This window comes from Amborella trichopoda, chromosome 8 (assembly GCF_054954075.1).
Source record: "Amborella trichopoda isolate Santa Cruz 75 chromosome 8, AtrichopodaSantaCruz75HAP2 v2.0, whole genome shotgun sequence".
Taxonomy (NCBI): Eukaryota; Viridiplantae; Streptophyta; class Magnoliopsida; order Amborellales; family Amborellaceae; genus Amborella; species Amborella trichopoda.
Window position 1 is genome coordinate 6250627 of NC_142343.1, and position 72089 is coordinate 6322715.

General features: G+C 36.2%; 5 protein-coding genes and 1 pseudogene across 7 annotated transcripts in view; all 6 read right to left on the reverse strand.

The window, feature by feature from the left end:
* Positions 1-3620: 3620 nt before the first annotated feature.
* On the reverse strand, positions 3621-6542 carry LOC18436236 (L-type lectin-domain containing receptor kinase IV.2). The gene has a single exon (XM_006846258.4). The coding sequence runs from the start codon at positions 5941-5943 to the stop codon at positions 3940-3942; it is 2004 nt and encodes a 667-aa protein (XP_006846321.4). The 5' UTR covers positions 5944-6542; the 3' UTR covers positions 3621-3939.
* A 5070-nt stretch (positions 6543-11612) lies between these two features.
* On the reverse strand, positions 11613-13891 carry LOC18436235 (L-type lectin-domain containing receptor kinase SIT2). 2 transcript variants are annotated; one of them, XM_088845650.1, is made up of 2 exons: positions 13243-13381; positions 11613-12908 (listed from the first exon to the last, which is right to left on the reverse strand). In XM_088845650.1, exon 2 carries the CDS (start codon positions 12799-12801, stop codon positions 11821-11823), a length of 981 nt encoding a protein of 326 aa, XP_088701776.1. In that variant the 5' UTR covers positions 12802-12908; positions 13243-13381; the 3' UTR covers positions 11613-11820. The 2 variants fall into 2 exon arrangements, with proteins under 2 accessions (XP_088701776.1, XP_006846320.2); XM_006846257.4 differs by having other exon boundaries at positions 11613-13891.
* Positions 13892-24158: 10267 nt separating this feature from the next.
* LOC18436234 (putative L-type lectin-domain containing receptor kinase V.2) lies at positions 24159-36382 on the reverse strand. Its single transcript, XM_088873839.1, has 2 exons — positions 34176-36382; positions 24159-26181 (listed from the first exon to the last, which is right to left on the reverse strand). Exons 1-2 carry the CDS (start codon positions 36162-36164, stop codon positions 24325-24327), a joined length of 3846 nt encoding a protein of 1281 aa, XP_088729965.1. The 5' UTR covers positions 36165-36382; the 3' UTR covers positions 24159-24324.
* Positions 36383-47422: 11040 nt separating this feature from the next.
* LOC18436232 (L-type lectin-domain containing receptor kinase SIT2) lies at positions 47423-50204 on the reverse strand. The gene has a single exon (XM_006846254.4). The coding sequence runs from the start codon at positions 49577-49579 to the stop codon at positions 47594-47596; it is 1986 nt and encodes a 661-aa protein (XP_006846317.1). The 5' UTR covers positions 49580-50204; the 3' UTR covers positions 47423-47593.
* Positions 50205-61803: 11599 nt separating this feature from the next.
* On the reverse strand, positions 61804-64121 carry LOC18436231 (L-type lectin-domain containing receptor kinase SIT2 pseudogene; annotated as a pseudogene). Its single transcript, XR_016039742.1, has one exon. The product of XR_016039742.1 is annotated as an L-type lectin-domain containing receptor kinase SIT2 pseudogene (transcript).
* A 4320-nt stretch (positions 64122-68441) lies between these two features.
* LOC18436228 (L-type lectin-domain containing receptor kinase SIT2) overlaps positions 68442-72089 on the reverse strand; it is a 5126-nt gene continuing 1478 nt past the window's right edge. The window contains exon 2 of the mRNA XM_006846250.4: positions 68442-70728. Within this exon, the coding sequence (XP_006846313.1) occupies positions 68644-70644 (2001 nt within the window). The 5' untranslated portion in view covers positions 70645-70728 and the 3' untranslated portion in view covers positions 68442-68643. The remainder of the gene's footprint in view (positions 70729-72089) is intronic.

Sequence of the window (72089 nt, forward strand, 5' to 3'; positions counted from 1 at the left end):
TTTTTCATCTGTCTCGAGTGTCTACTTATTTTCCATTCACCTGTTATTCGAGGTGAACACCAAAGAGATACAACTATAGACACCCATTGAAATTTTGGATAAGCGAAGTCCCTAAATCCTGTAACCCTATACCCTGATCACCTTCTTAAATTTAAAACCCAAATTTTAAACCTACTAATATCCTAAACTAGTCATCCTAGGCACTCATGGGCATAATAAACATAGTAGGCTAACCCGAGCACTAATCCGATACCAAGAAAACTAAAAAGTGATACCCTAAAATCGTAGCCTTTTATAGCCCCTTAAAACTCACTCAAATCGAATCAAGCTCGATTCAAAATGTAAGAGAGGTCGTAATCTTTCCAAAGGTCTAAGAATCACCCAAATTTGATATATGGTTTGAAAATTATGGTCTGGACAAATTTATTCTAAGAAATTCCATTTTGATCCGTATACACAACTTAGTGATGTAGCTAGAACTTTCAAGAAGTTTTTGGGGTATTTTGAGCCGGTTCTTGAATGCGTTTGACTAGTCAAAAACCCAAATATTCAAAAGAATATTTCTTAAAAAATGCCTAGAACTCAAACCTATAAAAAACCTCTAACTCTCCATAGAAAAGTCATAAAAAAAATACTCAAGAAAGCTTAAAATAACATAAAACCCCTAACTCTCCATAAAAAATCATAAAAAAAAAACTTTAAAAAATCCTAAAATAACCTAAAACCCCTAGATTATCATAGACAAAATGCCTAGAAAACCATAGAAAAATACCTAGAAAATTAGAAAAACATATCATAAAAAACTCTTAGAAAAATCCTTTAGAAATTAGGAGCGTAAAAACATTAGAAATTCCTTGAAAATTCCCAAAAAATCCCTTACATTATGAAGAAATAATCCTAAATCCAACTGAGAACCCCTTTCAAGTTAATTCATCAACAAAAAAAAAGAAAAAACACAAATCAACCAGATACGGGTCCTAATTCTAGGTTATTCCATGTAACTTTTTTTTTTCGTTATGTCTTAGTTAATCTGATCCTTTGTTTCCTTTTTATTCATTTCGTGTTTTTTGGTTTATTTTTCTAGGTTTTTACGTGACTTCAACGCAGCGCTACCAGTAGAGGGTTGATCTTTTGTGAATCGACAATATCTTTGAACCGTATTCTGATAAACCCTCTGAAGAGAGAGAGAATTATTGGCGTTTGGACCTTACATGTTGGTGGGATTTGTAGATCGCATCAACCTTAATCAATTAAGGTGCTCTCTAAACCGTGTCGGAATATCGAGTACAAGGAAACCCTAGTCTGTTCTGAAATTTATTTTCCATCTCCAATTGTCATTGAAAACTCCATAAGTGGTTCAGATTAAGCAAATTTATGAACTCGGAAATATTGGCGACAGATAATCTAAATAATGTGTCACAAAAATATGTATTATAGGATTTGGATAATTTTTCTTTCATATCTCGGGATATAGATGATCAATTGGAAGGCTTTAAATGACATTTTTTGTGTAGTTTTTGGGGTATATAAACAGGCTAGACTTATGTGTCTTTCGGCCAAATTCTGGATACACGCTGAGTATTAACATTCTTTTGGAGCGAGAAGAACGACAGTATGGAAAAACAACAAAAGAAAGAAGAAAGAACAAAGAACATAATTTAATTATCTTATTAATTGAATTCTTCACCGATCTATCAGGATCGGAGTTTATATGTATATATAAAAGTAGATGGAGGAATATGTATCATGATCTAGACTACTATAGTATACGGTTGATGCTTTATATAACGGGTGCGGGTTGTATAGAGCCGAGGCTCTAAACAATCAAATTAGAGCCCACCTACAAATACTGTTGAGAAATATGGTTTTAATACAGGAATGTTTTGTGATAGCCTTAAATTAAATTTTCATCATTAATTATAAAATTTAAAGCTTAAAAAATAGTGTAGATCGAGTAGATCTATGAAAGCTTAAAAATCTTGAAAATTGACAGTAAAAAAATGCGTTACATGCAATATTTCCAAAACTTAAAATCTATTTATTTCTTATGTCCATGCATCTTGATGTCGAGATGATCAATTTGAAGATATTTGGGCATCAAAACAACCTCTTCTAGGAGGTAGGCTCAAATTTGATTGTCTAGAGCCTCGGCTCTATATAAACTTTTTCCTTTTATTATGTACAGGGAAAAGTTTATATAGAGCCTAGGCTCTAGACAATCAAATTAGAGCCTATATCAAAATTTTCACTAGAAGAGGTTGTTTTGATGCCCAAATATTATCAAATTGATCATCCCGACCTCAAGATGCATGGACATAGGAAAAAAATGGATTTCAAGTTTTGGAAATAGTGTATTTTGTAATGTATTTTAAGACAGTTAATTTTCAAAATTTTCAAGTTTTCATTGAAATGTTGATCTAACTTATTTTTTAAGCTTTGAACTTTATAAATAAATATAAAATTTTATTTTATGGTTATCACAAAGATTTTCAATAGTAAAACTACACTTCTCGATACTATTTGAAGGTAGGCTCTAATTTGATTGTTTAGAGCCTAGGCTCTATACAAACCGCACCCTTACATAAATTCCTCTACATATTAGGTTTTACTATATTTAGTTCTAGTTAGAAGCTTGCCGCTATTGACTGTGATTGAAATTAGTTGCTTCTGAGGTATATAATTAGAAAATTATTCGATAATATGCTCTGGTTTATAAAAAGAAAATAGTGTCTCGCAACTGTCAATGGATTTTGAACTTTCACATGCTGAGATTTGGTTTTGAAATATTCTTTCAACAACTATAGAATCCATTGTAACTAACAAAAATCATGGCAAAGAAAATGTTTGATGTTATTTTTCAAAGAAACAATGTCACTTTTAAGGTTTTGGTTTGGAAACATGATTTTGTATCAGTAGTGGGAATGGAAACCCAGTAGCTAAGACTCAGGTAGTGTTACCTCCACGATCACCACCCATGCTTTTCTCTGACTGACTGCTCATTCTCTGTTTGCCCATTTAACAAACGAGATTGATTTGATTCAAATTATGTCCTCTCTCTCTCTCTCTCTTTCTCTCTCTCTCTCTCCCGGGTGTGTTTTTTTCTTCTTTTTTTTTCTTTTTTTTTTTTTTTTTGACATTTTGAAAACCATTCTCTTTAACTAGAGGTACTCTTCTAAGCAGCCTGTCTCACTTTTGAGGCTATTACAGGTGCAATAAAAAGTGGATTTTGAGTATTTTAAGGTTGGATTCTCAATTAGAAAGTGTAGAGTGGGGTGTGAAATGCTCTTCTAGGCAAGAAAACATTGGCGGAGGCTCTTCCAAATACAAAGTCCTAATTTATTCCAATAAATGTACACCAACTAATACAAAATGATCCTTAAAAAACACACCCTCTCATAGAAGTTCTAATTTTGTCATTTACAGATGACAACAACTACATGTACCAAAAGTTATTTACCTTATAGGAGACACACACATACACAAGAAAGACAAAAAGACAAGTAAAAAAATGATATAGGTAAACTTTTGGCCATGCAAATTCTAGATGAGCAAGAGGTATATAATTTCAAGACTATGCAAATTATTTGACTGTTAGTGGTTAGTTGTGATACCCTTGCACCCCTCCTTATGAACCTATAAGCTTCAAATTTGCAGGACTTATGAATTTTGATCGTATACACTCATTAAAGAGAAAAGCTAGAAGAATTTTGATTGTATACACTTATTAAAAGAGAAAAGAAAGAAGAATAACAAAGAGAGAGTTTATTTTGAAACAGGTAGCGTATCAACGCCCTCCAGAGAGGAAATATTCAGTGACCATAGAAGAGCTCATAGGGCTCTCCTCATTTGAAGAACTAAGGACTTGAAAGTAGTCATGAGTTTCATTTATGTTCACCACAATATCATTAGGCAATGTATCAGGTAAAGGGACATCACCATTCAAATACTGGCATTTATGTTCACCACAATATCATTAGGCAATGTATCAGGTAAAGGGACATCACCATTCAAATACTGGCACACTTGCCTCATGCTAGGCCTCATGCTAGGCCTTGTAGCTGGCACTGGGTGAGAGCACAGCAATCCTAGCCTCAACACCATTGCCATCTCTTCAGCTACAAAGCCACCCTTAAGCCTATGGTCAACGACGTCCAAGAGCTTTGCTTCCTTGAAGCACTTCCACACCCAATCTACCAAAATGACTTCGACAGACAACCTCTGTGGCTCGACTGTTCTACGCCCACAAGCCGCCTCAAGCAGCACAATGCCATAAGAGAAGACGTCAGAGTAAGTAGTGTACTTGCCAGTACGAGACACCTCGGGTGCAAGGTAGCCCAGGGTTCCCACGACATGTGTTGTATGCATGTCAGATCCATGCTCATATACCCGTGCTAGCCCAAAGTCTCCTAATCGACCGTTCATATCTGCATCTAACAAAATGTTGCTAGCCTTCACGTCTCTGTGTACTACCACTTGTTCCCATTGCTCGTGTAGGTAGAGCAACGCCGAGGCGATACCCTTGAGGATGTTGTGCCTTTGCTCCCATCCTAAAACAGGAGTGCTTTCATTGAACAGGTGCTTGTCGAGGCTATTATAGGACATGTAGTCATAGACAATTAGTAGCTCTGTTTTTTGCTTGCACCATCCTAGTAGTGGCACGAGGTTCCTGTGTCGTAGTTTCCCGATGCTGGAGATCTCTGCCAAGAAGTCTCTTAATCCTAGCTCTGAATTATTTGCCACACGTTTAACTGCAACTTCTATCCGAGAGCCTGGCATTACTCCTCTATAAACCTTGCCAAAGCCCCCGGATCCCACCAGCTCTTCCTCTCTGAAATCTTTGGTGGCCTCACAGAGCTCCTTGTATGAGAACCTATGGGGTCCATATTCCAACTCCCAGTCTTCCACAATCTCCTCATCCCTTTGCCTTTTAGTAAGGTGTATGATCATCGAGATGGCTGCCATGGCTAGGATTACGGAAGATAGAGAGATCCCAATCTTAGCAACCATGGGAAGCCCTCTAGATGATTTGGCTTTAGGGTATGGAGGAAGAAGAGAGAGATCCAAATCTTGAGCTCTACCATTTATCGCGAAGCTCCATCCCAAAACGTAATGGCCACTTGCAAATAGACCTGTGCTTGCGGAGAAACCCACATACATTGACTCTTGTAGGATGGGGGAGAGATCTACCTTGGAAGAAATCAATGGCTGGCTGGGTCTTCCTGCTGCTTTGACAGGAAACAGAGTTACATTGAGCAGCTTCTCTATGCCATGATACTCTATCCATACCTGAATCGGGTCTCCACTTTTGAGATTTAGATGATTTTTGGTGGTTTGGTTATCTTCTGTGATGTAATAAGCTGCAGAAGCCGACATATTAGACCTCAAGCTGTTTAGGTCGATGCCGACGTGGTTATCATCAATGTCTTTTAAATCTACGTTATCGTGGGTGTCGAATTCCACAGCAAAAACTTTGTTTTTCGGGTCGCCATCTCCTGTGATGCCAAAGAGTCCAAGATATTGTGCACTTATGGCTCCTCGGAAGTCAGTAGAAGGAGAGATCACAAATGCAAGACCATTAGCTGCTCTTATAATGGGCAGAGTGATAACAAAGACAAAGGTTGTTGAGAAAGAGAGAGCATTTCCTCTTGAAGAGTTTTTGAAATTCAAGTGGGTAGGATAGAAGGCATGGCCCAATACTGATAGGGAACTATTTGTTACTTGCAGTGCTCCTCTAGGCATGATCTCTGCAACACCATCTAACCTCAATTTTGCTCCATGAAAGTTTGAGTAATTGAAGCTACTGCTATATGAGGTAGAGGGGCTGATAACAAGAAAGAGCAGTAAAATTTGGAGCAGCATTTTTGTTCTCTTGGGCTTAGGGAAGCAAGAATGAGTCAATGAATTACTGGTTTCACTTAAGTAGGAAGAAGGAAAGAAGTTCATGGAGTAATTGGATTTGGAGGGTGCCTAAAGTCGTTTTTGATGGTTTGTGGAAGAAATGAGGGAGGGAATGAATTGGGTCTGATTATTTCATATTGCCGCATATCCATATCTTCTTTTGATGTGGACATGGTAAAGTCAGCTCACCGCAAGACTTTGACATCTCTCTCCTTTGACAAGCCTAATTATTTTGAGAAAAGTATGCTATGTGACTCTCATCAACACCTTCCATTTGCAATAATGGGTGGTGGAGATGATGACTGCAACTTAGTGTGGTGGTCCCGGACGGGAACCAGTGTTTTAAAAATCGCCCAAGTCATTTTGAACTGCCTGAGCCGGCCTGAAAACCTTAGCGTGGCAGTTTTAGTCTGCAATCTCCCGGTTTTCTACTGGTTTTCACTGGTTTATCTGTTTGTCCATTCTCAATTTTTGCCAGAAAAAGCACAAGAAAACCTGTCAACCAACCCAGACGGTTTGGCGACTCGAAATTGGTCCATGACCGTTCAGCTTCAGCACTCCGGTTCGGTTATCAAAAGATTGGCTATGCCCATGGATTGTATTGGCTTTGAATCACAGTATCTTCTCTCCCAATGTGTAAGCAAAATTGCATGTGGTGTTTGAATGAATCAACGATTAGAAAATACCAAAGGACCATTCAAAGATGCCAATGCGTTGCTTAAGTTGAATTCAATGGAAGACTATAGAGTCCTGTGAAATAACATTAAAAATATAAGCACTATGAAGGCCTTTGATTTGAACTTATCACTAGCAGCTCTTAGGTCATGGTTCTTCAGTTACGGCTAACGCATGAACCATCTAATAAGTCCAAACTGTACATCAGACCGTTCTTAAGTGATAAATCCTCCGTGAATTAGGGGTTTTCTTTTTGTTTTCTTTGTTTTGTTTTTTTAGAGTTTGTGATTTATCTCCATATTCATTTCAGTAAGGTAGACCATTGGATATTAACAATAATCCGGTGAATGTTGATGACCGATAATTAATTACGTTGGTCTCAACCAGTGTAGAAAAAATCGGGCGCTTAGAATTCTAACTTCCCTGTTAATCGGAATCAGGCACAGGCCGGAATTGGTTTCGACCGGTTTTGGTGAACCAGCCGGCTATTTAAAAAAAATTCAAAAAAAAATATAAAGTCCCCAAAATAAGGGATTTTGTTTGTAATGTATTTTTTAATGTTTTTCATCATTTTAGAAAACATTGAAAAAAAAATTTGCCCATATTTATTTTTTACATTTTTCTATCTTTTTTTTAGAAAATATTAAAAATACCCCGGGACACAAATTGATTATTTAAAATCCATTATTTCATTAATTTTCAACTTCATTTGGATGTGCTTTGTTTAATCATGCTTTAAATATATCTATTTTTGCATTTTTTTTTTTTATAACACTTGTTTGACCTCCTGAGACTTGCCCAGATAGGCCGGTTGAATTGCTTCTAGCCCATCCCATTAACCATTCCGGTTCGATTTTTCCTACACTAGTCTCAACCAACTATTGGGAACCATTTATTGACAATGTTGGATATAAATAAATAAAAAGTTTATATGAGTTTGGGGACATCCTCAAATGTAAAATTAATGTGCACCTCTAAAATCCTACAATATGTTTTGATATTGCAAAAATATGTAATTGATCATTTTGATGTATATCTTACCAATAGTACATCTTGCAACACCTTATCTGGAATGTCTATTTTATATATTTTTATGCATTATAGGTATGCTTGATTTTGGATTTTAAACTTTTATAATTAGATATAAAAATAAATTCTCACACCATCCTAAGAAATATCGAAACTAAAATTGCATCTTTGAAGGTGCATATGGAACCTTATGCAAACCATACCTCATAAATGATAATAAAATATTTTTGTTGGGCACTCTATTTATTGTTAATTTTTTTTCAGTTCTTTGTTAGGTGCTTTATTTGGTTTTTAATTCTTTGATTTGGAGTCATCCTTGGGATGCTTTTAGGTGTTTGATCGGAGAGGCTTTAGTTCCAATAATATATTTCATCAGACTATACATTTCATCAGACAATATATTTCAGAGGCTTTAGTTCCAGTAATATATTTCATCAGACTCTATATTTCTATGTACCCAATCGGCCCCAATAGATTGTTTACCCCACCGTAATATATGTGTTATTTTTATTTTGAACCTTACAATAAAAGAGAGGGGGTTTTTACTACAAGACCATTTACTTTTTGTATAATGAAATCATAATCATTCCCAACAAATGGAAGTTAAATTTCATATCTAATAGTCAATAATAATTGTGATATCTCTATTCTAAAAACAATTACACATTAACTACCACTCGATTTCACATCTAATAGTCAATAATAACTGTGATATCCCTACTCTTAAAACAAATATTCTCATCCACGACATTTCTTCTCTAGGAAAAGTATTTATGCTTTTATGATTAGGTAAAGGGACAAGTTTATATAGAGCCGAGGCTCTAAACAATCAAATTTAAACCTACCTCAAAATTTTCACCGGAAGAGGTTGCTTTGATGCCCAAATATCTTTAATTTGATCATCTCAACATCAAGATGCATGGATATGAGAAAAAAATAAATTTTATGTTTTGGAAATCGTGTATTTTATAACGTATTTTTGGACAGTCAATTTTAAATATTTCAAGCGTTCATAGATCTGTCAAGCTACACTATTTTTGAAGCTTTAAACTTTACAACTAAATATAATATATATTTTAAGGCTATAACAAAGATTCACAGTATTGAAACCACATTTCTCAACACTATTTAAAGGTAGGCTCTAATTTGATTGTTTAGATCCTAGGCTCTATACAAACTACACCCTTAGGTAAAAGTGTATATAAGGGTGAGGCCCTAAACGGTCATATTAAGGCACACCTCAAAAATTTATAAGAAGAAGACATTCCAATACCCACAAATCCTCAAATTGATCATCTCAAGCTCAAGATGAACAGACACGAAAAAATATGGATTTCATGCCTTGAAAATAGTGCATCTTGTAATGCATTTTTTGACCTTCAATTTTGAATATTTTCAATTATTTATAGATCATCTTGATCTACACTATTTTTTAAACTTCAAAGTTTATATTAGATATGAAAATAAATTTCAGACCATCACAAAGATTTCCATCATTGAGACGACAACTTTCAACACCATTTGAAGGCACTTCTTACTTTGATGGTTTAGGGCATTGGCCTAATACATACCACACGCTTATGATTAATGAACAATGATTTCATGCAACTGTATAGTAATATGATGCAACAATTTTAAAAAATCATTTTATGGGTATTTTTTTATCTAATTTTGAAATATACCCTCTTTTCATTTTAATGAACAATCACAAAAAAAGAAAAAAAAAATTGAAAATACAACATATAAAGTATTTTGTTAGTCCGATTAACTGTTCATTTTGTTGAGATGCTTAGATCTTAGGACTTAAAAGGATTTTTTCATTTCCAATTTTTTTGGATGGTTTTATTATTATTAGATGAACAATATTAAAAAATAAAAAAATAATTATTGAATTCACAAAGATTAAAATTTTGAAATTTATAAAAACGAATGGTCTATATTCATTTTTTAAAAAGATTCATTTTTAAACGCATAAGGTGGAAGCACTCGTTGCATGCGTGCGGGCACAAATGGCGGAAAAAGTGTGCTGTATGACCATCATCCAAAATGTCAAAGATGCGAATTATAATAGGCGGCAATAACAGTGGCACAAAAGGTCTACTACACGCATCTTGAGGAGGATCCAAAGAAGGCTGCCTTAGTCTTTGCATATCTTACCGTAAGTCACGAGTCAGGTCACATTTCCTATTTTTCGCCTTCTTGTGGTTTCAATTAATGCTTCTACCGTTTGGTGAGGAAAGTCTTCGGATTTTTTTTAATTTAGTGTAAATAAATTAGATATTTATATGTAAACTATATATAAATAATGAAAATTTTCAATTTAAAAAAATTAAAAAATATAGTTATATAGCTATATTTTTGGTTGGCTGAAGCAAACCCGAAGCGATCTGAATTTGACCAAAGCAGCCCGAAACCGTCCGAATCTAACCGAAAGGGCAGCACCACACTTTGCTTCTCTTCGGTTTATACCTAAAATCCAAAAGCTTCGACCTCTTTGGCCGAAGCGAAGTAAATTTGATAACATTGGATTCAATCTTTTCAAAACCACTAGTTGGGGCGAGCAGTGTCGTGTACTGTAGCAGAAATTTTTTAAAAAAATTATAAAAAATATCTAGTTAAAGTAAAATATCAAGCAAAAGATATCAAGGTTAAAAAAGTAGTAAAAAATAGATTTAAAAAAATTAACTTGTAATTGAGAATATTTTTAAAATAATCCAAAGAAGAAGAAAAAATATAAAAATAAATATTTATGGTCAAAATATTCTCCAATTTTTGCCAAAATGATAGAAAACATAAAAAAAAACATATCATAAATAAGTTGGCCTGAGTACCCGGGACTTGGACATTCTAGTCAAACACTGATCAATACTTACCGTATGTTTTATTGGGATTGTACACTATGAGCCTTTTTAATTTTTTTTGTATAGGGAGGTCACAACAATCTAGAAAATTTATTTTGTACATTGTTCTTAGACAACTACACACCCACAATTACCTTATTTAAAATCTAACATCAACGATGATTGTAACTTCTTTGTATCAAAAGTAAATGAAGACGAGTCTTTCTAGTAATGGGGCCAAGGGACTGATATGATGATTGGTTTAGGTAGGGCGGTCGGCGGGCCTGCAAGGAAGGATCGCCACGAGCAGAGCAAGAGAACGAAGTGGACTATGGTGACGTCGGAATTTACACGTATCCATATCTATTTAGTGATCAATCTGCTAGTTTCTTGATCCCACCCGATGCTCCTGGAACCAGAGGACCGCCCCTTCTCCTTCGCTCCATGGCGGCCGGCCACCGCTGGCTCGGTTCTACTCATTAGACCCAGATAAAGAGGCGGGATCGAAGCATACATTTTCTTTTTCATTAAGTGCCTTTTAAAACATTTTTGTATAAACATTTTGTGTTTTATTAATTTATTTTGTGGAACATTTTCTTCCATTTGCTCATTATCTTTCAGCATTATCTCTTATTCTTTGTTGACTTTACATTTTTGCATTCTTCTATATGCATTTTAAAGAAATTTTCAATGAAAATTAAGAATTTGGAAACCTCCCTAAAAAATATTTTACGCTTTAAAACTCATGATTTAACGCTCATATGAACTATAATTCTCAAAATTTAATCCCCTGGTTCAAAAGTTTTTGCTACATTTTGGTCATTTCATATTGGAATAAGACATTCATCTTTTTCTCTAAGAAATCCATTGCTTGAAATACTCCCTTGCAAATTGTTGCCATTCATGCATCATATGCCTTGGATAAAGTTTTCCTTTTTTAATATCCCTTTTTCTGCTTCTTTTTTAGTTGGGTATGAAGGTCCATGAGTTTTCATGTGTAGTTCATATGTGATGAGACTCGCTCTGCAGCACCACAATATGTCTCATATCTTTGGTAATGTTCTACTGTCATAGCCATGAATCTTTAGGGTCAGTATGCCTGCAAATTACTTCATGCCTGGCTTTAATTTTTATTATGTAAGCACAATGTTAGCATAATAACAAACAATAGATCAAATGCTAATTCATATAGAACAGAGCAAAACCCTTTTTTTCTCAGAGTTTAGTTGAGCTGGCCTTGCGGTCCAATAGAGGATCCATTCTTATGAACTTCCTCTGAAGTCTCATGAACATTTCTATTGTACACATTGCAATGATAGTAAAAAATGACAGGGAAAAAGAAAAACAAAGAGTGAATTTAGGTAGATAAAAATGCATATCAACGACCTCCAGATAACCGAAATTCAGTGCCTGCAGAACTGCTGATCGGATGGTGGTCGTGGGAAGATGTTTCCGAGGGCAAATAATGGTTGTCTTCCTTCTCGGGTACAACCATTTCGCTCGCCGAAATCTCAGGGAATGGGACATCACCGTCCAAAATTTGGCACACTTGCCTCATACTTGGTCTGGCAGTAGGCACTGGGTGAGAACACCACAAACCTAATCTTAACACCATTGTCATCTCTTCAATTTCAAAGCAACCTTCAAGCCTAGGGTCAGCAACATCCAAGAGCCTTCCTTCCTTAAAGCACTCCCACACCCAATCCACCAGAACAGCTTTCGGCGACCCCTGTCGCTCAATTGGCCGACGCCCACAAGCCACCTCTAGTAACACAGCACCATAAGAGAACACATCAGACTCGGTGGTGGCCTTCCCAGTGCGGGACAACTCAGGTGCCAGGTACCCAAATGTCCCCACAACACGGGTTGTTTGCAAGTTCGATCCACGCTCGTACAACTTTGCGAGCCCGAAGTCCCCTAGCCGAGCATTCATATCTGTATCTAACAGCACATTGCTGGCCTTCACGTCTCTGTGTATAACTACTTGCTCCCATTGCTCATGCAGGTACAACAGTGCAGTAGCCACACCCTTGAGGATTTTACACCGCTGCCTCCAGCTTAAGGGTGGCCCATCATCACCGAACAGGTACTTGTCGAGACTACCACGGGGCATGTACTCATAAACTATTATGAGCTCGGTTTTCCTCTTGCACCATCCGAGGAGTGGCACCAGGTTCCGGTGCCGTAGGTTGCCGATGCTTGAGATCTCTGCAAGGAATTCTCTCACCCTTTGCTCTGATTCATGCGCAACTCGCTTCACTGCAACTTGCAGACCTGAGTCTGGCATTACACCTCTGTAAACCTTGCCAAACCCTCCGAATCCTATTAACTCTTCGTCTTGGAAAGCCTTGGTTGCCATAGTGATTTCCTTGTATGAGAACCTATGGGGGCCATATTCCAATTCCCAGTCTTCCACAATTTCCTTGTCTGTTCGCCTTCGAACAAGGTATACAATCACAGAAATGGCTGCGATCACAAAGATAATAAAAGAAAGTGAGATCCCAATCTTAGATACCATGGAAAGCCCTTTATTAGATGATTTTGATCTCGGGTACGAAGGAAGAACAGAGAGATCCAAATCTTGAGCTCTGCCATTTATCGCAAAGCTCCATCCCAGAAGGTAATGGCAGCTTGCCACTACGCCCGTGCTTGCAGAGAAGCCCACATACATGAACTCCTGCAGGATCGGGGAGAGATCAACCCTGGAAGAAATCAAAGGCCGGCCGGTCCTTCCCGCTATTTCAATTGGAGATAGAGTTATATTGAGTAACTTCTCCATGCCGTCATATTCAATCCATACCTGAATTGGGTCTTCACTCTTGAGACTTAGATTATGTTTGGTGGTCTTATGATCCTCTGTGAGGTAATAAGCTGCAGAAGCCGATACATTGGACCTCACGCTATTGAGGTCGATGCCCACATGGTTGCCGTCAATGTCTCTTAAGTCGATGTTCTCGACAGTGTCGAATTCGACTGCAAAAACTTGGTTTTCAGGGTCGCCACTTCCAGTGAGGTTAAAGAGTCCCAGGTACTGTGTCGAATTGGCTTCTTCGAATCGAGTAGAAGGAGAGATCACAAACGCAAGACCAGCACCTGGGAAGACAATGGGAAGGGTGATGGCAAACACAAAAGCTGCAGAGAAAGAGAAAGCACTTCCTGTTGAGGAATTCTTGAATTGCAGGAGCTTGGGGTAGAAAGCATGGCCTATCACTTGTATAGAATTATTGGTTAGCTGTAAGGCTCCACTTGGTATTACCTCTGCATCACCATTTAAGCTCAAGTTTTCTCCATGGAAGCTTGAGTAGTTGAAGGCAATGTCATATGAGGAAGAGAGGTTGATTGCAAGAAAGAGAAGCACAGCTTTGAGCAACATTTTTGTTCTTTTGGCCACAAAGAAGAAGACGAAAATGCAAAAATGTGGGTTTTGTTGAGATAGAAAGAAGGCCATGGAAGACATGAGTAGAATATTTTAGACCATGGAAAACAACACGTACACTATACTCCTGCAGGAGTACAATGTACATTTACTCCTTTAGTCTAATGACCTACTTCGGAGAGTCTTTTTTGAATTTTAAAATTTTGAGAACCACATGATAATCACTAAATGATTATTCTCAAATGGAAAAAAAAATTGACATTTAAATTTTCTGTCACTTAGATCTGGCCCTTTAATAATTACTTAATTTCTTTTCAATCGTGAGATGTTATTTATTCGAGTGCATAGAGGTGAAATTAAGATTTTTTTTTTTTCAATTGAAGTTAATCTATGGTCGAGGAGGCTACATCCAAAAATTTTGAGGTCCGAAAGATTGATGGGGTTTTACGCAATGGAACAAACAGTAGGCTCTCACAGGAGTATCGTAACTTTTGGCTTTAATCATTGCTCTATTTATTAAGTTCAATTCTTTTTGGGCTCATTAAATTTCAAAAAGGAGATTATAACAATAAAAAAGAAGAAGAATATAACCATTATAGAGAGGGTGAGGTTTGTACATGGTGTCAACCTTATGCTATTGAAATAAGTTGCACCTCATATGAAAATATGAAAATATGTTATTGTTATCAATTAGGAAATTTAAAGTTTAAAAAATGATGATGATCAAGCATGTCTATGAGCACTTAAAATTTTTAAAATAGACGGTCCCGATAATGTATTAGAAAATGAATTATTTGTAAGATAAAAAATCCATTTTTTTATGTCTATAATCCCGAGGTCGGATGATCTTTTGAAGGGTTTTCAATATAGAAACAACATTTTGTACTAGGTTTTTTAATGCACCTTAGTACATTACAAAGTTCACATCTCATGTAAACTTTTTTCTTGTAGAGAAGAAGCAATGAAAAGAACGAATACGCATCATACACAATTCAATGCTGTATGAGTATTTATGAGTGCGGAGAGTGGATATTGACTCTAAGTCTGCGGTCGTCCGAAGTGATGCGCCGCGGCCCACGGAGATTAGATATTGACTCTAAGGCTGCGGTCGTCCAAAGTGATGCGCCGCGGCCCACGATAACGATTAGTAACATGCTAACGTTTTAATCACGGCATTGTAACGCCACGTGTTTAAATGAGAGGACTCTTAAGAAAATATCTTGCCACCAATGAACGTGCCTGACTTGTAATGGCCGCCGCCTAGAAATATAAGAGAGTTTAGATGAGATGGTATATCTTACCCACTGTATATAGGAACTATATATTAGGGTTATGTTAGGATGTTTACACTAAGTTATTAGTAACGGTATATACTATTAGGAGTAGAGTGTGGTTTTCTTGGACCATACTATGCAGACCATACTATTTTCTTGATCTTACATGTACTATTTATATAGTCATGCACAATACTATTCACAATAATATACATTTTCCTAATACTATTCACAATACTATTCATGTACACAATATTATTCACAATTGTAGTCCTCGTGACCACAAACTTATAAGCCCTTAGATACTATTACTTAACAATGTAACAAGCCAAAAAGCTAACAATCCTCCACCTTTTTCAAGATAATAAAACTCTCTCAAATTATCAACAAAGACAAATGCATACGTGAATGTGTCTTTCGTACTTGAACCTCCACGTTGTGTTATGAAGAACGCTTACCATGAGAGTGAGTGGAGGCACATTGAACTGTGTCCTTTAATGATAAGCCTTCCACATGCCGTGCATTTTCTTAAAAAATCCGGTTTTTAAAAGGCTTGCACATTTAAGGCCCTACGTCATTCCTGATTTTCATGCGCACTCTAGAGAATGCCCAATTTTTGTAGGAAGCAATATCTACTTCCACACTAATATAGGTGACTTTATAGAGAATACCCTGCATTGTGACATCCCAGCCTAGGCTTTACATCAACCTCCCCATTCATTGTAATAAAATTGTACCACACAAAGACAAATTTTTTATAAATTTATATAATGAGAAAGTATAGAATGAGACCATTTATCTTTGGTACAAGGTGGTCACATTAATCTTGACCATTGGATGTGAAATTAGGTAACTGCAATTATTCTATTGACCAAGTTCAAACTTCAAAAGAAATTTTCTCGAACTTTGTGACACATCCAAGGTATTAAATTTCACATTGGATGGTTGTATGTAATAGTAACTACCTTGTATCAAAAGTAAATGGTCTCATTGTATACTATCCCTTATATAATGTAATATTTTATGGTACATATCTATCTGACATCACACAAGTGACTTACCCTTTGAACCTTGAACTTAGGATCTTTTTGTCCTAGGGAGCTTTCCCATCATCTTACGGCATAAAACTTTTGGGCTCCATCTCATCCTTCTAGTTATCTTTCATACTTTGTTCCTTTGCCAATTCTAAGTAGTGTACATGAAGTATTGTTGTTACTCTATCTCAAACATAAGTCTCAACATACTGTGACTCGAGTGAGTATGATAGGATTTTTCAGAATAAATCACTAACCTTTCGCTTGGTATACAAAATCTCCACAGTCACATGAGATTGAGTCCGCAAAACCGCCTAATTATCAGATTCCAAACTCCAACTCTTTATGGACCTAGAGATACATAACTACTTAAAGGACTGGAGAAAATTACCCCTTGGAATTTAGAAAATACACTCCCACCAAATAAGTGACCGTTTGTCTAAAGAAAGTATCCTAAAGTCAGATGCCTCTTTTATTTTCCTGTAATTACAAGAAACTGAAAGAGGCATAATGAATGGTATGATACTTGTCTCACTTTGCCAATTTGAACGTACCTACGGAATTTTAATTTCGCGTCCATTTGCCACTTTTATTGGTAGAGATGAGGTAGTCCTCATATAAAATAATGTTATTTCCACACCATTTTGTAGGACCCAAAATATTCTTTAATTTAAAAAACATGTGTGTTGGCATTTGAGTCCATTCATCAAATAAAATTTCCCTTTACAATATTTATATCAGAGATTACAATAAACTATATTCATTGATCACATATGCCAGAGGCCTTTGCTTCTTTCAAAGCCTGTAAAAAACTAAGCACGACCGGATAATTCAGAAAGTCAACAAGTTCATGGCTAGCAGGCAGACTGTATTTGTCTATACATTATTTACCTTCCAAGTTCCCTAAGAAATTGGAACCTCTATTGTCATCTTAAAAGATGTGCATCATCAAAACTGATCTGACCTTACAGAATCTTGGTTTCCCATTTCATCTCCATAATTTAAAAAAACGTAGCACTTCAAATTGTTGGTTTTTATGGGGCTTTCACTATAATAAATTATATATTATAATGGATAAAATCTCCCAAGTTATCGAAACCAAATTAGGGGCTCTGGAGGCACGAGATGCTCTCGCTCTCTTCAAAGTGTTAAACGGCATCGTTTCGGTGAAATTCTGAGGTGCAAATGGGTCCCGACAAGTACACTCTCAAGATTCGGCCATATTGGAATGCAATTATATGAGTTGCACACTCATAAGACCCGTATAGAACCACAATTTATAAAACTAATATGCTTTTCAATTGATATAAAACCGTCAATTATCAATTGAAATTATGTTTTTCTCTCACTACAAAATTATTATTTTCTAAAATAAAATTATATTTTTTTATTAAAAACTATCATCCAATTAGTATACTATAGATACATTGATTTTGAACACTAAACTGATCTCACACCATAATGAAAATACTAATTGTAACAAAAAACCTGTTACTTGAAATTGCGTGGGTCTGTTGGGTGTATTTTCAGTCATCATACATGACTAAATACACTTTGATGTGCAAATGAACTTGAGGGCGCGACCATGAGATAAATATAAAACACGTGTCAAAATGATATCTTGGTATATGATGGATAAAATATGCAAACCCAATGGGAACGATTCTCGAATATATATACAAATATATGCTCCTGATATGGAAAACAAATATGATATATCTAGGACACATCATATGAAGGCCTGCATATGGCTTCAGAGTCCTAGTTGTCAGTTAACCCATGTATGCCCGGGCCAATGACTAAAGATAGTGAGAGATGTCAAACTATTGTAATTCAAAACATATTATGGGATACATATACTCACAATGCCAATATATACCTCTCTACATGTTATTAGAAGAATTGGATGCAGTACAATATACTTTCCAATCCGTCGTCAGTCAAGTATGTGCATCTTGGCTAACGACTGATCATAAGAGATCATCAAGCCATCTCAATTTGAGACAAGCTCTGGGATACATATAATTCGAAAGCCAATATATGCCTCTCCATATGATATCAGAAGAGTTTGATGCAGTACGATATGTCTTTTGAATCTGTCAATGAAGGAGTATTTGACAAACAAAGCATAAGAAAACCTCACCATATGATATGACGATGAGGTGTATCCTTGCAAATATATTTCATGAGGCCTTGTTTGCCTCTAGTCTAATAATCACACAAATTAGACATCATTCGGAGTTAGCTTAACCTATCATCCGTATTTCATTGGCGGATATGCTTTGATTGACAACCCCAAATTTGATATTTTGGGGATTGGTCCGAAACTCTTGGAAAGTCATATATGAAGCATTATATCCCTCATCTTGAAGTTTCACATCATTCGGAGTTGGTGTAACCCATCATCCGTATTCATCAGCAGCCAGGTTCTTATGTGTCGTCTACCAGAAGATAACTAGGATGACTTCCGGGCATTAAAATTGAGATTTCTCTCAATATATGAGGAGTTTTCTTATAGAACTAGGATCATTGGACTCAATGCCCTATTAGCCAAGTTAGGCGGCATCATATCGTTCCTTAAGATAAAGTAGCAAGCTTTGCAATAGTAGTCACAAAAACCGTACAAGAGCTTAACTACCGGTAGATAATATCTCATAATATACAGGGAATCTTGAGCCCAAATTTTTTCAAGATGTGTGTCATAGTCCCCACCAAAAGATTATTATATCCCTAGGGTGTATAAAACCATGTCGTGGAAGTGATTATACCCGCAATCGTTGGGTTTCTTGTTGTAATTTGTAGTAGAATTGAGTTAAGTTTGACGAATCATATCTCTCTCTTCTATTACCCATTTGAGGTTAGACTTGGACAATCGAGTTCATCTTTGAGTCTTCTGTCATCTCTCTAAATTTCATGACAAATGGATTCATCATCAGGAAGCAACAAAGTAAATACAAAGATATGTTAATGATGTGCTACAGATTGACCAGCGAGAAATAAAGAATAACGGAATTCCTTAATTTTCTCATGCAATGACTCGATGAATCGTTATAGTTGTAAATTCACATTTGAACATTGGACAAGACCAAGACCAATCAAGGGCATGGTTATCATTAGAGTCACATACGAGTGCTTTCAAATTTAAACAAAGATACATGCTTATCATTTTTAGCCAAATTGTGAGAGATAGAGACAAATGGTCGACGATCTAGATGAGGCTCATGGATATTCATCCGTATCAGTTCATGAAGTCTATATAAACTCCACTCCACAATGTGAGGGAGGAGAATGATATGCCACCGCTTGTCCATTTTCATGTGTGATAGAGAGAGATAAAGACAAGGAGGTGATTACATTTATCCACCATAAGTCAAGAGATAGGCTATTGATATCGCTATTCTCTGATCCGTGGGGCAAAAATATGATTAAGAGAGAAAAGTTGTTGAACCCGACTTACTTGAAACCTCAATTCGAGAAGGAGTAGACCATGGACAATACTCTTGCGAATAGTTAGGTATATAGGCCCATATACCCATGGTATTGATTTCTTTCTATTTTGTCTATATATTTGTCTTTCTTGGATTGTGATGTATAAGCTTCAAGGCTTGAATCAAGGGTATTCATCTTAGCATTTAGGCTGATGTAAATTGTAATAGAGATTTAAGTTTTTGAAATTCCTTAGTACTCAGTATATATATGTAAAAATCCTTTATTTTCATAATACGGACATTAGGGCGAATTTGGCCCCGTTTGTGTTAGTCATTTGATTATTCCTTTAAATTGGAGTCATGATATCGTGAAATATATTTTCCCTGACACATTTTCGGAGCGACTAGATGCCAGTGTTACAAAACATCTTCATCATATGTTGGTGTTGCCAGAATAACGAGGAAGATTGAGGAGCCACAATAAGAGAGATTTTTTGTCTGCATTTCCTGTATAAAAGGAACCTTGCATAGCCAAAATGTGAGAGCTAAAGCACTCTCAAAATGCTTCTTGTACTTTACAGGAAATTGAGAGAGGCATTTAACTCTATGATATTTTCTTTAGAAAATTGGTTACATGGTTGAAATTGTACTATTTCAATAGTAAAAATGTGTTCATAAGGGTTTCCCATGGGTTCACGGATGTAGGACAAGGTTTTAACATGGGTATCACAGCAATACCACTGTGCATATACTATTCATTACTGTGTAAACACTGTGTTGTTCACTGTGCGTATACTATTCATTATTGTGTAAACACTGTGCTATTCACTGTGCATATATTGAAATTTACGTCATCCTACATGGACACAAGATGCGTGGTAATAGTTGTGAAAAGTAGAATGGGTCCTCTTGGACCATATTATACAGACCATATTATTTACTTGATCTTGCATGTACTATTCGTATGGTCTTCTACGATACTATTCATTTGTACAGTACTATTCATTTGCACAGTATTATTCATATGACTATTCATACGCACATTACTATTCACAGTACTATTTATATAGTCCTCGTGACCACAAACTTATACGGTCCAAACAGTTATTTTGAAATATAACAAGCCAAAAAGCTTACACGCTATTAGGATTTAGATTTAGATGATGTTTGGTCGTCTTGTGATCTTTCGAGACATAATAAGCCACAGAAGCAGACACATTAGGCCTCAAGCTGTTTAGGTCGATGCCGACATGGTTACCAACTTAACATTGATGTCTTCAAAATCTACGTTTTTGTAGGTGTCGAATTCAATGGCAAAAACTTGATTTTTTTTGGATCACCAATGCCTGTGAGGCCAAAGAGTATGAGAAATTGTGTGCATGGCCAATAGCCGTCGCTTGAGGTGTTCTTGAAATTGAAGTGACTAGGGTAGAAGGCATGGCTAATATGTAGTGTTTTCGTGAATCTCTAACTTGCGGAATCAAGAATCCCAAACAATGGGATCCCACCAAAGATCGTATACATGATTGACTAAATACGAAGTAGATGAATACAACTATAAATTGAGTACAATAGATAAAGCAAACATAAAAAGCACACCACAATAACACACGATTTACGTGATTCACCCCATGGGGCTACATCCACGGTCTCGACAGCTAGAAATCTACCATCACAATGAAGATTACAGTTTTGGATTATAAGAGATAATACGTATCTCTAAACATCGATAAAATATCATCATCGATCTTCCTTTCTAAACCCGCTCTCCTGACCGAGTAACACCGTCGATCAACATCTTCTTTCCCACGGCAATATCACTAATGGAAAGATAACTTCGAGAGAAACATAAAGATTTTATCTCTCTAGAAGTAGAAGTTAACCAACTCCAAAACTCATGGGAATACTGCCTCTCTCTTTCAGAGGTTATGTCTCTTTTTTTTAGAGACCCATCTCCACATTAGAGATCTATTCCCATAACCCTCAAAGGAGTGACTCTCAAAGAATGGGTATTATGTCCTCCTTCACTCTCTTATAAAGATATTACTTTTTTGCTTATCAACAAAATCAATTTTTTATTTCTCATAATACCTTATTTTTTAAAATAAAATATAGGTTTGGTGATTTCGCTATCACCAAACCCAACACAATAGCCGTATTTATAATGGAAAGAAGATGGCTTAGGGTGTGTAACGAAGTTTAAGATTTATTATTTTTTTTTTTAAAATTTTGAGTCTAGTCAATGACACGCTACAACCTCCCCGATTTAAAATGTGAAGTAATTGTGATATTCTTGTACTAAAATAAATGATCTCTTTATATACTTTTTTTTGTTTTCTTGGGCTCAAGAAAGGCGTCGATCACTAGTTTTGATTAGGTAGGAAGAAGGAAAGATGACTTTATAGAGTAATCGGATTTGCCTAACGACGTTTTTTTTATGGTTTGTGTAAGAAATGACGGAGGGAATGGATTGGGGCCGTTAGATTATTTCGTATTGCCACGCATCCATCTCTTCCTTTAATGTGGACTTGGAAAAGTCAACTCATTGCTAGACTTGGATTCTCTTTTTGAGGAGGAGCCAAGTTGTTACGTACCTTGGAGAATTCTCATCAATAGAGTCCATTTGCAGTAATTGCAGTTTGCAAGTCATGGCAGCCGAGTATTGCAATAATGGGTGGTGGAGATGGTCACTCTTATCTCAGAAAAAGGTCACTGCAATTTACTGGGGTAGCTGCAGTTTGCTAGTCATGGCTAACTTATTTGAACCATAGTATCTTCCCTCCCAATGTCTAAGCAAAATGGTGAGTGTTTTGAATGAATCAATGAAAATACCAAGGACCGTTTTGAATGAATCAATGAAAAAACCAAGGACGATTCAAAGATGCAAATGGTTGCTTAAGTTGACTTCTGTCAAGGACTATTGAGTCTTGTGAATTAATATTAAAAAAATTAAAAAATATTTAAAGAAAAATATAGAATGATACTATTTACCTTTGATACAAATTGGTCGCATGAATCTTGACCATTGGATGTAAAATTGGGTGGCTGCAATTGTTCCACCAACCAAGTTCAAACTTCAAAAGAAATTCTTTCGAACTTTGTGACTTATCTAAGCTATCAATTTACACATCAAATGATTGTAAGAAATTGTGACTATTTTATATTAAAGGTAAAATGGTCTCATTATATACAATTCCATATTATATAATAAGATTATTTACTCTTGGTATGCCAATGTACTAACCATTATTGACCGTTATGGCAGTTGAAGTTGTATCATTGACTAGGCACAATGTTCAAAATGAAATTTTTTAAATATTGTGATATATTCAATAATTGGATTTCATATCTAATAACTAAAAATGATGGTGACGTCCACGTATAAAAAAATAAATAGTCTCTCAGTATACAATCGCAAAAACTTAACACTATTAAATGCTTTGAATTCATCTAAAGACACTAACATCTCTTAGGTCATGGTTATAGATTTGCGGCTAAGGCTTGAACCATCTAATAATCCTAAACTGTATATCTGACCATGCTTAAGTAAAATTCACGGGTATAAGCATCGGCAGTCACAAAAACGTGTGCTGCACTCATTTTGAGGAGGCATTCAAACAAGGCCTTAATGTTTGAGTAGATATTTTCCTACACATGCTGAGTTGGGATTCCAATTGACAAGTCTCTTGTATGCTTTCCCGAAAGTCACGAGTCATCTCTAATTTTCTCATGAAAATGTGCAAAAGCTGGCTGAAGTTGATCCGGTGTAGAGCATCTTTAACGAATTAGTAATTGATCAGTTGCAGTTTTCTCCTAATCAATCTTCAAATGTCTAATGTCCTAATATGAAATTTTGCGGCCAATCTTGTGACTAAGCTGCTATTAATCTATTAAGTTTCGATTAAGTTAGGATTTAGGAATACAAATTTGATGGAAGGAATCACAACTGTTAATCCTAAATAGTTGAAAAAAGGTTGTGATGATGATAGTGATAATGATAGAGGAAAACATAATATATCGTTGGTAACATTCTACTAAGTGTATCGAGACTCAGCAGTGGTCAATCAAACTTGCCCCGAGTTACTCGGCCTTGCCCTAAGGGCATTGTAAGGTTTACCCGAGTTGGCTGTACAGGATTTTAAATAGTAAATATATATTATTACATCAACTGTATGTCAAAAAGCATGAAAGGCCTTTTGAGTAGTGTTGGCACATGTTTGTCGAAAGGGCTGGGGTTCGAATTTTTTATTTTAGGGTTAAAAAATAGGAACTAGAAAAGGAAAAAAAATAGTGCCCCCAAGAATCGAACTCAAGGCCTCTTACAAAGACACATCCTGATGGTTGCTTGAGAAAGCTGGTCGCTATATTGTATATACCAAGTTTTTGTCTTCATTTTCTTTAAAAAAAAAAAAAAATTAAGCTGGACTTGGGTGAGCTCTTGTTCTTTCCCGGGTAACCCCACTTGGCCAAGGCCTGAGTACCTTGGCCGGCAGGATACCTGCAAATTACATCATGCAAAGCGTATTTATTATATAACCACAACGTTAGCATCATAACACACATTCAAAATTAGAGTATTTCCAATGCAAATGCTAAAGCTCATAGAACAAAGCAACCCTTCTACTCTCCAGAGTTTAGTTGTATTGGCCTTGCAGTGCAGCAGTCGATTCTTACAAACTTACTCTGAAGTCTCATGAATATTTGTGTTATAGACATTGTGATACTAAAAACAAGTGACAGGAAAACAAAGAGTAAATTGTTGTCGATATATCAACGACCTCCAGATAACATAAATTCTGTGCAGATGGAGAGGTGACTGTGGGAAGATGTGTGTGGGGCCAAATAATGGTCGTTTTCCTTCTCTGATACAACCAATTCGGTGGCCGAAATCTGAGGGAGTGGGACATCACCATCCAAATATTGGTTAACTTGCCTCATACTTGGCCTGGCAGCAGGCACTGGGTGAGAACACCACAACCCTAGCCATAACACCATTGTAATCTCTTCAGTTTCAAAGCAACCTTCAAGCCTAGGGTCAGCAACATCCAAGAGCTTTCCTTCCTTAAAGCATTCCCACACCCAATCCACCAGAATGACTTCTTGCTGCAACCTCTGTCGCTCAATAGGCCTGCGCCCGCAAGCCATCTCTAGTAACACAGCACCATAAGAGAAGACATCAGTCTCAGTGGTGGCCTTGCCAGTGCGGGACATCTCGGGTGCCAGGTACCCAAATGTCCCCACAACACGGGTTGTTTGTGTGTTGGATCCATGCTCGTACAGCCGCGCTAACCCGAAGTCGCCTAACCGAGCATTCATATCCGCATCTAGCAACACGTTGCCGACTTTCACATCTCTGTGTATAACTACTTGCTCCCATTGCTCATGCAGGTACGATAGCGCAGAAGCAACACCCTTGAGGATTTTATGCCGCTGCTTCCAGCTTAGGGGTGGCACGTTGTCATAGAACAGGTGCTTGTCGAGACTACCGTGGGGCATGTACTCGTAAACTATTATGAGCTCGGTTTTCTGCTTGAGCCATCCGAGGAGTGGCACCAGGTTCCGGTGCCCTAGTTTACCCATGCTGGAGATCTCTGCCAGGAATTCTCGCACCCTTCGCTCTGATTCATGTGCAACTTTCTTCACCGCAACTTGCAGACCCGAGTCCGGCATTACACCTTTGTAAACCTTCCCAAATCCTCCGAATCCTATTAACTCATCATCATGGAATCCTTTTGTAGCTATAAAGATTTCCTTGTATGAGAGCCTATGGGGGCAACCATTTGCCAACTCACAGTCTTCCACAGTTTCCCCATCTGTTCGCTTCCGAACAAGGTATAGAATCACAGAAATGGCTGCAATGGCAAGGATTATTGAGGAAAGCGAGATCCCAATCTTAGAAACCATGAAAAGCTCTTTAGATGATTTGGATCTCGGGTACGAAGGAAGATCCGAGATATCCAAATCTTGAGCTCTGCCATTTATCATGAAGCTCCATCCCGTAATGTAATGGCAGCTTGCCATGATGCCTGTGCTTGCAGAGAAACCCACATACATGTACTCCTGCAGGATAGGGGAGAGATCGACCCTGGAAGAAATCAAAGGCAGACCGGTCCTTCCCGCCATCCTGATAGGAGACAGAGTTATATTGAGTAACTTCTCTGTGCCATCATATTCTATCCATACCTGAAGTGGGTCTTCACTCTTGAGACTTAGATTATGTTTGGTGGTCTGATGATCCTCTGTGAGATAATAGGCTGCAGAAGTCGCTACACTCGACCTCACATTATTGAGGTCGATGCCCACATGGTTGCTATCAATGTCACCTACATCGATGTTCTTGACGGTATCGAATTCCACTGCAAAAACTTGATTTTCAGAGTCACCATTGCCCGTGAGGTTGAAGAGTCCGAGGTACTGTGTGGCATTAGCTCTTTCAAATTGAGCATTAGGAGAGATTACAAAGGCAAGGCCATAACCAGGGGAGACACTGGGAAGGGTGATAGCAAACACAAAAGCTGTTGAGAAAGAGAAAGCATTTCCTGAAGAGGAGTTCTTGAATTGCAAGAAGAGGAGTTCTTGAATTGCAAGAGGTTGGGGTAGAAAGCATGACCTATCACTGGTTGAGAATTATTGGTTAGCTGTAAGGCTCCACTAGGTATGACCTCTGACACACCTGTTAAGTTCAAGTTTGCTCCATGGAAGCTTGAGTAGTTGAAGCCAGTGTCATATGAAGAAGAGAGGGTGATTGCAAGAAAGAGGAGCACAGTTTGGAGAAGCATTTTTGTTCTTTTGGCCACACCGAAGAAGCTGGAGTTGCAAAAATGTTGGTTTTGTTTGGGTGGGAAGAAGGCTATGGAGAACATGGATAGCAAGAAGTATATTATTGCTTTGATTTTATGAGGTTCAATTTTGTTTAGATCACTAAATTCCCATAAAAGAAGTTTCTATCCATTAAAAAGAGGAAAATTGTTTGGTGCGATCCAAGCGCGCACTTGTTAATATGCGGGCTTGGAGATCTTCTCCGTCTGCCAAAACCGGGTCTCCCCCAATAACTCTCGAATTTATTGAAAAAATAGATAGGGGCCTGTTTTTCTACTGAATTACCAAAAAAAAAAAAAAAGCAAAAAAAAAAAAACCTATGGTTTAGGCCCCATTATCACCTATCCCATTAAAAAACCACTGACGATTTCATAAAACGGATAGAGGCTCGTCATTCCCACTTAATTACCAAAAAAACAAAAAAAGACTTGTAAAAGCCGTCAGCGAAGAATATGAGATATTTTCATGAGGTGGTAGGCCCATGAAGCGTGAGTATGTTTGGTTTTGCTTGTTATCGTTGATGATTTATTGATTTTATAAAAATAAATTTTCATAACAAATTATCTCATTTTTGGCCGTGTTCCTCATTTTTATATACGAATCGAGGAGAGGACATCCCCGTCTAATTTGTGGGGATCGGGAAAAAGAGGCAGATCCAAGCTTCGATCTCTCTCACGCACGCACTGTCGGTTGTGCCCGCTTGAGATCATGTGAACTCTAAAAAGGATTTTGAAAGAAATTGAAAAATTGGTTTATCAAAGGGTTTTTTAAAAAAACAAATATTAAAATATCAAAAGAAAGAAAGAGACAAATTACCTTACCTTGTAGCCGGCAGCTTGGAGTTGGGGAGGTGGATCAGACTTAGCAGTTGCGACATCCTTCTCCTTGACCGTAGAGATTAATCTTCAACCGGGTAAATTGTCCTCCAATTTCGAAGGGGATTTGACCTAGCCATTCTTCTCTTTTGTTTTAATACTTGAATTCAAATTCGGGTTTCAACTCTTTTCGTTTGTGGTTGATGGTCTGAGGGTAGAAGCAACATGTTTTCTAGAGTTTAGGAAATCATGGTTATTGAGACCTCTGGATTCTAGAGTTTTAGCCCTATAAGTGACTCCAGGAGGGGATATTTATAAACTGGAGGTTTTAAAATTAGAGCACCAATCTTCGGGATTTGACCTGGGCTATCAGATCTGACTCGGTTTTTGCTTAAAGTTCCCTACTTTCCTTTTGATGGCGGTCCTGTCATATTTATACCATTTTACATGGTCAGATTCAGCTTTTATCCCTCTTGAGCATATGACCTGCCTATTTTAAGTGCTAAATCTTCTAGTATCCGTTATTTCGGTTAACTCATTTTCTTTGGAATGACCTAGAAGAACCCTCATATAGACGTTTTCTTTAAAGTTATCATGTAAGAAAACATTTTTAACATCCCTCTAAGGCATAGATCATCTATAATTAACTGCGATGACAAGAACATGAACAATATTCATCTTGACAACTGGTGCAAAAGTGTTTTTATAGTCGACTTTATTAGTTTAGGCAAATATTTTAGCCACCAACTTGGCCTTTTGTCTCTCAATTGTGGCCCATTATTATTATATTTTATTCTAAAAGACCTTTTAAATCAAACTGCTTTCTTTCCTTTAGGTAACTTGATAATGTCCCCAGTATTATTCTTGTCTCTCTTTCATGACCTTCCTCCACACATGTTGAAAATTAGCATTTTGAAAACTAGTTAGCTTAAAATGATTAGAAATTGAACTAAAGAAAGCAAAATAGTTATGAGAGATATCATCATAAGAAATATGATTTTAAATTAGATAAGAAACTCCATGATAAGTATAAAAATCTTGAAGGCTAAAAGAAGGTTGAAGAACATGAGAAGACATGTGCAGAGGGGGACATCAAGTGGGGTTACAACAGAGTTTTCTTTTTCCTAACCAGCTTGGTGAGTTTCAAAAATATCTTTACCATCGTCTTGGTCATCATGACCGTTTTCTTCCATATGACTTATGTTGGTTATGTTAGACACATCATTATCACTAATATTAAGCAAGTGCAAAAAACCTCTAGAACACTCCACCTAAGTCCTATTTCCAAACCACTCTTCAAGGTGTCACTGAAATAGAACTCAATTTTAACAAATTGAACAGCTCTGGAAACATACATTTTTCTTGTTGGAGATCATAACATTTATAGTTCTTTTTAATAGAGGAGTATCCAAGAAATACACATCTCCTAGCATGTTTATTAAGTTCATCCCTATTGTTGTCTACCACATAGACATAAGACACATTCAAATACAAGCAAAAGAGACAAATCAAATTTTTTATGTTTTTCAAAACTTCAAGGGGAGATTTATCATTAAGAATTTTACGAGAATGTCTATTAATTAGATATCAAGCTGTTAAGATGGCTTCAAATCAATAAATTTTTGCAACATGTATCTGAAACATCAAAGACCTTGTAGCTTCCAAAAGGTGTCTATTTTTCTTTCTGCAACTCTGTTCTACTGAGGTGTCCCTACATACGAGGTTTAATGTATAATGCCATGGTTACATAAATTCTCAGAAAAATATTTGTTCACATATTTTAGGCCATTATTAAATGTCAGAAATCCGATCTTTGCATTATATTGATTAGAAATCAGAATGGGAAATTACTTGAATACATGAAAAACTTCTTTTTTTTATTTTAAAAAATACATCTAAGTAGCAGGAGACCAATCATCAATAAATGTATCAAAATATTTATAGCCACTATAAAAGTCAACTGGGGTTTATCCCCATACATCAAAATATATCAAATAAAAGGATTCCTCTATAACATGCATAGAAGACTGGAAGGGAAGTCCGGTTTGTTTTGATAATTTACAAACTTTACAAGAATGAGAGTTTAGATAAAAAAGGCACTAAAATTTTTAAAACGTTATCTAAAGGATGTCCAAATCTACAATGCCATAACTTATTTACATCAGAATTTTCTCGACTGGCAATCAAAGCCTCGTTTATCTGATTAAATAGGTACAACCCATGATATAGTCTTCCTTCACCAATATTTGTCCTCGTGGCTCAGTCTTGAAAAATCATAGAGTTTAGAGAAAAAATAATATGTAATTCATGCTCTGAGTAATTCTACTAACATACATCAAGTTAGAGGGAAAATATAGCATAAATAGAACTTCAGAGTTATTGGACTTAGAAAAAAAAATAGTCTTACGAACATTATGAACTAGGATCAAAGAATCATTGACAATAGATACAAGGTTCATATTTCCATTATTTTAAAAATTGGATAGGTAATGTAAGTTACCAGTTATATGATTTATGTCCTCTGAGTTTATTATCGAAGTAAAAATACAACAAGAGGACATGAAAACATAAATGTTACATATATCCTAGGAGGAGGAAGGACGATCCTATGTAGAGGAAGAACCACTTCTGTTGCTTGGGTGCTTACAATGATCACAATTGCAGTGATGGATTTGAGCAGTTGCAGTCTGAGCGGTAGATCTGTCAATTGTCATGTTATTAGTGCGCCTTAAGTATAGGTATAATACTCAGTACATATCCTTCATATGCCCTATATTGTTATTATAATCACATCTAGAACGCCCTCTATTACCACGACCCCTTCCACCACCATGATAATTGTTAGGGCGTCTATCTCCACCACTATTTTGAGGCCTTTTTGTATCATATATCTCTTTATTAGCAACCATGATATATTTCTCAACACTTTTTTTAAAGGTTTTAAAATCAAAGTTCATGATTTTCTTTTTAGTTTCCTCACATTGAATAGTAACACAAACATTACTGAAGGAAGGTGTTACACCCCAAGAATTTACAATACTGTTATTCCTGAGATGTGACAAACAAAACATATATATATTTCTTGTTAGGACAAATTTACAGTGGTGAGGTCTTATAAAGTAAATAAAGAACGCTAGCACAATAACAGTATCTTCCAAGGCTGATCTTGACTAGCACTCAAAATGGATCCGCAATTATCCTGAAAAAATGTTTACCATAGTTTGATGAGTTTGGCTACTCAGTAAGTGATCATCATAATCCTAAAAATAATCATGGTTGAAAGATATCAATATTTTCAAAAAGAAGATCTATTAACAGAAATGCATCAACAGTTTCACTTTCAATAAATGTATAATTAAGTATAATCCGAATAATTGAAATGCACATAACACTTTAACGGCAGTGCATAATTCAAAGGATTTCACAAAATACCCTACTGGCGTCCCAAGTAGGTCACCTATATACCCCATCGGCCTCTTGATGGGTCCACTTAATCCCTATCGGCGTCCCAGATAGGTCCACTTAATCCCTGCAGGTCCACTTATACCTCACCGGCATACCGGATGAGTCCACTTAATCCCTACCGGCGTCCGGGTAGGTCCACTTATACCTCACCGACGAACCGGATGAGTCCACTTGCATACTTAAAGTATTTCTAAATCTCTTTAAACATTCGAAAGCAGCAATATCATGTACTAAACGTATCACTGAAATCATTACTATGAATTTCACTGAAACCATTAATAACATTCACTTTCAATAACATTTCAAAAATAACCAATCAAATATTTTGGGCTCAAATTTAGAAAGGTAGCAGTTCGTAAAGACATTCTAGCATAATTGTCAATTTAATATGTATAGAAAAACTCTTATAGAAATTCAAGAATACGGAATTATCACAATTTATGGGATATCAATTCACAAATAAACATTTCACAACAATGCTATAATCAATTGCAAAAATATCAATTTTTAAATAATAAGGCAGTCATTTGCACATGAATTTTACAATATCTAAATATTAAAAAACAGTAGAAAGAATTCTCACAATTTTACTAACAACAGAATATCACATTTATTTTTAATAATTTTACTGTATTTAAAATTTTCTAACAATAGACAAGAAAATAAATAAATTTATTTTTTTAAGAATTTACAGCATTTAAAATTTCTAACATAGATAAAATATCACAATTTTTATTAAAAAGATTATTTTTCAAGATAATAAGGTCGCGTGCGCATAAAATTTATCGCGCCTAAAATTCATGATAATAAGTAGAAATAATTATTTCATTTTATTTTTAAAAAGAATAGATTATTTTTCGAGACAATGAGGTCACTTACACACAAAGCTTATAAAATAAAGATCTTGGACGGAAATATCACTATTTATTAAAAACAGACTATTTTTCAGGAAGATGATGTCTCTTACATTAATTCTGAAATTGAGGGAGCATCCGTTTTAGATGTGGGCTTATCATATGTGTTATCATAGTCTCGTGTGTATGATTCATAGACCATGGTTAGAGAGAGAGGTTATAAATAGAGAAGGTCCAGTACATAGAGTTGAGGTTGGGTAGAGGAGATAAGCGAAAGAATCTCTTTTCTTGTTGAAGCAAAGGATGCTTCTTGAGGGAGGGTCGATGATCTGCTAATGAGAGAAAAAAAAAAGAAGCCCCTTGACCAAAAAACGCAGAGAGAGAGAGAGACACATACAGGCTAATAAAAGCGATACACCTCATATGCAAGGTGTACCTTAAAGAGGTGTTTTTATAAAACTTTAAGTGGTGGACTTAAGGTCCACCCCAGTAGAATTGAACCCTCAAGTATATTAACAATAATATCATTTATTTATTGTTAATAAATATTATTGTTAATATAAAAGCAACAATATCCTAACGGTATATTAGTATTATTATTATTATTATCATTACTAATATATACTTATTATTTTATTTATTTATTTTTATTTTTGTATTTATTTCTGTTAACATCATTAATATTATTATTATATATGTATATTTTTTTTATTTTTTTTTGAAAGTTTAGGATTGTTACAAAAGGCAATTCCATGGTCATTAAAATTTGACTCCTAATATATTCATATTCATCATTCTTTAACCCTGTAAAAAATTGAAATACTTTATCTTGCTCACCACGGTTTTGCAAGATTGCCAAGTCAATAGTTGGGGATGAGTACATTGCCAACTCATCCCAATACTATTGAGAGTGCCAAGATATTTAGTAATTGTTTTGTCCTCTTGTTTTGTTTGAAAAACTTCTTATTTAAATTGAAAAATTTTAGCAACATTATTTTGTTGGTCGTACATTTCCTCAATGGATTTCCATAAATCATAGGCATTCTTAGCAAAACTAAAATTTTTTGAAACTTTAGGTTCCATGGATTTCAAGATCCGTGACATTACATGGTCGTCGTTGGATTGCCATTCCTCAAATGAGGGATCATTTTTGCTTAGAGCCTTTTTCTTCTCATTAATGTGTCCAAGTTTAGATTTCCCAAAAAGAGAATGAGCAACAACTTTCGAATAAATAAAATAATTAAGCTCATTCAAAAAGACAGTAGTGAGTTTCATGTTAGAGTTATGTTCTAAATCTGCCCATTACAAGGAGATAAAGGAAACAAGAAGACTGAGCAGATAAATGAAAATCGTACAGGTTGAAGTTCGGGTGAAGGAGCAAAGGTGTGAAAGAAATACGAGAAGAAACTCTCTAAGGTAATTGCCCCTTGATAAATAGAATGAAGGTGCCAACAATACTAATAAATACTAATAAATAGAATGAAGGTGCCAACAATACTAATAAATACTAATAAATAGAATGAAGGTGCCAACAATACTAATAAATACTAATAAATAGAATGAAGGTGCCAACAATACTAATAAATAGAATGAAGGTGCCAACAATACTAATAAACAGAATGAAGGTGCCAACAATACTAATGCAAGCAACATCATCTACACCAAGATGGCCACTATTGTCAAACTTTTGACTTCGTCCCCTTTTGTTTATTTTGTATTGCTTCATCAGCATTTCACATTCTCCCTCTGGCCAATCATTGATGAAGGCTATGGGAATAAAAATGATACAAATCCTCTAGGTGTTAAAAAGGAGGCATGGAGCTTGCAAAGTCACTGTAGAGAAAGACGGATGCCGCAATCACAATAGGTAACGTTCTGCTAAGTGTGTCGAGACTCGGCCAAAGCCAATTGGACTTAGCCGATTTTACTCGGCGGCTTGCCCTAAGGGCAATGCGAGTTTTTCTGAGTAAGTTGTACCAATTTTTAAATAGTAAATATATAATATTATGTCCTTGAAAGGACTTGTAAGTAGTATAAGCACATGTTTGTCGAAAGGCCTGGGGCTTGAATTCCCCCAAATAACGCTGCCCTATTCTTATTTTTATTTAGTAAAGAAACAAAAAAATAAAATAAAATAGCACCCCCAAGAATTGAACATAACCTCTTTCCAAGAGGCATCAGCCTAACTAACACACCATGTCTTAAGAAAGCTGGTCGCTATATTATACATATCAAATTTTTGTTTTCATTTTTTTATAAAAAAAATAAGCTGGACTAGAGGCGAGCTACTTAGATTTGCCCAAGTAATTCAGCTCGGCCAAGGTAGTCTTCATCAAGGCCCAAGTACCTTGACCTAGTCGATTTTCTCAATATTGGTTCTACTGTCATAAGAATGAACCCTTGCGATCAAGATACCTGCAAATTACTTCATGCCTAGCAACATACACACACAAAATTAGACTATTTCCAATGCAAATGCTAATGCTTATAGAACAGAGCAACCCCTTCTACTCTCAGAGTTTAGTTATGCTGGCATTGCAGTCCAGCAGTCGATTCTTACGAACTTCCTCTGAAGTCTCATGAATATTTCTGCTATACATATTGTAATGATAAAAACAACTGACAGGAAAGCAAAGAGTAAATCTAAGTCGATAAAAATGGTGTATCAACGACCACCAGATAACAGAATTTCTGTGCCTGCAGAGCAGATCGAGAGTTCAGTGTGGGAAGATGCGTGCGGGGCCAAATAATGGAAGTTTTCCATCCCTGGTGCAGCCAATTTGGTGGCCGAAATCTCAGGGAATGGGACATCACGATTCAAATATTGGTACACTTGCCTCATACTTGGTCTGGCATCAGGCACTGGATGAGAGCACCACAACCCTAGCCATAATACCATTGTCATCTCTTCAATTTCAAAGCAACCTTCAAGCCTAGGGTCAGCAACATCCAAAAGCTTTCCGTTCTTGAAGCACTCCCACACCCAATCCACCAGAATGACCTGTTTCTGCAATCTCTGTGGCGAAATTGGCCTACGCCCGGAAGCCACCTCTAATAAAACAGCACCATAAGCGAAGACATCAGTCTCAGTGGTGGCTTTGCCAGTAAGGGACATCTCAGGTGCCAGATACCCAATTGTCCCCACAACACGAGTTGTTTGCGAGTTTGATCCATGCTCGTATAACCGTGCTAATCCGAAGTCCCCTAACCGAGCATTCATCTCCGCATCTAGCAACACGTTGCTGGCTTTCACATCTCTGTGTATAACTACTTGCTCCCATTGCTCATGTAGGTACAATAGTGCAGAAGCAACACCCTTAAGGATTTTATGCCTCTGCTTCCAGCTTAGGGGTGGCCCATCTTCATGGAACAGGTACTTGTCGAGACTACCGTGGGGCATGTACTCATAAATTATTATGAGCTTGGTTTTTTGTTTGCACCATCCGATAAGTCGTACCAGGTTCCGGTGTTGTAGTTTGCCGATGCTTGAGATCTCTGCCACAAATTCTCGCACCCTTTCCTCCGATTCATGAGCAACTTGCTTCACCGCAACTTGCAGACCAGAGTCCCGCATGACACCTTTGTAAACCTTGCCAAATCCTCCGAATCCTATTAACTCTTCCTCATGGAAACCTTTCGTAGCCATAAAGATTTCCTTGTATGAGAACCTATGGGGGCCATTTGCCAATTCCCAGTCTTCCGCAATTTCCCCATCTGTTCGCTTCCAAACAAGGTATAGGATCACAGAAATGGCTGCGATGGCAAGGATTATTGAAGACAGGGAGATCCCAATCTTAGAAACCATGGAAAGGCCTTTAATTGATTTGGATCTCGGGTACCAAGGGAGATCAGAGCTGTCCAAATTTTGAGCTCTGCCATTTATCATGAAGCTCCATCCAAGAATGTATTGGTAGCTTGCCACGATGCCTGTGCTTGCAGAGAAACCGACATACATGTACTTCTGCAGGATCGGGGAGAGATCAACCCTGGAAGAAATCAAAGGTGGGCCAGTCCTTCCGGGTATTCTGATAGGAGACAGAGTTATATTGAGTAACTTCTCTGTGCCATCATATTCTATCCATACCTGAATTGGGTCTTCACTCTTGAGACTTAGATTATGTTTGGTGATCTTATGATCCTCTGTGAGGTAATAGGCTGCAGAAGCTGATACATTCGACCTCACGCTATTGAGGTCGATGCCAACATGGTTGCCATCAATGTCGCCAACGTCGATGTTCTGGGTGGTGTCGAATTCCACTGCAAAAACTTGGTTTTCAGGGTCACCGTTGCCTGTGAGGTTGAAGAGTCCGAGGTACTGTGTCGAATTGGCTCCTTCAAATTGAGTAGAAGGAGAGATTACAAAGGCAAAGCCAGAGCCAGGGGAGACAATGGGACGGGTGATAGCAAACACAAAAGCTGTGGAGAAAGAGAAAGCATTTCCTTTTGAGGAATTCTTGAATTGCAAGAGGTTGGGGTAGAAAGCATGACCTATCACTGGTTGAGAATTATTGGTTAGCTGTAAGGCTCCACTAGGTATGACCTCTGACACACCTGTTAAGTTCAAGTTTGCTCCATGGAAGCTTGAGTAGTTGAAGCCAGTGTCATATGAAGAAGAGAGGGTGATTGCAAGAAAGAGGACCACAGTTTGGAGAAGCATTTTTGTTCTTTTGGGCACATAGAAGAAGCAGGAGATGCAAATATGTTTTGTTTTGTTTTGGTGGGAAGAAGGCTATGGAGAACCTGGATAGCAAGAAGAATATTATTAGTTTAAAAGTATAAAGCATCCATATTAAAGATGGATGCAAGTAGGTGTTTCATCTAAAAACAAAGGAAACTAACAGCCCAAATGTTTTTTTATAATAATTATTATTTCTAGTTTTTTATTTACTTATTTTTTCATATTCATGATCTCTATATCTGAGATCTCAAAAATCCTTAAAAATTAAGTCCAATAATCCATCTCAAAAATATATTTATTAGTAGGTGTGTATTTCTATATATGCAGGCTTGACCGCATAGAAACCAGATACTTTATTTTATGAGGTTCAATTTTTCTAAGATCATTAAATTTTCATTTTTTGAGGTTCAGTTTTTCTAAGATCATTAAATTTTCATAAAGGTTGTGGTGTGGTTTGTATGAGGCTACGCCTTGAACAATCAAATTAAATAAAACCTTTCAAACGGTGCCGAAATAATTTTTTTATGTATTATTAATTTTTACGATGGCTTAACATTTTATTTTATTTTTAATTATTTAAACATTAAAAAATAGTGTAGATTGAGCAGATCTATGAGCACTTGAAATTCTTGAAAATTGACGATCTACATAATACATTACAAGATGGACTATTTCTAAAATTTTTAAAATCCATTTTTTCTCTTGAGGGGGAGATAATCCAACTTGAGAGTTTTTCAGTATTAAAATAGCTTTTTTTTAATAAATTTTTGAAGTGCCCCTTAATTTGATTGTTTAGGGCCTCAACCATATATAAATTTTTCCCTTCGTAAATAAAAGTTGTAATCATTGGAGTGTTAAAGTTAAGGATTGCCCTGGCCTCCACGACAAGAATATTCCCCCACGATAACGGTCAATCGACAAAACGTACTATGCTATAGTCCCTCGGGCATATACTATATATGTACTCTCACGGGCAAAACACTTGAATTTTTTTTTTTTTAAAAATAAAATAATTCATGATCTGTCTAAGTATAACCAGATAACTAATTTCAAATAAAAAATTTTGGATTATGAGTTTTTGAACATCTAGATCATTCCCTCTAAAAATTGGATTATTCTAGTGAATCGTGGATATCATTTTTTTTTTTCCTCATAGAGAGAGAGTTATTATTATTATTATTATTATTCACTTTGAATTTGGTTGGCTTTTTTTTTTTTTTTTTGGACTTTGAATTTGGTTGCAAGAGTCTAAAGGTCACAAACCTAAAATTTGGGATTTAAAAGACGTTCCTAGTGTACGTTTTGCCTAAAGAAGTAGATGCACAGCGTACTCCTAGGGGAGTATGAAATCTTATGGCTTAGGAAAATATCTTTGCGAACATTGGAAGTGGCTTGAATGCTTGGACTTATATGCATGAAAGGAGTTGTAAAGCTGTCACGGAGGAGTATATGGTATTTTCATGAGATGGTGTGCCCATAAAAGCATGGGTGTGTTTGGTTTTGTGATATTTATTGTTTTTATAACAATAACTTTTCATAACAAATTATCTCTTTTCCGGCCGGGTTCCTCATCTTTATAAACAAATCAGGTAGAGAACTATATGAAATCCCTATCTAATTCTCGAAAGAATCTTTAAAAAAAGGATTTTGATAGAAATTTAAATTTTGATTTTTCAAAGAGTTTTCGAATAAAAAAAATCTCAAAATATCAAACGAAAATCTTGTAGTCGGCCCCACAGCCCGGCTCCTTGGAGTTGACTTAACAATTGAGGTATCCTTCTCCTTGATATTTCTATGGACTCCCTATGGTCTAGACTTGTGGTTTGTGATGTACTATGGATCACTACACTACTGTGGTTCATATTGCAGGTTTCGGGGAATTCCTTGGCATTCATTCTACATAGCACGATAAGTGACAAAGAAATAGACACCTGAGATACCAAAATTTAGAAAATGAAGACTTATTCGTCTAAATACCTAGCACCAAGGAGCAAAGGGTGCCACTATCATGGCAAGTAAGGCTTCAACATATCCTACATTCACCGGTCTTTCCAGGAGAAGTTCCCACACCAGTCATACCGGTTCACCTTGGCTTGTGCGTTAGTTTTGATTTGAACTTAAAAGAACATGGTTAAAGGGTATGTAAGACTTGAGAGTTCTCCTACTAGTCATGCTAGCCTACCTTGACCTCTTATTCAGGGCATTAGAAAAGAGTTATGGAAGAAAATACTGGCGAATTGAATTCTATCTGCCCTTGGCCATTGTGACGACCTAAAAATTTTGGAACAAAAAAAATTAAAAAATTAATAATAATAATAATAATATTAATGGTGTTAACAGAAATAAATACAAAATAAATAAATAAAATAATAATTATATATTAGTAATGATAATAATAATAATAATAATTTTATACCGTTAAGATATTGCTACTTTTATATTAACAAAAAATAAAACGATATTATTATTAATATACTTGAGGGTTCAATTTTATTTGGGTGGACCTTAGGTCCACCATCTTAAAACTTTATATTAACACTCATCTTATTTCGTTTGTAAAATACCTTGCATCTCAGGTGTTTCTATTTTATTCGACACTCACTCTCTCTCTCTCTATAGCATGGTTACTGTTTATGTTTAGGTAATGATAAAGATGTGCTTCCTTTAAAAGAAGATTGGGGATGTAAAAAAGAAAGAGGTTGTCGATTTGGTATGCAAGGTAACTTTTGCATATACTACTTTCATTTGCTTCTGTAAATCACAATCCCTGCTAAGTTGATTTTATATGCTTACTTTCCCTAGAAAAGATTCTTCATTCACATCGAGTCTCTGAAGAAAGTACCGATGTTTTTGTGCGGGATGGAACTGATGGTCCCCCAATTTCGGAGTTAATGTAAGCGATCTCATTGTCTCAAAGAATAATCTTTTTAGTAAAAATGGTGATATTTTATCTATTGTAAAAATATTTTAAATGCTGTAAATTATTAGAAATAAATGTGATAATTTTCGCTTTTAGTAAAATTGTGCGATTTCTTTCTACTGTTTTTTAATATTTAGACATTGTAAATTTCATATGCAAATGACTGCCTTATTATTTGAAAACAGATATTTTTGCAACTGATTATAGCATTGTTTGTGAAATGTTTATTTGCGAATTGACATCCCATAAATTGTGATAATTTTGTATTCTTGAATTTCTATAAGAGTTTTTCTATACATATTAGATTGGCAATTATGCTAGAATGTCTTCACGAACTGCTACCTTTCTAAATTTGAGCCCAATATATTTGACTGGTTATTTTTTAAATGTTATTGAAAGTGACTGTTATTAATAATTTCAGTGAATTCATATTAATAATTGCAGTGATATGTTGAGTACATGATATTGCTGCTTTCGAATGTTTAAAGAAATTTAGAAATACTTTAAGTATGCAAGTGGACTCATCCAATTAGCCGGTGAGGTATAAGTGGACCTATCCAGTATGCCAGTAGGGATTAAGTGGACGCATCGGGTTCGTCAGTGAGGTATAAGTGGACCTGCAGGGATTAAGTGGACCTATCTGGGACGTCGATAGGGATTAAGTGGACTCATCAGGACGTTGATGGGGTATATAGGTGATTTACTTGGGACGCCAGTAGGGGATTTTGTGAAATCTTTTGAAATTATGCACTGTCGTTAAAATGTTATACGCATTTCAATTATTCGAATTATACTTAATTATGGTTTTTTTTAAAGTGAAACTGTAGATGCATTTCTGTTATTGGATCTCCTTTTTGAAAATATTGATATCTTTCAACCATGATTATTTTTAGGATTATAATGATCATTTACTGAGTAGCCAAACTCATCAAACTATGGTAAACATTTTTTTCAGGATAACTGCAGTTTTATTTTGAGTGCTCGTCAGGATCAACTCTGGAAGATATTATAGTTGTGCTTAAACTTTCTTTTGTTACTTTGTAAGAATTCGCCATCGTAAATTTATCCTAAAAAGGAGATGTATATATGTTTTGACTGTCACAGCTCAGGAATATCAGTATTGTAAATTCTTGGGGTGTGACAATTATGGTATCAGAGCAATAGGTTTAAGATTCTTAGGAAATTTAAAAAAAATGTACTTAAAATCATATTTATTATGTGTACAGACCGAGAAGAAGTCAAGATCTAGAATAGCTTAATCTAATATGGAAGGAATTTACAAAGCCTTAGAAAATATGGTTGCTCTAATCCAACATCAAATAGAAAACAACAATCCACCCAGGCAGTTAGTTACGGGAAATGGTGAGAATAATATCGAACAATATAAGAAATTGAACCCACATTCATTTAAGGTTACTATAAACCCACTGGAAGCCGAGGAATGGATTATGCAATTGGAGAAAATATTCGAGATAATGGAATGCCCTGATGATAGGAAGGTGGCCTTGGCAGTTCTTATGTTAGAAAGAGATGCACAACATTGGTGGCGAATGGCAAAAAGAGTATTGGTCAAAGAAAATAAACCCTTGACTTGGGAGGTATTTCTAGAGGCATTTAATGAAAAGTATTTCCCAGATTTTATTTGAGACCAAAAAGAAATAGAATTTCTGAAATTAATCCAAGGAAACCGGACAGTAGCACAGTACGAGGCCAAGTTTACTGAATTGGCTAGGTTTGCACCACATATAATTAATAATGAGGCAAGAAAGGTGAAATTTTTTGAAAGGGGTCTCAGACCAGCTATTAGAAGCAGAATATCAGTCTTAAAATTGAGAACTTATACTGAAATAGTGGATCGAGCTCAAATTGTCGAAAAAGATTTCGAAGATTACCAAAGGATAAAAAATCAGAAAAGTCAGGTTAGATCCACACCATCTAATCGACAATAGTTTGAAAGGGCAAACAAGAAGCCAAGGCCCTTGCTACTTCAAAGCCCAATAGAACCATATAAAAAATATGAGAAACAACATGGATCGAGCCCTTGTTATTGGAATACTGGAGCTTGTTTTAAATGTGAAAATTGAGGCACCAGATTAGAGAATGTCCTAGCTTACAGATGCAATAGCTTCCAAAGCAAGGAGAGATAGCTCAAAAGACTCAGATGAAGGGAAGAGTATTTGCGATCACCCAGCAAGACGCTCAGGCCTCAAAATCAGTGATCCAAGGTATTCTTATTATCTTCCAAAAAGTAGCTAATGTTTTGATTGATCGTGGATTTACTCATTCATTTGTGTCACCACACTTTGCATGCCACTTAAAGGTAGAACCAAAACAATTAGAATACATTCTAGAGGTAGCCACACCGATGGGAAATTCAAGTGACACCAATATCGTGTACAAATCTTGTGTAATAAAGATAGAAGAAAAGGAACTGTTGGTTGATTTAATACTCCTAAAAATTCAAGATTTTGATGTAATCTTAGGCATGGATTGATTTTCTGCATACCACGCAAGTATTGATTGCTACAAGAAAATGGTTACCGTTAGTATTTCGAATCAACCAGTATTTTACTTCAATAGTATTAAAGAAGACTCCCCATCATATTTAATCTCCTGTATTCAAGCTAATCGCCTCCTTCGAAAAGGGTGTCAAGGCTTTCTTGCCTATATCAAAGAAGATAAGAAGGAAGAGATAAATTTGGATACCACTCTGGTTATTCCTTGAATTTCCCGACGTTTTCCCTGAAGAATAGCCATGATTACCGCCTGATAAGGGAATTGAATTCTCTATTGAATTATTGCTAGGGGTATCCCCAATTTTTAAGGTACCATATAGAATGGCACCTGCAGAACTTAAGGAACTTAAACAACAATTAGAAGAATTATTAGATAAAGGTTTTATCAGGCCCAGTGTGTCACCTTGGGGTGCTCCGGTATTGTTTGTTAAAAAGAAAGATGAGACCATGAGATTGTGTATCGATTAAAGACAATTGAACCAAGTGACAGTGAGAAATAAGTATTCATTGCCTAAAATTGATGATTTATTTGATCAATTACAAGGATCACAAATGTTTTAAAAAATTGATCTTAGATCTGGATACCATCAGCTTAAGATTAAAAGTGAAGATGTACCCAAGACAGCTTTCAGAACAAGGTATGGCCATTATAAATTTTAGTCATGCCTTTTGGATTAACCAATGCACCGGCTGCATTTATGGATTTGATGAATCGGGTCTTTAAGCTCTTTTTGGATAAATTTATTGTGGTATTCCTCGATGATATTTTAATTTATTCCAAGAATCAGAAGGAACATGAGCAGCATGTAAGAATGGTATTGCAAATATTAAGAGAAAAGAAGTTGTATGCCAAACTTAGTAAATGTGAATTTTGGCTTGAACAAGTAACATTTTTAGGACACGTCATATCAAAGGAAGGTCTATCAGTTGATCCTTCAAAGGTTGAAGTCGTTGTTAATTGGAAACAACCAAGTAATGTGATTGAAGTTCGAAGCTTTTTGGGATTGACAGGATATTACAGAAAATTTGTAGAAGGATTTTCTCGAATCGCAACCCCATTGACTCGATTAACACAAAACAATGTCAAATTTGAGTGGAAAAGTGAATGTGAGGAGAGTTTTCAAGATCTAAAAGTTCGATTAACTTCAACACCGATTAACTTCAACACCTATTTTAACTATTCCTGAGGGAAGTGGGGGATTTGTGATTTATAGTGATGCTTCACATAAAGGCTTGGGCTGTGTATTAATGCAATATGGGAAAATAGTGGCATATGCATCCAGATAGTTGAAAGAATATGTGAAAAAATATCCAATTCATGACTTGGAGCTGGCTGCAATATTATTCGCTTTGAAAATGTGGAGGCATTATCTATATGGTGAGCTATTCGAAATATACACGGATCATAAGAGCTTGAAATATCTCTTCTCTCGGAAGGATTTAAATATGCGGCAGATAAGATGGATGGATTTCTTAAAAGATTATGATTGTACAATCCATTATCATTCAAGAAAAGCTAACGTTGTGGCCGACGCTCTGAGTAGAAAATCTACGGGAGTCTTAGCTCATCTAATGATCCAAGAAATGAGATTGTTAGAAAAAATAGTGGATTGACATCTGGCTCCGTCCATTAATGTGTGGTAAGTATGATTGCCAACATTAAGGCAGAACCTCAATTAATCCAACAGATTCGATCGACACAAAAGAAAGACCCTCAGCTTATAATAATTGTAGAAGAGGTGAAGCTGAGAAAGAGAGACGAATTCTCTATATGTAATAAGGATTTGTTAAGATTCAAAGGTCGAGTTTGTGTTCCGAATGATGAGAGTGTGAAGAAAGCTATCTTGGAAGAAGCACATCACTCTCGTTATACGATACATCTCGGAAGTATTAAAATGTATTAGGACCTGAAGAAAACCTTTTGGTGGAATAATATGAAAAAAGAGGTAGCACTATTTGTGTCTAAGTACCTAACATGCCAGCAAGTAAAAGCTGAGCATCAATGGCCCGCTGGGTTGTTGCAGCCTTTACCCTTGCCAGAATGGAAGTGGGAGCACATCTCTTTGAATTTTGCCTCTGGCTTGCCTAGAACAAATTCAGGACATGATAGCATTTCGATCATTGTGGACCGGCTGACCAAAGCGGCCCATTTTCTACTGATTCGCATGACGTACACTTTGGATCGACTGGCCCAGTTGTACATTAAGGAAATAGTGCAGTTGCATAGAGTTCCGATCAGTATTGTATCGCACAAGGATCCTCGGTTTGCTTCTAAATTTTGGGCTAGGCTACAGTCAACCATGGAGACGAGACTCACCTTTAGCACTGCCTTTCACCCCCAAACTAATGGACAATCGGAGAGGACCATCCAAACTTTGGAAGATATGCTGAGGGCCTGTGTCATTGACTTTACAGGAAGTTGGGATGACCATTTACCCTTGATTGAGTTTGCTTGTAATAATAGCTTCCAAGCCAGTATTCAGATGACGCCATCTGAAGCCCTGTATGGAAGGAAATGCTGGTCACCCATCTGTTGGGACGAGGTTGGTGAAAGAAAGCTTTTAGGACCAGAAATTGTCCAGGTAACCACATATAAGATAACATTAATTCGAGAAAGGCTCAGGACAGCTCAGAGTTATGTCGATAATCGACGGAGAGATCTTGAATTTGAGGAAGATGATCGAGTTTTCCTAAAGATCTCACCAATAAAAGGCATTATGAGATTCGACAAGAAAGGAAAGATGAGCCTACATTACATATGACCATTTGAAATCTTGGAAAGAATCGAAGGTGTCGCTTATAGACTTGCCTTACCAACCGAATTGGCAAACGTCCATAATGTCTTCCATGTATCATCACTACGAAAGTATTAGCCCGACCCATCCCATATCTTGAAATATGAACCTTTACCAATTAAGAAGGACCTATCCTTCATTGAGAAGCCAATTTTGACACTGGATAGAAGGGTACAAGTATTGTGCAACAAAGAGATTCCCTTGGTCCATATATTATGGCAGTACCATTCAAGAGAGGATCGACTTTGGAACGAGAAGACGATATCAGAGAAAAATATCCCTATCTTTTTCAGTAATCAGGTACAAAAATTTAGAGGACTAAATTTCTTTAAGGGGGGGAGATTGTGACGACCTAAAACTTTTGGAACCAAAAAAAAAAAGTAAAAAATTAATAATAATAATAATAAAATTAATGGTGTTAACAGAAATAAATACAAAATAAATAAATAAAATAATAATTATATATTAGTAATGATAATAACAATAATAATAATTTTATACCGTTAAGATATTGCAACTTTTATATTAACAATAAATAAAACGATATTATTGTTAATATACTTGAGGGTTCAATTTTATTTGGGTGGACCTTAGGTCCACCATCTTAAAACTTTATGTTAACACTCCTCTTATCTTGTTTGTAAAATACCTTGCATCTGAGGTGTTTCTATTTTATTCGACACACACACACTCTCTCTCTCTCTCTCTAGCATAGTTACTGTTTATGTTTAGGTAATGATAAATATGTGCTTCCTTTAAAAGAAGATTGGGGATGTGAAAAAGAAGGAGGTTGTCGATTTGGTATGCAAGGTAACTTTTGCATACACTACTTTCATTTGCTCTTGTAAATCACAATTCCTGTTAAGTTGATTTTATATGCTTTCTTTCCCTGGAAAAGATTCTTCATTCACATCGAGTCTCTGAAGAAAGTACCGATGTTTTTGTGAGGGATGGAACTGATGCTCCCCCAATTTCGGAGTTAATGTAAGCGATCTCATTGTCTCGAAAAATAATCTTTTTAGTAAAAATGGTGATATTTTATCTATTGTAAAAATATTTTAAATGCTGTAAATTATTAGAAATAAATGTGATAATTTTTGCTTTTAGTAAAATTGTGAGATTTCTTTCTACTGTTTTTGAATATTTAGACGTTGTAAATTTCATATGCAAATGACTGCCTTATTATTTGAAAACAGATATTTTTGCAACTGATTATAGCATTGTTTATGAAATGTTTATTTGCGAATTGACATCCCATAAATTGTGATAATTTTGTATTCTTGAATTTCTATAAGAGTTTTTCTATACATATTAGATTGGCAATTATGCTAGAATGTCTTTACGAACTGTTACCTTTCTAAATTTGAGCCCAAAATATTTGACTGGTTATTTTTTAAATTTTATTAAAAGTGACTGTTATTAATAATTTCAGTGAAATTCATATTAATAATTACAGTGATATGTTTAGTATATGATATTGCTGCTTTCGAATGTTTAAAGAAATTTAGAAATACTTTAAGTATGCAAGTGGACTCATCCGGTTCGGTGAGGTTTAAGTGGACCTATCCGGTACACTGGTAGGGATTAAGTGGACTCATCTGGTACGCCGGTGAGGTATAAGTGGACCTGCAGGGATTAAGTGGACCTATCTGGGACGCCGATAGGGATTAAGTGGACCCATTAGGACGCTAATGGGGTATATAGGTGACCTACTTGGGACGCCAGCAAGGTATTTTGTGAAATCTTTTGAAATTATGCACTGTCGTTAAAATATTTTACGCATTTCAATTATTTGAATTATACTTAATTATGCATTTTTTTAAAGTGAAACTGTTGATACATTTCTGTTAATAGATGTCCTTTTTTGAAAATATTGATATCTTTCAACTATGATTATTTTTTGGATTATGTTGATCACTTACTGAGTAGCCAAACGCATCAAACTATGGTAAACATTTTTTTTCAGGATAACTGCAGTTTCATTTTGAGTTCTCGTCAGGATCAACTCTGGAAGATATTGTAGTTGTGCTTAAACTTTCTTTTGTTACTTTGTAATAATTCGCCATTGTAAATTTGTCCTAAAAAGAGATGTATATATGTTTTGATTGTCACATCTCAGGAATATCAGTATTGTAAATTCTTGGGGTGTGACAACCACTAAGGTTTCTCTAGTTGTGGGTTTTAATTCGTAGGTTTTATTGAAAACAAGAAAAGTTTGAAAAGGGGTTTTACCTAGGATTCCTCAACTTATTAATGTTTTTCTCTTGTACAAGCTAGCATCTCAGATCTTGGATATGTACTATTAATCGAGACATAATGATATCATAATTTCAGGTTGGTTGATCTGACTCATTCGTTTTTTAAAACATTTTAAGAAAGTTTTGAAAATGGGCAAAATGTTAGATTAGAAAAAAGTCATTAGTATTCTACAACAGTGGATGTTATAGTTCGGTATTCAGATTTAGCACTTGAATGAGGTGCACTCGAATGTTTCTTAGCATTTCAAGATATACAGTTGGGAACCAAAATAGGTACAAAAACCAATAGTTTAATAGAGAGTACTATGACACCTAGCTCAGTCAGCATCTAAGAAGACGTATAATTCAAAAGAACTAACAGATAAGATCCTTATAACATGAGACTGTGTATCACTGAGATAACGAAGAATCCACTTAACTAAAGATACCGAAGAATCTGATTAAATGTCTGAAATTGTACAATTTTAAGAGCATGCATAAACGAGAAAGTAATAATGTGAGATGAGGATATTAAAGAGAAGGGAAGGGGGAAAAAATAATAATAATAGATAAAATATGAGGAAGGAAAACAATACCTTGAGTCAAGCTTTACCACTCACAGACAAATGCCCACACAAGAAACAGATAAAAGAAATAATAAATTGGTTTAACAAACATTGCCTATGCAAATACTAGATTACCATGAGGTATAAAATGAATGCCACGACTGAGGAAACCATTTGACTCTTAGTTGTAGGTTATGCAGCCCTTGAACCCAATTCTTCCAAACTGCTTAATCTCAATACTTAGGAACATTTCTAGTATACACACAATAATGATAAGATAGAAGAAGAAGTTTACATTTCTGTTTACACACTCAATAATGATAAGAGATAGAAGAAGAAAGAGTGTGTAAGTTTATATTGAAATGGGCGATCCATCAACGGCCTCCTGAGAGTAAAAACTCAGTCCCTACAGAAGATCTCATAGAGAATTCATCACTAAGGGCTTGAAAGCAGTCATGGTTTTCATTCATGTTCACCACAATGTCATTAGGCAATGTATTAGGGAAAGGAATATCACCATCCAAATAATGCCACACTTGCCTCATGCTAGGCCTTGCACCAGGCATTCGGTGAGAACACAGCAATCCTAGGGTTAGCACCATTGCCATGTCTTCAGCCACAAATGCCCCATTAAGCCTAGGGTCAGCAACATCCAAGAGCTTTCCCTTACTAAAGCACTTCCTCACCCAGTCCACCAAAATGATTTCTTCTGGCAACCTCCGCATGTCGACTGGCCTACGCCCGCAAGACACCTCGAGCAACACAATGCCATACGAGAAGACATCAGAGTAAGTAGTGTAGTTTCCAGTACAGGACACCTCTGGTGCAAGGTAGCCAAGTGATCCCACCACGTGTGTCGTGTGCATGTTGGTTCCATGATCACATAACCGTGCTAGCCCAAAGTCCCCCAATCGACTGTTCATATCTGTGTCTAACAAAATGTTACTAGCCTTCACGTCTCTGTGTACTACCACATGTTCCCATTGTTCATGTAGGTAGAACAATGCTGAGGCAACACCCTTGAGGATATGGTACCGCTGCTCCCAGCTTAAAATTGGGGTGCTTTCATCGAATAGGTGTTTGTCTAGGCTACCATAGGGCATGTACTCATACACTATGAAGAGCTCTGTTTTTCTCTTGCACCATCCAAGTAGTGGCAACAGGTTCCTGTGTCGTAGTCTCCCAATGGTGGAGATCTCTGATACGAAGCCTCGTAAACCTTCCTCGGAATTGTTTGCCTCACATTTCACTGCAATTTGCATCCCAGAGTCTGGCATTACTCCTCTATAAACCTTGCTGAAGCCTCCAGATCCCACCAACCCATCCTCTCTGAAATTCTTGGTGGCATCACATAGCTCCTTGTATGAGAACCTATGTGGCCCATACTCCAACTCCCATTCTTTGACGGTCTCCTTATCCTTTTTCCTTTTAGCAACGTATACAATCCCAGAGATAGTTGCCATGGCTAGGACTATAGAAGATAGAATTATCTCAATCTTATGAGCCATGGAAATCCCCCTAGATGATTTGGGTTTCGGGTACAGAGGAAGGTGAGAGAGATCTAAATCTCGAGCCCTCCCATTTATCGCAAAGCTCCATTCCAGAATGCAATAGAAACTTGTAAATTCTCCTGTGCTTGCAGAGAAACCCACATACATGAACTCTTGTAGGATTGGTGAGAGATCAATCTTGGAAGAAATCAAAGGTTGGCTGGTTCTTCCAGCTATTTGAATAGGAGATAGAGTTACATTCAGCAACTTCTCTATGCCATCATATTCTATCCATACCAGAATTGGGTCTCCACTCTTGAGATTTATACTATGTTTGGAAGTCTTATGATCCTTTGTAGTGTAATAAGCCGCAGAAGTGGATACATTAGACCTCAAGCTGTTCAGGTCAATGCCCACATGGTTATCATCAATGTCTTCTAAATCTATGTTCTTGTAGGGATCGAATTCAACTGCAAAAACTTGGTTTTTGGGGTCACCATTGCCTGTGAGGCCAAAGAGTCCGAGGAACTCTTGGCTTCGGCATCCTTCGAGCTTAGTAGAAGGAGAGATAACAAATGCAAGACCACCGGCTGCAGTGACAATGGGAAGAGAAATAACAAATACAAAAGCTGTTGAGAAAGAAAAAGCATTTCCTGATGAGGAGTTCTTGAGCTGCAAGAGGTTGGGGTAGAAAGCATGGCCGAATACTTGTTGTGAACGGTTTGTTACTTGCAGTGCTCCACTAGGTGTGATCTCTGAAACGCCATTTAAGCTCAAGTTTGCTCCATGGAAGCTTGTGTAATTGAAGGCGATTTCATATGAGGCAGAGGGATTGATAACAAGAAAAAGAAGTAAAGCGTGGAGCAACATTTTATCTCTCTTCTGCTTAGAGAAGCAGGGAAAGCAAGATTTATTGGTGTTTAATTAGGAAAAAGAAAAGCAGGGTGGGGAAGACCTGGATAGTAAAAGGGGGCCGCATTCTTGATGGATTGATATGGTCATTCGTGGAAGAAACGAGGAAGGAATTGGATTGCAGTCACATGATGATTTTGTGTAACCGCCGCCGCCCTATCTCTCCTTTAGGTTTTCTTTTGATGTTAACCAGGAGTGTAGCATTTTGAGTGTAATGATTTTAAGGGGAAAGCTTAATATATCAAAATTCTAGTGTTACTTTCATCCAAACCGTCCTTTTGGAGTAATGGATGGTGGAGATGAGCCATTCTCTAAAAAATCATCACCACAATTTAGTGGTAGATGCAAATGGCAAGTAATAGTATTGTCTTTGAGCTGAGTGGTGGATCAAGATTCATGTAGCCGATCCCAAATAGTTTACGAAAGGACCTTGAGGCTGATGATAATGCAAATTGCAAGTAACAATGTTCAAAACATTGAACAGGCCAAGGGCCGGTTCCAATTAATTGGTAAACCGGCTGGTTCAACCGGTCTAATCGGGTAAGTCTTGGCCGGTCAAAAAAATGTTAAAAAATAAAAAAATACAAAACACATCTAAACAACTATGAAAAGTATATTTAAAGCATAATTAAACAAAGTATATCCAAATAAAGCTGAAAATTAGTGAAAAAATAGATTTTAAAAAATCGTTTTGTGCCTAAAGATATTTTTGAAATGTTTGTAAAAAGATGAAAAATGTAAAAATAAATATTTATGGCCAAAACATATTCCAATATTTTCCAAAATGTTAAAAAACATTCAAAAAATGCATTACAAATAAAGTCTTTATTTTTTGAGATTTTATATCATAATTTTAAATTTTTTTTCAAAATACCTTGCCAGATTATCAAAATTAGTTAAAATAGGGGCCGGTTCCAAATTGAACCGGCGGATTTGTCGGAAGGCTGGCAAGTAATAACAAAGCCCATTAATTTGATTGAGACGTATTAACATTTTTCTCTACGGCGTTCTTCATAGAATGCCAGGTTGTATGAATGAACAATTGAAGGAGTCTCATGTATTGCTTTAGGACCACTTTTGTGGATGACTATCGAGTCTTTCGTCTGCTTGTGTGGAAGATTATATAAGTCGTGAATTGCCCTAACCACATCTATTGACTCAGGGGTCCCAATTCCTGGCTAAGCAGGTCTCAATCTCCACCGTAGTGTCATTCGGATGGTATGGTGGATTCGAAATTCGGATACTGTTAAGATAGATTTTAAATCTAAAATTTACACGTCAATAATTTCTTCTTTCATGATTTATAAAAGGGATTTTTTTTACTTAACAACACCAAAAAACATAAGTTCAAGTTAGAATCATTCGTGAAGTGCCTTTTTACCCTCATTATCCTCACATTAATGGAGCTCAAAGCCTAAAGAGAAAGATATTTTTTTACTTTTAATTCAAAAATAAAAAACATTCTTAAAAACTAAGGATATGAATTTTAAAATTTGATTTTCGATTTTTGAGCACCCCATCTCTCTTCCCCTTTGAATTGTACGGCTTTTTCCCAAAAAGAGGCAAAGGGCCTACAACTAAGAGCCTCGGTGGTTCCATTTCGAATTAGAAAGAGATTCAAATCAGATTTTTGGCTTCTCCTCATCTTCAACTGCTTACTTGACCTGACTCCTTCTAATGGCAACATTTATTGGTTTCATTGCTTACTTGAACGTACTCCATCTAATGGCTACATTTATTGGTTTGGACTTGAGGACTCCATGGACTCCATCTTCAACTGCTTACTTGACCTCACTCCTACTATTGGCTGCTTACTTGACCTCACTCCTTCTATTGGCTACATTTATTGGTTTAGACTTGGAGTCTTCCGCTCTGGGAGTCGAAGGTCAGCCTTTCTTCCTCTTTCGATCTATAAGTTCCCCTCTCTCTCTCTCTCTCTAGATTTATCTTTATGTGTACTTCTTGGGTGGTTCTTTTATCTTCTTTTACTTTTACAGTGCGGTTTGCTTTAAATGATGCCTTAGGTGTTAAAATTGTTCAAGTGTATTATCTAGAAAGTATATTAGTTTTTATGTTATTTTATTAAGAGTTGTACTTGTAAGTTTGTGTAGCAAAATGTTATGAAACTATTAAGTGGTTAGTAGTTGTTGTTGCAAATAGGTAGTTTATGTAGTAACTATGGTTGTAAAAAACCTCTATTAAGTGAGGTGTGTGATGAGAGAATTTGGTCAGATATTTTAAGGTTAATATTGGGTATCAAGATTGTAATGCCTTTGTGTATCCCATTTTCCATCTTTGAATTGAAGGTTTTCTTCCACCTAATGTTGGTTGTCCTTCTTCTTTCTATTTGGTTGAAAGTCTTGGGCTAGTGTGACATTGTTACACGAATTAAGAAGCTGATTGTTCCGGTGTTTTAGCATCTATCTTTCTCTACATGGTATCAGAGGGCTACAAGGGTGGTAGTTATGTGGTCTTGACTCCCTTGGTTAAGAAGATCAATTATTATTTTTAAGATGGATTCGGTGGAAGGTCTAATGGTTTTAATGTTGAGTTGGGAACTCAACTCAATGCGGTTTTTTTATTTCCCAATTCTTCTTAAGAATTAGAATCTTTGTCTTAAGAAATATAATTTTTGTTTGGAGATCTCCCATTGATGTGAAAGAACCTATTTGGAAGCATGAATGAAGTGACTTATCATTCATGGATTAAAAAGGGATTATATTCCCAATGTTACCTCAATTCTAGGATGGGCTATGCAACCCTACTTGGTGGAATTTGAGAATCACTTTGGTGGCCTGCTCAATGGCCGGATTTTCAATTTTGGGAAATGTTGGAGATGATCGCGAATGCATGGTCTCCTTTTTAGAAAATCACTTTAACAGAGAGCGTTAAAATTGTTAAAGTATATTTTTTAGAAAGTATATTAGTTTTTATGTTATTTTATTATGAGTGATGTAGTCAGGTTGTACTTGTAAGTTTGTGTTGTAGGAAGTTATAAAATTGCTAAGTGGTTAGTAGTTGCTGCAAATCAGTAGTTTTTGTAGTAAATATGGTTGTAAAAAAGCTCTATTTTAGAGAGATGTGTGGTGAAAAAATTGGGTGACATATTTTAAAGTTAATCTTGGGTATCAAGATTGTAATGCCTTTGTGTACCCCATTTTTTATCTTTGAATTCAAGGTTTCTTCCATGTCATTTTTGTTGCTCTTCTTCTTTCTATTTGGTTGGGAGGCTTGGGCTAGTATGACATTGTGATACTAATTGAGGAGCGGATTTTTCCAGTGTTGTGCATCTGTCTTTTTCTACACTGGGAACACTTGTGACTATTTTTACTGGAATTATTTTGTAGAAATTTCAGCAGTGAATCACTATGGTTCATTTGTTTTCTTGTGGGAAATTAATGTGATCAAAGATTAGGTTTTTTAGATTGATGGGGGATATTCAGTATGCTCATTGTGTGTGTGTGTGAGAGAGAGAGAGAGAGAGAGAGAGAGAGAGAGAACATTAGCAAATTTAGTGATTTTCTTTGATCCTATGAAAAGAGAGAAAATGGTGACATTGACTCTAATGGGAATGAAAGAAATACTAATGCGATCTTGCCGGATAATATAATTTTTTATTTTTCTTCTTTTCACCCATTTTCTTTTTTTTTTTCTTTTCATTTGACAAATATCACTTACAAGTAGTCTTATTACAATAACTCTTGCTTCAAAGAAAATAAAACTAACGAATCCAAGATATTAAAAACCTTGATGCCATTAAGCTAATTTTTTTTTAAACAAAGAAAATATCCACAATTCTTATGCTTGGGAACATAAAATCAATACAATTAAATATAACAAGAAACAAAAAAAAAGTCTCGTAGATTACATCAACCGGACTTATTATACCCCACACGTAGTCACTACCATCCGATGGCACGTGATCAATGATCAACCTTCAATCTCAACTGGGAAAACAAGTTTAGGTCAAGCCAGTCCAATAGAGCATCGGGAAAACAAGTTTAGGCCAAGCCACTCCAATAAAACATCAGGAAAGCAAGTTTAGGCCAAACTACTCCAATAGAATAAACCCCTTTGATCAAAAACTCAAATCCTAAGTGAATTCCCATAGCAACCTAATTTGACAGAGATGGATTCTCTTTTTGCTATACCTTAAAACCCTTAGCCATAAATCCATAGTTGAGAGATGGGAGAGAAGAACCTTGTCGTCTAAACCCTTAGGTTTTTTCATTATGTGGGAGAGAGAGATTTCAAATATAGGAAAGTGCGATATGCCCCCTTTCGGGCTTTCATGAGATAAATAAATTTTTCTTAAGTGAGAGAGAGAGATAAATTCTAAGTGGGGCTTGCCTCTTTGTGGGATATGAGAGAGAAAGATGAGAATTAAGTATTAGAGATAAGGTGTAGAAATTTTGGGTAGAGACAATATCTTGTTATAGGCTTTCAACAAGATTAGGATTTTCTTTGGCTTGCCTCTTCTTGTGAGATTGAATATGAACCATTGATCTTGGGTGACCTGTGGTTTGAGAAATTTGAGTCATCTATTTTGTAGATGGGTCATTAACATTATGGAAGGTCCTAGAACCTTTATCCCCCTTTTTGCTTTGACCATTATCCCATCAATATAAATTAAATAAAATAATACTAATCATAATTTTGTGTTTTATCCAAAAATATGTACAAGCCTTCTCAAGTTTTTTAAAAAATTCACTCAAATCTTCTTTAACTACTTATCCCATAAAAAATAGAAAACCTCCTAAAAGTGGGGTGTACCACCCCATGAGAATAAGAAGCCTCCAAAAATTGGGGCGTGCCACCCATGGCTTTGGTGCCCCCCACCAATTCAGGGCATGGTGGGCTCATGTGCACAATGAGCTATCAATGTTATTTTTAAATATTTAAAAATCAATAAAGTATTTAGAATTAATTTGAATATTTAAAATATTAAAAATCAATACCTTCATTTTTATAAATCCAAATTTTATAAATAAAATATCCATAGATCTAGAAAAATTCAAATAATAATTCTAAAATCAGATCATCAATAAATAAACAAAATTAAATTTATTATAGGATAAAGATCCATATGGTCTAGGAATAAATAATATAAGGCACTCCACCTTCAATTGTATACTACAGTCTATACTTGCTTTATCAACCGATTCAGTATTTCTTATGACCCACAGTCCATGTAGGAGCTCATTAGTGGGTCATCAAAGTCTGGTTGATGAGCTAATGGGTCGTAATCCCAATTTGTGGATTACAGGTTCTCCCATAGAGACACGCCAAATTCACTTAGACTTGATGCGGCCATAGCTCCTATGGCGCATATGAGTATCTCTTGCACATGTATACGCTTCACCCTAAAAGGTGGTTTTCTTTTCCGAAATGGTTTATCAATATGCATGTCGTGTGATGGTACATGGATGATGCTTTGACCCCGCCTTTGAAGGCTTTCATCACACACAAGGGTCACACAGTCCATCGACTCACTCATCCAGGCGTACTTCGACCTCATCAAGGGATAACCCATTAGAACCCTTATCAGTTTATACTTTATGCCCAGGTAATATAGTTTTTTCCAATCGACTGGCTTAAACAGTCAAACACAATCCGATAACAGCAAACATCGTTTGCTTAGTATGATCCACGAGGGACTACACTCCCAATAATTTTATATTCCACTATATCATTTCATTACAAACACTCTGTAAAGCCTTTAACGACCACACTCACCCAACAAGTAAGTACTACCTATGACACATGACCATTATCGTTGTACATGATCACATAAGACATTCCCATGTCCGAGTCCAATACAAATTACATCACAGTCGACTTCTAATGGTGCAGTGGAATAAGTGTGATAATATTGTATCCAAACGCCACAACATTCACAATTTGCAAAACAGACAGACGTTCACAAACTGTATTCTTGAGGTTTTATATGCTTTTGCGAGAAGGAACAGGAAGAAAAGCCTCTTACTAAAATTAATCAGCTCAAGTGACCAGGTATTATCATCGGTAGCACTTCCCAATTTAATATCACTATTTAGGGCAATTTTGGTGGATTTGGAGGATTTATGGTGGGCTAATTAAGGTAAGTTCAGTGATTATTTTATATTCTAAAGCTCCCCACCCATTGTTGTATTCAGGTTCCTGCTATTTGCTTCTTTTTACTATTTGTTTCTTGCTGTGAGGCAATTTTTCATTATAAATTCCACTAAGCAAACTCATGGTCCAGGAAGTGGAATCATAGTTTACTACTTTACTGTGTTTTTGTTTACTATCTTTATATTGAAAATTAGAACAAAGTTGGAAGTCAAAGGTACGGTCCAGGAGGTGGAATCATCTTCTTTAAAAGTGCCTATTTCATTTTTCTTTATGACGAATTGTAAAGGTTTAACATAGTAATAATATAGCAGCTCTGTTTGATTTGGTTTTTTATGAACCCCAATCGTATCATAGAAATTAGATTGTTGATAAAAAACAGAAAAGTTTTAATAATCCATCACAATCGATTCAAAATTTCCATGTTTCAGTTGAAGAAACTTTCTATATTTTGAAAACCGAGTTTTATCCACGAAATCAGCTTTCATGGGTGAGTTTCAGCGATTACTGTCATGTTCATTCATGGGTGGAAAGTAACATGCACCATTGACTCGGGCCTACTTGGCCTCGGCAGTAAGGCGAGGCAAAGTCGACCCGACCGACTCTAAGAACCATGGGTGTAAACATTTAGTTTGAAATTAACATTTTCTCTTAATTCTGAAGGCATAGAAAATGATCCTTGAATCATAGGAAACAACCTTAGACACCGAAATTGCTAACACAGCCTCCTTCCGGTCCTTTTTTGACTAAGTAAAAATTAAGGGCCTACTTTTGTAACCCCTGAAATTGCTCTCTTTAGGTTAAAAGATGGTTTTCTCGACATAGAGAGGTATTAAATTGAATGATCAAAGTCTGTCTCCTCTCTATTATTATGTGCTTGATGTTTCTTATTCTATCTGCAATTCCTTCTTTCTCTAAAATTTCTAGTGGTAAATTAGAACCTCATTGTAAATAAAAAAATATCGTGTTGTTTATGAAAGAATGACTCGTGGAATCTTGCCGGAGTATGAAGTATATAATAATTTGTTTCTTTATTTTTCAATTCTTTTCTTTTCTTCATGGTCTAGATCATTCACAAGAAATCCTTTTACAATACAACAACTTCAAATAAAGTAAGAAAAAATAATACAATAGAATATGAAGTACTTGAAGCCATTCAAAACCACATTTTCATTAACAAATAAAAGCCACAACCTATGTTTGGAAAAAAAAGATATCATAAATAAATATAGAAGAAATAAAAATGGGTGCTGGAGACTACCTCAATCGGGCTTAGTACACCCCACGCCGAGTCTCCTCCTTCTGATAGTGCTCGAGATCTTCAGTCTATTGATTTCTCTTCTTATGTCAAAACCTAAACAATGCACATAGATCCCAATCTAGAACCACCCACTTAAAGTCTCAATGCTTAGGCCTAATTCAAGCCCCTTGGCTTGATCCTTATAAGAGATAGAAATCAATAAAGGAGAGAGAAAACTACTAGCTAGGGATGATCTATTTTCTGCCCACAAAATCACAAAACTAAAATCTAGAACCCATGAGAGAAATTCAAGCTCAATCTAGCCTAGCTTTGGTGTGCCCCCCTTAGGATTGTTTGTGAGAGCGAGAGAGGTAGGCTAAGGTGGGGCATGGCCCCTTAGGTTTCTTAGAGAGAGAGAGAGAGAGAGAGAGAGAGAGAGAGAGAGTAACTTATGTGTAGGGTTCTCGAGAATCCCTTAGCTTGTAGAACCGGGAATCCCAAATACCAGGATCCCACCCAAGATCGTGTACTCAATTAGCCACATGCGAAGTAGATGAATACAACTATAAATCGAGTTGCGAGAAATAAAGCAAACGTAAAAAGCGCACCACAACAATGCATGATTTACGTGGTTCACCCCGTAGGGCTACATCTACGGCCTTGGCAACTAGAAATCCACTATCACAATGAAGATTACAGTTTTGAGTTATAAGAGATAATGCCTATCTCTAAACATCGGTAAAACACCATCACTAATTTTCCCTTATAAACTCACTGTCCTGACCGAGCAACATCGTCGATCAACCTCTTTCCCATCGCAATGCCGCTACCGGAAAGATAACCTCGAGAGCAATATAGATATATTTTCTCTCTAGAAATTGAAGTTAACCAACTCAAAACTCATGAGAATACCGCCTCTCTCTCGGAGGCTATGTCTCTCTCTCTCGGAGACTCATCTTCATATTGAAGATTCATTCCTACAACCCCCTAAGGGGTGACCCTTAAATGATGGATATTATATCTTCCTTCACTCTATTATATAGATCTCATTTTTTTGCTTTCCAAAAAAGTCTATTTTCTGTTTACTATAATACCCATAATTTTCTAGAAAAAAATATATGGGTATGATGATTTAGCTATCACCAAACCCAACATTATGTGAGGCATGTCCCTTAGAGAGGCTAGAGAGAGAGAGATTTTATATTAGAGAGAGAAGAGAGAGTAAGTAAGAGATGTAAAGACAAGGGAGGAGAATGATCTGCTTTATAAATTTTTCATTCATTAGGGTTTGTTATAAAATCATAGGAGTAAATCTTGACTGTCGATCTAAGGAGACTCATGGGATGAGAGATGTGAGTCATCAATTCTCTAGATCTACCATCAAGATGCTAAAAAATGTGCTAGGACCATGTCCTCCCATTCCTAAACCTATTCATATCAAATATGTTAAATAAAGAAAACATATATTTACTTTATCTAATAATAAATATTCATTCTTTATTTATCAATCAAACATTCTTGATTCTCAAGATTTTCTAAAACCACATAGTTCATTCCTTTATTGCAAGTAGGCCTCTTTCCACAAAAAGAAATCCAGCTAGCATGAGATGCATCTTACAATATTTAGCAAGAAAAGACAATCCCCTATGGGTGGGGCTTGCCAACCTTTGGTGACCACTCATAGGCTGCCAATTGTCCCATGTGATTTAAATGGGCTCCAATAATTATGGAGAGTCCCACATATTTTTACAAACAATAAAAATTGATTTTTAGATTTTTCAAACTTATTTAAAAATGAATTTATCTTGATTTATAAATGCAAATGATAAAAATTAAAATATCAGATGATTCATAAAAATTCAAACAAACATTCTAAAAAATCAAATAACATAAAATTAATTAAATTAAATTAATTTTGATGGGAATCGGATCTGAATAGATCTAGGATTTAATCAATGCATATAAGCACTCTACCTTCAACTGTGGATCACAATCCAAACTAGCTTTTTCAAACTGACCCAACAGTTCTTATGCCCACATTCCACTGCATGGGCTCATGATTGGATCGTCAAACTCAATCAATGGGCTAAGAGATGTAATCCTAGTATGTATATTTTAGATTCTCCTCTAAAGGCAAACTATGATGCAACCATAACTCTATGGTGCGTAGGGGTAATCTTTCGAACATATACAAGATTCACCCTAAATTGTGGATTACTATCTCAGTACGACTATCTATGTACATGCTATGTGATGATACAATGATGAAGTTCTAGTCATATCTCTATAGAGTATTCATCATACACAATGGTCACACAGTCTCTCGACTCTCATCCAGGCATACTCCGACCTCATCAAGGGCTAACCTATTAAACCTTTATCAGTTTCATCTCTATGCCCAGGTAACTTGGTTTTTCCAACTCTGCTGGCTTAGCACGTCAAGCCAAGTCCGAGTACCGGTAAATTGTATTTTCTTAATATGATCTACAAGAGGACCATACTTCCACTGAGTTTATGATTCATTATATACAATTCCTATACAAGCTCTCATAAAACCTTTAAAGGCCACATAAACCTAACAGTTTCTTTTTTTCCTAGAAGTCAGACACTTTTATGTGCCTTTAGATTGTGATGTTTTGCTATTAGTCTTTGTTGAGAAATTTCTTCGATATCCCTTGGGTCTAGTGGACACAAAATGAACTAGAAAAGGAATGGGGATTTGATTAGTTTGCTAAGTCAAGGTTCACATCCTATGACGCTAACTTCCACAACAAAGAAAACGATTTCACCATACACCAATAATTTAAAGAATAAAATTCAAAGGACTCGGCAAACTTCACAATGAAGACAACGATTTCAACCATACACCAATACTTTAAAGAATAAAATTCCAAGAGCTCAACCTTACAAATGTGAGAGAGTTTATTCAAGGCTAGAACCAGTGCGTGAAAAATTAGGGGGCTCAAATGTTAACTGCTCCATTAGACGGAACTGGTCATTTGACTGGTTTCAGTTTTGGCCGATTTTGGTGAACCGTTTAGGTATTTAAAAAATAATTCAAAAATATCAAAATATAAGAGATTTTATTTTAAATATATTTTTTAACGTTTTTCATCATTTTGACAAAGATTTGAAAATCGATTATTTAAAATTCATTTTTTTTCATTAATTTTTAACTTCATTTGGATGTATTTTGTTTAATCATGCTTTAAATATATGTTTCACATTATATTAGATATTTTTGTAGTTTTTATTTGTTTTTTAACCCTTTTTTTTACCACCCACCCAAGACTTGCTCGATTAGATAGGTTAAACCAGCCGGTTTACCGATTAGTACGCTGTAACCGCTGCCGCCCCTATGTCCGATTAACCGTTTTGGTTTGATTTCCTACACTGGCTAAAACCAACATAATTATATTGGGTGGGCCTGACAATAATGGATAAATAATAATATAATACATGGAATTGCAAAATAAAATAACAATATTTTAAAAAAGGAAAAAGTTTATATAAGGGTGAGGCCCTGTGAGTCAATGAGAGGCTGATTAAACTACAGAAATTTATAGAGAGAGAGAGAGAGGAATTTTAAAAAAATAATTGTGCCCTACGCAAACACTGTAGTGGTTCTTTCATTGTATATATAATGGTGATACAATAGTATAATAGACATTTTCCTATATTGTTACATGCAATATACAATTTCTTATCATATTACATTCTTTAAATAGGAAAGAGCAATATTTCTATTTTAGCCTTTCCAAAAAATAGGATTCTTAAATTTTGTTTTTATCTCACCCTCAAACTTAGTTGGGGAGGCATATCTGCAATCTGAGTTTGAATACATAATCTCAAAAAATATCTCAGGTAGTAGCTTGGAGAAGATACTATCCACTTGATTACAAGAGTAAACAAATTGAGTGACATGTAATCAAAGAACACCTTTTCACATATAAAATGATAGTCTAAATCAATGTGTTTTAGTCTAGCATGCAAGACATGCAGATAACATAAGTATTATCACAAAAAAGTGTTGGTGAAAGTGTTGGTAGCCAAGGAAGTGACATCTTAATGTCCTAAAGAATCAAAGAAAGCCATGTCAATTCTGCAGCAGTAGATGCCATAGATCGGTATTCAGCTTCAGCACTTGAACGAGCCACACTCGATTGTTTATTAGCATTCCAAGATAAACAATTATAACCAAGATCGATGCAAAAATCAATGATTGAACAGTGAGTGTTTTGACACCATTCCCATCTGAAAAGCGTATAACTCAAAAGAACTAGCAAATAAGATGAACTAGCTGATAAGATTCTTATATCATAAGACTATGTATCATGAGATACTGAAGAATCTACTTAACTGCTAGAAAATGTGCTAGTGTAGGAGGATGCATAAATGAGAAAGTGGGTCTAGGCGTGAGAGACTTGAACCATATAGATGATATGAGCGATTTGGATCATACGAATGGTATTTGTTTAAGGAGAAAGCCGGTTTTAATATAGACTTGATGGAGAAATAATGTGACTTGATGGAGAAATAATGTGACTTGATGAAGGAGAGAGCCAGTTTTAATATGGACAAACGAATGAGGTGAGATGAAGACGCGAAAGAGATGAAGATGATATGAGAGGATTTTAATATGGAGTGATGCAATGACGTGATATGAAAATGTTGAAGAGAACACAGACAAATGCCCACACAAGAAACAGGCAAAAGAAAAATATATTGCAAAAAAGAAATTGGTTTAACAAACATTTGGATATGCAAATGCTAGATGAGGTATAAAATGAATGGCACGACTGAGCAAACCATTTGACTCTTGTAGGTTATGTAGCCCTTGAACCCTGTTCTTCTAAACTTTTTAATCTCAATACTTATGAACATTACCAATATCCACTAAAAAATGACAAAAGATCGAGGAAGAAAAACAAAAAGGAAGTTCACATTTCTGTTACACACCAAGATAGAAGAAGAAAAACAACGAGTATGTTTATGTTTAAAACGGTGATCCATCACCGGCCTCCTGAGAGTAAAAACTCAGTCCCTGCAGAAGAGCTCAAATAGAAATCATCATGAGCAGAAATATGGGCTTCAAAGCAGTCATTCTTTCCGTTTATGTTGACCAAAATGTCATTAGGCAATGTATTTTTAGGGAAAGGAATATCACCATCCAAATATTGGCACACTTGCCTCATGCTAGGCCTTGCACCAGGCACTGGGTAAAAGCACATCAATCCTAGCATTAAGACCATTTCCATCTCTTCTTCCACAAATCCACCCTTAAGCCTAGGGTCAGCAACATTCAAGAGCTTTCCTTCACTGAAGCACTTCCACACGCAGTCCACCAAAATCATTTCTTCTGGCAACCTCCTCACGTCGACTGGCCTACGCTCGCAAGCCACCTCGAGCAACACAATGCCGCACAAAAAGACATCAGAGTAAGTGGTGTACTTGCCAGTACGGGACACCTCAGGTGCAACGTAGCCAAGTGATCCCACCACGTGTGTCGTGTGCATGTTGGTTCCATGATCACATAACCGTGCTAGCCCAAAGTCCCCTAATCGACTGTTCATATCTGTGTCTAACAAAATGTTGCTAGCCTTCACGTCTGGGTACTATCACTTGTTCCCATTGTTCGTGTAGGTAGAGCAATGCTGAGACGACACCTTTAAGGATGTGGTACCGCTGCTCCCAGTTTAAAAGTGGGGTGCTTTCATCGAACAGGTGTTTGTCGAGGCTACCATAGGGCATGTACTCATAGACTATGAGGAGCTCTGTTTTCCACTTGCACCATCCAAGTAGTGGTAACAGGTTCCTGTGTCGTAGTCTCCCAATGATGGAGATCTCTGATAAGAGGTCTCTTAACCCTACCCCAGAATTGTTTGCATTGCATTTCACTGCAATTTGCATCCCAGAGCTTGGCATCACTCCCCTATAAACCTTGCCGAAGCCCCCAGATCCCACCAGCCCATCCTCTCTGAAATTCTTGGTGGCATCACATAGCTCCTTGTATGAGAACCTATGTGGCCCATACTCCAACTCCCACTCTTCCACGATCTCCTCATCCCTTTGCCTTTTAACAAGGTATACAATCCCTGATATAATTGCCATGGCTAGGATTATAGAAGATAGAATTATGCCAATCATAGAAGCCATAGAAATCCCTCTAGATGATTTGGGTTTTGCGTACCAAGGAAGGTGAGAGAGATCTAAGTCTCGAGCCCTGCCATTTATTGCAAAGCTCCAACCCAGAATGTAATGGCAGGTTAAAAACACGCCTGTGCTTCAGAGAAACCCACATACATGAACTCTTGAAGGATTGGGGAGAGATCAACCCCGGAAGAAATCAAAGGGGGGACTGGTTCTTCCAGCTATTTGAATAGGAGGTAGAGTTACATTCAGCATCTTCTCTATGCCATCATATTCTATCCATACCTGAATTGGGTCTCCACTCTTGAGATTTATGCCATGTTTGGAAGTCTCATGATTCTTTGTAGTGTAATAAGCCGCAGAAGCGGATACGTTAGACTTCACGCTGTTCAGGTCAATACCCACATGGTTATCATCGATGTCTCCTAAATCTACGCTCTTGTAAGTGTCAAATTCGACTCCAAAAACTTGGTTTTTGGGGTCATCATTGCCTGTGATGCAACCAAGACCGAGGTACTGCGTGCTTTGGCCTCCTTCAAGCTTAGTAGAAGGAGAGATAGCAAATGCAAAACCACCAGATGCGATGACATTGGCAGCCTCGATAACAAATACGAAAGCTGTTGAGAAAGAGAAAGCATTGCCCGATGAGGAGTTCTTGAATTACAAGAGGTTGGGGTAGAAAGCACGACCTATCACTTGTTGAGAATATTGGCTCAGCTGTAATGCTCCACTAGGTGTGACCTCTGAGACACCATTTAAGCTCAAGTTTGCTCCATGGAAGCTTGAGTAGTTGAAGCCAGTCTCATATGAGGCAGAGAGGTTGGGTGCAAGAATGAGGAGCACAGCTTGGAGCAACATTTTCTTTCTTTTCTGCTTCTCTTAGAGAAGCAGGGGAAGGAAGATTTATTGGTTTTGTTTTTTTAGGAAAAAGGAAACCAGTATGTGGAATACATGGATTCATATGGTCATTTGTGGAAGAAATGAGGAAGGGATTGGATTGCAGTCTAATGATGATCTTTGTGTATCCGCCGCCGTATCTCTCCTTCCGCTTTCCTTTTGATGTTAACCAGCCCTGTAGCATTGTGAGTGTAGTTATTTTATGGGAAAACCATACTATAGACAAAATTCTAGTGTTACTTTCATCCTGACCGTCCTTTTGCAGTAAGGAAAAAGTTTATATAAGGTTGCAACTCTAAAATGTAGAATTACAGATGCACCTAAAAAATCCATCGAAAAAGGTTGTTTTAATGCTTTTCAACCTTCTAATTGATCATCTCAACATCGAGATATGTGAATATATATAAAAAAAAGATATTGAGTTGCATAAATAGTACATCTTGCAATACATTATCTAGATTGTCCATTTTCAAGATTTTCATATGGTTATAAAAAAATTGATTTTAACCATTTTTTAGTTTGAAATTTCTAATTAGATATGAAAATCGATTATTAGATAGTCCTAAGACTTTTTTACACCAAAATTACATGTTAATGATAAAATTTGGAGGTGCGCCTTAATTGAATTTTTTAAGGTTGCAACCTTATGGAAATCGCACCGTTGCAGTAATGGGCAGTGGAGATGAGCCATTCTCCAAAAACGATCACCACAATTTAGTGGTAGATGCAAATTACAAGTAATGTCATGATTATTGATAGATAGCTGAATGGCGGATCAGGATTCGTCTAGACGACCATAAATTGTTAACTAAAAAGCTCTTAGGATGATGATAATGCAAGTTGCAAGTAACAGTGTTTGAAAAATCGAACCGGCCTAAAAAACCGGCCAAGGGCCACTTTAGATTAACTGGTAAACTAGACGGTTCAACGCGCCTAACCTCGCCATTGCCTGGCTGGTCAAAAATGTGTTCAAAAACTAAAATAAAAAATATGAAAAAATATGAAAGATATATTTAAAGCAGGATTAAACAACACACATCCAAATGAAGATGAAAATTAGTGGAAAAAAAAAATTAAATAATCAATATGTGCCTAGGGATATTTTTTATATTTTAAAAAAAAGATAAAAAATATAAAAATAAATATTTATAGGCAAAACGCATTCCATTCTTTTCTTTAATGTTAAAAAGCATTAAAAAATTCCCTACAAATATATTCTTTATTTTTCAAGATTTTATATAATATCTTTTTATTTTTTATTTTAAATATCCAACCAGATCGCCAAAACCAGCAAACAGTAGTGGGACGATTTGTCCTGACAAGTAATTTGAATGTAACTCAGTATCATTTTCTCTAGGGCATTATTCATAGAATACCAAGTCGTTGCATTGATCTATGTCTTACTTTATGTTGACTCTGTGTTGAAAACATGAAGTCTTTTGCTGGCTTCTGTGGAAGATTATCTAAGCCGTGAATTGCCCTAACCACATCTCTTGACTTAGGGGTCTACATTCCTGGCTGACCAATAGTAGGGTCTCAATCTCTACTGCAAGATCGTTCGGATGCTACAGTGGATTCAAAATTTGGGTTGGGTACTACGAAGATGGATTTCAGATCTAAAATTTTACATGTCAATAATTTCGGCTTTCATGGTTTATAAAGAATTGACAAGACTTATACATAACCTCTTGGTTGTTTGTTAAATGAGGAATGGATGTCTTTGGCCCTGACTTCTTCAGCAGGGCATGCTTTTGTTCTAACTATAAATTATTTTTCTAAGTGGGCTGAAGCTATCTCATTCAGAAAGGTTATCGGGAAAACAACGACTAATTTTGTTTGTACTAATGTTATTTTTATATATGGAGTACCAGACATTATGATTCGGCAAAGAAGTGGTTTCCGCCACCGAAAGAGATTGGCACGAAAGACTGCTCGAGATGTTGTGGGCATATAGGACCAAAACGAGGGGTGTGACCGAAGCCACGCCCTTTTCCCTTTTCTTTAGTTTATGGTGGTGAAGTGCTTTTGCCATTGGGAATTGAGAGGTATGGAATTGATGTGTCTTAATCTATTTGCAATTCCTTCTTCTCTATAATTTCTTGTAGTAAATTAAAACATCATTGTAAATAAAAAATATCTTGCGTTTCTTCCTGGAAGTTAGAAGCATATATTAAATCTCAGTTGTCAAGGTATCCAAATTAAGCATCTGCAATGCATGCTACCCTCTTGAATCAAAGATCAAACAATTTGGCTCCCCCCTCGAAAGACTTTGATGTGCCTTCAGATCGTGATGTTTTGTCGTCATGTATTTGTCTTTGTTGAGAAATTTCTTGGATTCCTTGGGTTTAGTGTTTACAAAATGAGGGTGGAAGGGAATGGGGATTTCATTGGTTTGCTAAGTCAACCGTCATATCTTATGACTTGGCTAACTTCACATGGAAGACAACCATTTCAACCAACCATACACCAATAATTTAAAAATAAAATTCCATGACTTCAACTGCTGACGTGAGAGACTTTATCCAACGTTGAAACCGGAAAAATCGAGCGGCTTAAATCGTAACTGCCCGATTAGATCGGAACCGATCATTGGTTGATTTTGGTGAATTAGCTGGGTATTTAAAACAAAAAAATTATATAAAATCTCAAAAAAATAAAGGATTTAAAGGATTTATTTGTAATGTATTTTTTAATGTTTTGACCATTAATACTTATTTTTAAATTTTCCATCTTTTTTTAAAAAAATTCAAAAAAACCCTTGGGCACTAATCATTTTCGTAAAATTATTATTATTTTATTAATTTTCAACTTCATTTGGATGTGCTTTGTTTAATCATGCTTTAAATATATGTTTTATATTATATTAAATTTTTTTATATTTTTTATTTGAACATTTTTTTTACCACCCAAGAGTTGCCGGGTTAGACGGGTTGAAAGGCCCAGTTACCGGTTAGTATTGCGTTACCGTTTCTGACCCCATGACCGGTTAACTGCTCCAATTTATTTTCCTACACTTGTTAAAACCAACATAATTATATTGGGTGGGCCTAACAATAATGGATACACAATAATAGAAGTTATGGAATTGCAAAATAAAATAACAATATTTTAAGAAAGAAAAAAGTTTATGTAAGGGTGAGGCCATGTGAGTCAATGACAGGCTGATTAAACTCCATAAATTTAGAGAGAGAGAGAGAGAGGAACACTTGAAAAATAACTGTGCCCCACACAAATATTGTGGTGGTTCTTTTATTATATATATGATAGTGATACAATAGTATAATGGATGTCTATCTTATTACATGTAATATATACTTTCCTTTCGTGTTACAATCTCGCAAAAGTACAAAGCAATATTTCTACTATTGCCTTTCCAAAAACTAGGATTCTTAAATTTTGTTTCTATCTCCCCCCTCAAACCTAGCTGGGGAAGCATATATGAAGTTTGAGTTTGAAGCAAAAATCTCAAAAAATATCTCAGGGCAATGGCCGAGAGATGATACGAGCTACTTGACTATAAGAGTAAATAAACTGAGTGATATGTAATCCAAGAACAACCTTTTCACAAAAAAAAATAATAGTCTAATTCAATGTGCTTTGTTTTAGTGTAAAAGACATGATTTATTGTCATGTAGATAGCACTCGTATTGTCAAAAATAAATGTTGGTGGTGGTTGAGGAAGCGACATCCCAATGTCTCAAAGAATCAAAGAAAGCCATGTTAATTCTGTAGTAGTGGATGCCATAGATTAGTATTCAGTTTCAGCACTTGAATGAACCACACTCGATTGTTTCTTAGCATCCAAGATATACAATTGGAACTAAAAGAGGTGCAAAAATAAATGGTCGAACAACCAGTATTTTGATACCCAGCCCATCTGATATGTGTATAACTCAAAGGAACTAGCAGATAAGATGAACTAGCATATAAGATTCTTATACCGTAAGACTGTGTATTCTTGAGATACCGAAGAAGCAACTTAAATGCTTGAAAATATACAATTGTAGGAGCATGCATAAACGAGAAAGTATAGTTTAGGCATGAGAGATTTGAACACATGGATGGCATGAATGATTTGGATCATACAGATGGTATGATCATACAGATGGTATTGGATGGTAAGAAATAATGTGACTTAGATTAAGGAGAGAGAAGGTTTCAATATGGACTAATGAATAACGTGAGATGAAGATGGTAAAGAGATGAAGCTGATATGGATGATATGAGTGGGATTTAATATGGAGAGATGCAATGACATGAGATGAAGATGTTAAAGAGAAAATAGACAAATGCCCACACAAAAAACAGAAAAAAGGAAGATAAATTGCAAGAAATAAATTCGTTTAACACACATTTGGATATGCAAATGCTAGATGAGGTATAAAATGAATGGCACGACTGAGCAAACCATTTGACTCTTACTTTTAGGTTATGTAGCCCTTGGAACCCTGTTCTTCTAAACTTCTTAATCACAATACTTACAAACATTTCTAATATACACTCAATTTATAAATGATAAAAGATCGAAGAAGAAAACAAAAAGGAAGTACACATTTCTATTACAAACTGAGATAGAAGAAGAAAAACAAAGAGTATGTTTATGTCGAAAACGGTGATCCATCCATCACCGGCCTCCTGAGAGTAAAAACTCAGTCCCTCCAGAAGAACTCAAATAGAAGAAATCATCATGAGCAGAAATATGGGCTTCAAAGGAGTCATTCTTTCCGTTTATGTTGACCAAAATGTCATTAGGCAATGTATTTTTAGGGAAAGGAATATCACCATCCAAATATTGGCACACTTGCCTCATGCTAGGCCTTGCACCAGGCACAGGGTAAGAGCACATCAATCCTATCATTAAGACCATTTCCATCTCTTCTTCCACAAATCCACCCTTAAGCCTAGGGTCAGCAACATTCAAGAGCTTTCCTTCACTGAAGCACTTCCACACCCAGTCCACCAAAATCATTTCTTCTGGCAACCTCCTCACGTCGACTGGCCTACGCCCGCAAGCCACCTCGAGCAACACAATGCCGCATGAAAAGACATCAGAGTAAGTGGTGTACTTGCCAGTACGGGACACCTCAGGTGCAAGGTAGCCAAGTGATCCCACCACGTGTGTCGTGTGCATGTTGGTTCCATGATCGCATGACCGTGCTAGCCCAAAGTCCCCCAATCGACTGTTCATATCTGTGTCTAACAAAATGTTACTAGCCTTCACGTCTCTGTGTACTATCACTTGTTCCCATTGTTCGTGTAGGTAGAGCAACGCCGAGACGACACCTTTAAGGATGTGGTACCGCTGCTCCCAGTTTAAAAGTGGGGTGCTTTCATCGAACAGGTGCTTGTCAAGGCTACCATAGGGCATGTACTCATAGACTATGAGGAGCTCTGTTTTCCGCTTGCACCATCCAAGTAGTGGTAACAGGTTCCTGTGTCGTAGTCTCCCAATGATGGAGATCTCTGATAAGAACTCTCTTAAAAATTCTCCAGAATTGTTTGCCTCGCATTTCACTGCAATTTGCATCCCAGAGTCTGGCATCACTCCTCTATAAACCTTGCCGAAGCCCCCAGATCCCACCAGCCTATCCTCTCTGAAATTCTTGGTGGAATCACATAGCTCCTTGTATGAGAACCTATGTGGCCCATACTCCAACTCCCACTCTTCCACGATCTCCTCATCCCTTTGCCTTTTAACAAGGTATACAATCCCTGATATAATTGCCATGGCTAGGATTATAGAAGATAGAATTATGCCAATCATAGAAGCCTTTGAAATCCCTCTAGATGATTTGGGTTTAGGGTACCAAGGAAGGTGAGAGAGATCTAAATCTCGAGCCCTTCCATTTATTGCAAAGCTCCATCCCAGAATGTAATGGCAGGCTAAAAACACGCCTGTGCTTGCAGAGAAACCCACATACATGAACTCTTGTAGGATTGGTGAGAGATCAACCCTGGTAGAAATCAAAGGGGGCTTGGTTCTTCCAGCTATCTGAATAGGAGATAGAGTTACATTCAGCATCTTCTCTATGCCATCATAGTCTATCCATACCTGAATTGGGTCTCCACTCTTGAGACTTATGTTGTGTTTGGTAGTCTCATAATCCTTTGTCATGGAATAAGCCGCAGAAACGGATACATTAGACCTCACGCTGTTCAGGTCAATACCCACATGGTTATCATCGATGTCTCCTAAATCTACGCTCTTGTAAGTGTCAAATTCGACTCCAAAAACTTGGTTTTTGGGGTCACCATTTCCTGTGATGCCAACGAGTCCGAGGTACTGCGTGCTTTGGCCTCCTTCGAGCTTACTAGAAGGAGAGATAGCAAATGCAAAACCACCAGATGCGAGGACATCTGCAGCCTCGATAACAAATACGAAAGCTGTTGAGAAAGAGAAAACATTTCCCGATGGGGAGTTCTTGAATTGCAAGAGGTTGGGGTAGAAAGCATGACCTATCACCAGTTGAGAAAATTGGCTTAGCTGTAAGGCTCCACTTGGTGTGACCTCTGAGACACCATTTAAGCTCAAGTTTGCTCCATGGAAGCTTGAGTAGTTAAAGCCAGTCTCATATGAGGCAGAGAGGTTGACTGCAAGAATGAGGAGCACAGCTTGGAGCAACATTTTTTATCTTTTCTGCTTCTCTTACAGTAGCAGGGGACGCAAGGTTTATTGGGTTTTTTTTCAGTTGGGAAAAAGGAAACCAGGCTGTGGAATACATACATTTATATAGTCAATTGTGGAAGAAATGAGGAAAGGATTGGATTGCAGTCACATGATAATCTTGTGTACCCGCCGCCTTATCTCTCCGTCAACTTGTTTTAATGTTAACCAACCCTTTAGCATTGTGTGTGATTATTTTAAGGGGAAAGCATACCAGTGTTACTTTCATCCAAACCGTCCTTTTATGGTAGTGGGCGGTGGAGATGAGCCATTCTCCAAAAAGAATCACCACAATTTAGTGGTAGATGCGAATCGTAAGTAATGGCACTGTCTTTGAAAGAGAAGAATAATAGATCCGGATTCCTATAGCTAATCTTAAATATTTTGTGGTTTATTTTTTTAAAAAAATTATTTTTTATGATATTTTGATCATTAAATAAAAAATTTTGTAAATATGACTCCTAGAAAAAAAAGTATTTTTGTCATCTTTATAAAAAGGTAAAGTTAAAATTTTTATTAAAAGACAATGGCACTCTTTAAATAAAATTTTAGAACACTAACTTCCAAAATGCTATTGTACTTTTGTAAAAATTTCAAATTTGTCATTACTTTATAATTAAGTTCTCTATTAAAATAATTTTTTTTAAAAAAAAGTAATGATATTTTTTATAAGGATGTGGTTTGTATAGAGTTGTGGCTCTAAACAATCAAATTAGAGCCCACTTTCAAATGGTGCTGAGCAATGTGATTTCAATATTGGAAATCTTTGTGATAGCCTTAAAATATAATTTTATTTTAATTATAAAATTTAAAGCTTCAAAAATAATGTAGACAAGTGAATCTATGAAAACTTAAAAATCTTGAAAATTGACAGTTTAAACATGGATTACAAGATGCACTATTTTCAAAATTTGAAATATACTTTTTTATCATGTCCATGCATCTTGATATCAAAATGATCAATCGAAGATATTTGGGCATCAAAACAACATCTTCTAATGAAATTATTGAGGTGGGCTCTAATTTGATTGATAAGAGCCTCGGCTCTAAAGAAACTTTTTCTTTTTTATAAATACATCCATCACAACCCTTTATAACATTAATTTTTATGAGGGGTTGTTAATTCTAGACAAACTTTATAAAGAATTAACTTATCCAAAAATTATCTAAAACTTATATTTTAAAAATTTATAATTAACTATTTAGGTGGGCTCTAATTTGATTGATAAGAGCTTCGGCTCTAAATAAACTTTTTCTTTTTTATAAATACATCCATCACAACCCATTATAACATTAATTTTTATGAAGAGTTGTTAATTCTAGACAAACTTTATAAAGAATTAACTTATCCAAAAATTATCTAAAAATTATAATTTAAAAATTTATAATTAACTTTTTGTTTGGTT

Bases quoted from the DNA above. Each gene is read 5' to 3' on its own strand.
- LOC18436236 (XM_006846258.4), bottom strand. From the start codon at position 5,943: ATGAACTTCTTTCCTTCTTCCTACTTAAGTGAAACCAGTAATTCATTG.
- LOC18436235 (XM_006846257.4), bottom strand. From the start codon at position 13,890: ATGGCCTTCTTTCTATCTCAACAAAACCCACATTTTTGCATTTTCGTC.
- LOC18436234 (XM_088873839.1), bottom strand. From the start codon at position 36,164: ATGCTTCTCCAAACTGTGGTCCTCTTTCTTGCAATCACCCTCTCTTCT. The intron at 26,182-34,175 runs TGATACACCATT...GCTAACCAATAA, and splicing joins TTCTGTTATCTGGTGGTCGT to TTCTCAACCAGTGATAGGTC.
- LOC18436232 (XM_006846254.4), bottom strand. From the start codon at position 49,579: ATGTTGCTCCACGCTTTACTTCTTTTTCTTGTTATCAATCCCTCTGCC.